This window comes from Cryptomeria japonica, chromosome 4, assembly GCF_030272615.1.
Source record: "Cryptomeria japonica chromosome 4, Sugi_1.0, whole genome shotgun sequence".
Classification (NCBI taxonomy): domain Eukaryota; kingdom Viridiplantae; phylum Streptophyta; class Pinopsida; order Cupressales; family Cupressaceae; genus Cryptomeria; species Cryptomeria japonica.
Window position 1 is genome coordinate 680,512,296 of NC_081408.1, and position 72,089 is coordinate 680,584,384.

At 35.8% G+C, this 72,089-nt stretch overlaps 1 protein-coding gene across 2 annotated transcripts; it reads left to right on the forward strand.

Moving 5' to 3' along the window:
* The first annotated feature begins 3,841 nt into the window (after positions 1–3,841).
* On the forward strand, positions 3,842–51,904 carry LOC131028647 (uncharacterized). 2 transcript variants are annotated; one of them, XM_057958981.2, is made up of 10 exons: positions 3,842–4,022; positions 4,189–4,271; positions 9,734–9,895; positions 20,107–20,168; positions 33,422–33,534; positions 47,613–47,715; positions 48,071–48,298; positions 48,434–48,652; positions 48,801–49,061; positions 51,299–51,904. In XM_057958981.2, exons 3-10 carry the CDS (start codon positions 9,790–9,792, stop codon positions 51,599–51,601), a joined length of 1,395 nt encoding a protein of 464 aa, XP_057814964.1. In that variant the 5' UTR covers positions 3,842–4,022; positions 4,189–4,271; positions 9,734–9,789; the 3' UTR covers positions 51,602–51,904. The 2 variants fall into 2 exon arrangements, with proteins under 2 accessions (XP_057814964.1, XP_059076041.1); XM_059220058.1 differs by lacking the exon at positions 20,107–20,168 and having other exon boundaries at positions 3,844–4,022.
* The last annotated feature ends 20,185 nt before the right edge of the window (positions 51,905–72,089 follow it).

Consider the following 72,089-nt stretch of genomic DNA (forward strand, 5'->3'; position numbering starts at 1 on the left):
AAATCTTACATGGACATTGATTGGGTCGAAGTGATGATAACAAGAAAATTACTAATGGTGGTGCATTTTTTTTGGGAGACAAGGTGGTTTCTTGGTTAAGTAAGAAGCAAGACTGATATCTTTATCTACTGCATAAGCAAAATACATTGCAACAACATTTAACTATACTCGGGTTATGTGGATGAAATAGATTCTTAAGGATATCAGAGTGGTATATGACGAAGCTATTCCTATCATGTGTGATAATACCAGTGCTATAAACATCTCAAAGAATCTGGTAATGTATTCAAGGACAAAATATATCTCAATCCATTATCATTTCTTAAGGGAGAAGGTTACAAAAAAGGAAGTCAAATTGGAGTATATTTCTACTAAATAATAGGTTGCTAATATATTCACTAAGGTGTTGGTGAAGGATACCTTTGAGTATATCAAGGATTCCTTTTTCAAACTAGATGCATTGTAGTGGTGCATCTTTCTAAAGGAAGATCTAGAGTTTAACCTTTACCTCCTAGATTGATGTTGTTGTTGCTCTTAGGAAGAGTAGTGGAGCATGTGTTGGATGATTAATATATTCTGTTTTTCTCTTTGTCTTTGATGTCAGAGGGGGAAAGAACTCGTTGATAGAGAGAGAGATAATTTGATGTGCTCAAGTGTTGTCATCAATGACAAAGGGGGAGATTGTTGGAAATACGAGTTTGTATGGTTGTCATTGATGTCAAACTTGATTGTCCAGATGGATTATAGTTTGAATATGCTCTTAATTGTTGTAGTTACATATTGAGTTTGATATTTTGGTGTTGGTTGTGGCATTTTGATTCTGGTTTACAAAAGTTGATTGGTTTTGTTTTTTGGCAATAAGAGTGTTTGTCATATTGGTCTAAAAAGTATTCCTTTGAATATGCTGCAATTTGTGTTGTGGTTGAGTGGATGTGTTTTTAATTTTCTCTTATAGTATTCTCAATGTGCTTGTCTAGTGCATTCTCTACTCCACAATAAATCTATGTTGATTTGTGTTTGGGATATTTAGCTGTGTTTTGGTTCAGTGTGTCCAACTAAGCTATCTTGATTGGATCATGTTCTTTTGGTCCAATTGTGTATTGGAGAATGAGTTAGAGTATTTTTATGGGTCTCACCATTGAGTGTGGAGATCTGTGTAGCATTAATTGCATTGCAAGATGTCTTTTGGCTGACTGTTTGATGAGTTCTATTGCCTATCTATACATTACATTTGATGGTGACTTTGGAGGATGAGTTATCATGTGCATATTGTTGAATTTATCTTGGAAGGATGTGTTACGATGTATTTGGGTCCCCTCTTTCTCCTGGAGTGGACCACTTTGAGTATTTTTGGTCCGGGTAGCTTATTTTGTGCAATATTTTTTATTTCAACTATGGTAGATCCTCAATTAAAGTTTTTGATGATTTATCTTATATTTGAGGAATGCAGTTGTATGACTTGTGTATGGAATGTGTGTGAATTGATGAGAAGTGTATGCGAATGATATGCAAAAATAGAAGAGTTTGTGGATGTGCAAAAGTCACTTTGTAAAGAGCTTTTAAGGTGATATATTTAGGAAGACAGTGTGCAAAGGCAATGGCATTCATAAATGTTTGCCATGATATTGGTTGCTTGATCCTGATATCCAAGGACATTTTCATGTTTAGGAGGTCCTTCTCAGATTTGTTTTGCTATTTCTTCTATTGTTGAATGACAATGGGTCCTTTAGCAACATTTTTGTATCTTGTCCTGAAGTAGTGTGGCTCGGTTGTGCAAGTCCATGTATCTTGCCCTAAGATAGTGTGTTTTAGCTTGCAATTCTTTTAGGTGTTGTTGCTCCTTGGCAGTGAGCCTAAAATACTGTAATCATTCATATTTATATTATGAGTTAAATTCTCACCATGGTTTTTCCCTATTTGGGTTTTCCACATAAATCTGGCGTTCTTGTGTTGGTGGTTGATGTGCTTCCAATATTTTTGTTCAATGGTTGAATGTTGTTTATAATTTATCTTTTTTGAAGTTTCAGAATGATTCACCCTCCCTCTCAGTCCTATTATGGGTTCAATAGGAAAACTTAGGCATAATTGTTGGCATTGGGGGGGAGTAGGTCACCTCGGTCCTCTAAATATCAAGGGTAGACAAATTTGATGTTTTTTGGAGATCAACATGATGCACAAAATCTACTGTCTAAAGATTATCAGAAATTCTCAGAACTAAGGGGAGCCGATCATCCCGATCCTCCACTTTTTGTACCTTCAAAAGTTGAGTTTGATTATCATCGTCCACTCTATTGAATTCTTCTCTCACAACTCCTAAAACAATTCACTACACACAGAAAGAGAGAGATAGGTTGTGTTGATGGGAGTTTGCCTTAGGTCAAATCCCAGTTTAAGAATTAACCTTGAAATTGAAATGATAATTGGAATGGAATTGAATTGAAGTATAATTAAAGTGGAATGCTTTCCTTTTGAGGGAAATGCTAGATTTGATCGAAAAAATGCTTGACCTTGATACCTCAATGAAGCTTGCTTGGATCCTCATGCAAGGGTTTGGAATGCAATGTAGAATGTCTTCATAGAAGGTTCATCATGAATGCTTGAACTTGAATTGACCTTCTCCTTTAATGCTTGATGAATACTTGACTGCTTGCTCGCTTAGGCTTAAATTCGCTAGAGTGCAATTGAGCTCTTGATTAAACTCTAGTTCTCATTTCTAGTTACCAAATGAGGGGGGTAGGATTCCTTTTAGAGCTAATTATGCATTGAATATTTGAATTTTCAAAGCAAGTAGACACAAAGCCAAATTTCCCACTCACGTGAAGTGACCATTGTGAGGTCCTATTTTCGGTCTTCATTGGAAGGAGCAGGGCATCCTAGTCTTGTAAATGAAGACTCAAAATGGGATAGAGGCTGGATAACGAGTTGAAAATGCAGATTTCAAGAGGGTATGAGCAACATCAAAGCAAACATTGAGCACTGAAGGCCGAAATGCCAAGGTGAAAGGTTAGTGAGGATGAAATTGTATAAAAATACAATTTATGATGTTACACATTGTAAATGGATGCATAGTTGATTTTAAGCTATCACTTCTCCACCGAGACCTTTGTTGCACAGACAACATCATGGCCTACCAATTGAACTCATGTACTACACAAATTTATGCAAAAAATAGACCAAAATTTTCCCTAATTTACTTTCCACACCTCTTCGACATATTCATTGCACACTAATATGCAATTGCTAGTTATTATTTGTAATTTCATAAAATGACATAAATAATTAAAATAAATTTAAAATTTAATGAAAAATTAATCCTCAAAAGAAGAAGAATAAAACCTCCCTTTTTAATATTTTATTTTTCATTTTTAAAACTTAAAAAAAATGGAATATCTTAATAAAAGAAATAATATTAAAAGATATTTTTATGAAATAAGATAATAATAAAAAATGATTTCTTTTTATGAACATTATTTTTCTAATTAATAATATTAAAATATATTTTATTTTCTTTATCATATTTTAAAAAATTAATATAACTATAAAGTTAAGATTAATTCTATTGTCTCCATCCTTCTCTCAATTCTCAATCATTGATTTCAAAACTTACATTGGCAATTTTTTTTTTTCATATGGCAAATACCTTAGACATAATTATTATCACATAAATAGAATTTTTATATAATTTTTCGTAATTTTCCCAAATGTTTTGGAAAGGCAAGAAAAAATACCCCATACATAAAAACATTTTTATTTTTCGTATTAATTCTGGCTAGTTCACAAATAATTGTATTTTAATTATGATTGAAAATAAAAATTCATTCCAACAGTTGCGGAACATGAGAAGGCTTTACTTTCTAGTAGTGCATTTTTGTTTAAAACCCCAAAGCTTGGCAAGCTCTAATCCTCTGATTTTTCGGACTAGTTTCTCTTAAGCCATTGAACGCACAGGTACGGAGAGAATCGAAGCACGGGAAAATATCAGTACCAGAAGAAACTAGTCTCGAGTCTCAGCACATAACTGCGTAAGTATCAAAACCCTAACACGTTATGTCAAAAACCCTAGTATATTTCTTTGCTCTGCCCTATCAAGGTATTGTAAATGAATCTTATGTTTCATCTATTCTTTTTTTTTTTTTTCAAGGAATCGGATTTTGTTCTGAAAAGTTTTAGTTACGCCGGTTTGTGCAGGGATTAGGGTTTCGTTGCTGGAAAGGAAGGGAAAGGGAAGAAATTTAGCTTTTTATCACTGTTATTGCCCTCATATCTATAAGGTATTTAATCATGTCACACCTTTAAGCTTTTCTTCTCAGCTCTCATTACATATAAGTAGATAGTTTACTGTTTTTTGTTTTTAGCTTTAAAATGTGAGAGTTTATGATATCTTTATTTAAATAATTTATTTTCATTGGTTTGGATCTTTGCCTATTTTAGTGATAAATGATTGTTCCAAAATTACAGGACACAATGCATTATTTCATCGTTTCGTTTTTCTTTCATTTATATTTCACGTCATTAAGCTACGATTTCTTGTACGCATTTGTTGTGTTTTCCGCTGAGCAGACCTGCCTAGTTAAATTTCCCAGACTCTTCCGGCTTTAGATCCATTGTCTGAAATTTTCCCTCGTAAATAATAAATAGTTTATTTGTGTTTAGCGAGAAAGAGGATGATAGGACTGATATATTTTTATTCTATGTCACCTGGTGTCCTCGAAGATCCCTGAATTTTTCTAGAAGTTTCAAGAAAACATACTTTTGGCACCCTTGTTCTTGGAACATCATGTGACATTGTATCTACAGTGGTAGGCCACTTATTCCTGTCATTTTGTGCATGGACAGGACATGCTAATCTCTTTCTCCTAGCAATCCATTTAAATAAAACTTTTATAGTTTATTCCAGCATTTGACCTGCTAATAAATATTGAAGAATGGAATTCGAAAATAAATACTTTTTGTTCAATTTGGTACTTATTTCCCGAGTTTTAATGGAATGACACCCATAACAAGTTCTCCTCTTATTTTGGCGCTTTAGATGGAGTAAAACAATGATGCTTTTGCTTTTACTTTTATTAGCATATATTCACAATCCTATCAGTCAAAACCAACAGTAGGAAGAGGAAGAGAGAGAAGGCATTTCATGTTTACAGATAGACTTATGATTTATAAGGCGGTTGGGTTTAATTTGGTACTCACTTCCTGATTTATTTATTTATTTTTGATCGGTGAAAGTTGTCGCTTTTGACTGGAGCTTTGAACCAGTGGGGTCACAATGGGGGACCCCATCCCTGTATACATCTGATTTTTTGAGGCATTAACACCTCTTTCTACTTCGTTCCTTTTCCACTCCTTTATTTCTCCGTGCTTGAGTGTCACCTTATCTCTACCCTTGAACATCACCGTATCTCTCTGTCCTCGAGCATCACCTTATCTCTCCGTCCTCCTTATATCTCCGTGCTTGAGCTTTCACCTTATATCTCCGTGCTCAAGTGTCATCTTCCTTATATCTCCATGTTCAAGTGCATACGCTGCTGACCTTCTCCACCATTTTGGCCACATCTACAATGTGAGGGGTATTAACACCCCCTTTGTGTGCCATAGAGTCTATCTGTCTGCTTGCAGGCAGTGTGAAGCCTCCAGTCAACGCCCTTACAGCTAATGTTCCTTCTTACACGTGCGGGCCTGCAGAAGCCTGAGTTTTTTTTTTGGCAGATTAACCTACCTACCATTGTTCCATCCAGGGCTGGGGAGACTCGAACAGTGAACCACCGTATCAACATGGTGTCGCAACCACCGTTGCGCTGTGGGGTGAACCCCTCACTTCCTGATTTTTAATGGAACGATGATACCCATAATGATTTCTCATCTAGCCCTTGTTTTTTAATTGAAGTTTTGCTTTTATGTTATTTTGGCACTTTGAATACAGTAAAACAATGATGCTTTTGCCTTTTTTTATCATAGAACCAGATACATGTTAGTCAAAACCAATGATGGGAAGAGGAATACAGTGATGATATTCATGTTTGCATGTAGGCCCATGATCCGTAAGGCTGTTGGAAAGAACAGAAGGGTTACAGAGCCATAGAAATTGATAAATGACCAAGAAATTTGAACAGGGTTGATGATCCTCTACTTAAGTTAGTCTTGGAACTACTTGTAGTCTTTTACATAATATTGCTGCCTCACTTGTTGAGGTTAGTCTTTCACTTGTTGCTGCCTCCTAGATTCTTGCGGTAGCTTCCCCTTCTTCAAAATAGGCTTAAATAAAGCTATTTAATGATACCCATACGTATGTTTAACATTAGTTTAACCTGAAAAGATCTAACTTTTTAATTCAATTTTTAAAATTATTTATTGAGTTCACTTGAGGTGCCACCTTTCTCTCTTTGCCTCTGCATTCTATCCTTAAGCATTGTATTTGGTCCTTTCACTGATTGTGAGTGTAGCAGCATGGCCTGAAATGTTGGAATCAAATATTACCACACAATTTATGCCAGAAGAACATTGTCGTTTGGTTCATTGTGAATAAAACACCTTTGTATAATAAGAGAGACTTTTGTGTCATTATGTCTTAGGTAAATGTTTTTCTTTTTGACATTTTCCATTTTTCGAATTATATTTTGGGATATTACTTGGATTTTGTAATGATCGCATCTAATCTGTCACTCAATTGTGTGCTTCAGAAATGTCATACTAATATTTATTTGGTGTCTATCTGATTTGTATTCAAACTAGTATTGGAGAAATGTTTATCTCACATGGTATAACTTTAGGCAGAAGGCATATCCAGTTACATTGGTCCAACTGTACCGAGGTGGATTTTCTTACAACTTTGTTGGATGTGGCCTGAAGCCTTATTTACACAACTGCAATGCATCGTTCAATCATTTTTATGTTTATTAAATTATTATTCCACAAGATATTGTAGGTGCTTGGTACAAATGGATGCGGTAATATTTTGTTGTTTTGTTCATTAGTGGACATACTGTTGATATTTGAGGAACTGAAGCAGATGCAAACTTTTCTGATTTCTCTTAGCATATCTAAAGGAGTCAAATCTCATACAATTACGTATTCTTATTGAAACATGAATTGATAGCATATTTGACCGAGGCTTACAGTTGGAGTCGACAATATATTTCTTTACCACTGAAAGCTTAGAGTCAAATCATGTTTTTGAGTCCTAAATAAGTTTCTGAAATTGCATGTTACAAGAATCTCCTGGATACTTCCAAATTGGGCTTTATGCCTCACATACCAGAGGAAAAAAAGAAGTAAAACTCCAATTACATTACAAAAGAATTAAAGATCCATTCAAATTGTCTATACAGCCAAGGGTCAATCAATACTGAACTGTGAAACCCAGATCAAAACTAAAGAGCATTTGCTTGTCAAATTCATAACTCTGAAAGAATTAAATATAAGGAAGAAACAATGCCAAATCAGCTTTGTGCAGAACTAATTCTAAAAGATGAAGTGCATGTGAGAGATCTATCGGGTTGTTATAATGGCAAGTCATGAAAATTGGTTTTCTAGGATATGGTAATTAAGTGCACTGTTTGGTGTTTTGGACAATTCAACATTGCATGCATTGAGTGGAATCATATTTGATATTTCAGTGCTACTTCTAATGGTCCATTGTTTGGTTATGTTGGATTTTTTTTTAATTTTTAGTAGGAGCCTCAATTCCTGCTTAATATTTAATAGTCTTCAAGGAACACTGGATTTGGTTTGACAGATTATATTTTCTTATTGGTGAAAAGTTGAAAACATATTATACATATGTTAAATTCTATTCTGTTATCAGCACCCTCGCTGAACTTGGACTTGTCTGGACTGGGGTCCCAACCCGAGCCTCTGGATTTGGCTTGGTTATGTGGGGCAGTTCTGTAGAGTTGGGCCAGGTAAGTCCAAATCCATTGGTCTGCCCTACATACTGGGGTTTAACCGAGGCTTGAACTGGACTGCGATTGGTTCCCAGTCTGGGTCTGGCCAGGATTTGTAGTTTAGACATTGCATTGAGTTTAGATTTTGCCTAAATCAGTTATAATTTTTTATATATTTCTGTAGTATTTAACTTAATCTTCTCAACTATCTTCAGCTCTATTCAAAGGTTATTATTTTCTATGCATTTAGTGATAACAGGACTACAAATCATAACAATTTTTTAGCCAAATGAACTAGAGATTCCTTTTTTCCCTCGTATCTTATCAGTGTGGCATTTGGAAGAATTAGGTTGAGCTATTATAGCTCCATTATAGGATCCAAGCTGAAGCAGATTACCATAAATCCCAGCCTCAAGAAACTTAACTTGCATCCCTCCTAAGAACATAAAAGTCAGTAGTCCTTTGGCCTTTCTTGGAGTAGCTTCAAATCATATCTGTCCTCTGGCCTCATAAAATTGGCCTGTACATTACCAACACTTGCTATGGATAAGCTTAAATCAGTGTAAGAAATACAAATAAAGGAGTGAATTAAACAGTAATAAGGGCAGCAAAAACAGATAGCTCTTATGGGATGAGGGGCAAAAAGAAGGAAATTCATGAAGTTATTCATCTGTACCAAAACTCAAGATCCTTTTAAGGCTTGTGACTACTGATTGTCTTTGAACTCTTAAACCTCACAAACAGAAGGAACAAAATAACAGAGGATTTAGCAAGAACAGGAAAGTTACAATCATATCTGAGCAACCCATCTTATAACCAAGAAAAATCTGAACTGATATGATGAGGCTATCACATATTCATTTGTAATTTTGCACGAAAAGATGCGTGAGCGGGGGTTTAATTTATTAGATCAATAAAGTTGTTTGAGTTCCCAAATTTATGTTACTTCATTAATGGTAGAGAAGGTCAGTTGTTGTAAGTGACTTTGGATGTTTGAAAATCTTCAGGGACCTTTCTTTCTTTCTTTACATGATTTTTGGCTCCTAAGTGCATGCACACCATATCAATTTTTTTTATCAGAGATTCATATGAGTAATTTTTGACAGGCAATGTCTTTAAAACAATGTGTTTAGGTCTTAAAACATGTCCTGTGTATGAAATCATATTATTTTTATATTGAGATAGATGTTATTTGTAAATGAATATATCTTACAGAGAACATTAGGGATTGTTACTGGTCCTTTTGTCTGGAAAATTCAATTCTTCCCTGGGACTGGATTTAGCAAATGTAAGCTTTTCTTCTTGTATTGTGGTTTATCAACAGGCTTAGAATTTAACGATGATATGTTTTCTGAAAAAGAAGCGTCTCATAGTGGTTCAGCACGTTAGAGCAATTTAATTCGTTTATATGGAATATTTACATCAGAATTCTGATACAATGGTTCCTTTGTCTCTCCTTTGTTTTATTAATTCATGCATGTTAGTTGGGATTTCTAAATAAACTGTTCTTAACCTTAACAAGTGAAGAAGTCAATAGAAATAGGCAAACTAAAGGAAAAGTTGAGTTCCATTTTAAGCTACAATAAAATCAAATTACACATGGATGCATGATATCAAATTCTTCTAATAATGATCTAGTTTTGTTCCTCATTTCTGAGGAGGCTTTCATAGAGCATATGCAACTTTTGTATTTTTCCCTTTACAAATATTTAGGCAATCACAAACAAGTTACTTTCTCCTTTGGTGAATTAGAATCATGCATGGCTATTAGTTACATTCTGTTCTTTTGAAGGTTGTGGAAAAAGTTGTCATGCCACAGAAAAGGCTAATGCATTCTTCCTTTGTGTTTTCAGCAATTTTTTTTGTTCTTTCACTACAATACTTTGTGGGTCCTGATCAAGCAGTGAAAATGTCGAGAAGAGGGTTAATGGAACAGGACCTGGCAAAGTTGGATGTTGCCAAGCTGCATCCACTTTCCCCAGAAGTCATTTCTCGCCAGGCTACTATAAACATTGGTATTCTACCTTATGACCTAATTACAATGGGATTTTTTTTAATGTGTTGATTAGTTCTAAATATCAATAATTTGCCAGAGGAATCGGCTTTCATGATAAAAGAGATGGTTTTCAAACATATTTCAGTTCACTTTTTTTTTCCAGGTTTGAAAGGGATAAAAACTATTAAAATACTTTCCCAACACAGGGTCTAAGAGTGCTACGAAACTTTGTTGGATAAATGTTACTCCCTTGTCATAAAGTTACAGCTGTAAAATTTAAGCTAGCTGTGAGTTTACGGTGGCTATTAGTAGTATTTAATGGGTTACTGAATTCTCTCTTGGAGGAGTTGCCATTTGCTGTTATATTTTTGGTGGAAGGAAGGAGTATCATAGGTTTTTTATATTGTAGTTGATTCAATCTCTCTAATGAGTAGAGATTGTCACATTTGATCTATATGTGTGGCATTTGTTGTAAGGACTAGCATTTCCATTTAACTCCATAGCTGGTTGGGTTGTAGAAGAAAAATGCTTCTTAATATTTATTTCAGTAACAATTAATACTTGTGGGTGTCACCATGAATTCAGAGGTTTACCACTCTCAAGTCCATGTGGTTTTTAGTGGCCTTCACTTTAGTTGGCAGAAGATTGTGATGACAACGTGATGATAGTGAATCCATGTATTCAAATTTAGATTATTGTCAGTCTGTGAGTATCTATAGCTATATGATTTATATCAACCTCTCTCAGGTGGTGTATTTACCATAGTTTTGTAATTTGGACATGGCAGTCCAAAATTTTGAGTTTGACTCAGGACCCAGCAAATTAAAAATACATATGAATTCATAAAATAAACTTAAATAACATGCAAATTAATTTTACAAAACATAAGAACCAATTTTAGAGAATGTGCATGTTGGAACTTGTTATTTACTAAACAAAACATGGCAAATATTTGCCAGATTTTAGAAGCTTGGGCATTTTCCATGCAACAAAGCTGGTGCAAGTAGAATGTAAGCTGGAAGACAATAAAAGAGGGCGTAGTGTAAGAAGCAACTTTGACTTGAAGAACAAACTAGGGATTGCTTTTCTACATTTAATGATCCATCAAAATTTATTTATGTAACCTAAGACCAACATCTAAGAATTTACAACTAGCAATCGCACCTTGGTGTGCAATGGGTACACCGAAGAGGTTTGGAAGGTCAATTAGGGAAAATTTTGGTCCATTTGTTTGCATACAAGTGTTGTACATGAGTTCAATTGGTAGGGAGAGATGTAGGGGTAAAAAGAGATGGATAAACAATTATCTAGAGGTAGAGGGAGAGATGGACAATCAAATATGGAGAGATAGAGATATAGAGGCAAATAGATAGATATAGATTTGTAGGAAGAGGGAGAGGGAGAAAGATGGATGGCTAGAGAGAGGGAGACATGTCTAAAGATAGAGGGGGAGAGAGAGACTGAGGAAGATAGTAGAGATGAATATAAAGTGAGGGGAAGAGGAGACAAATATATAAAGAGATAGAGAGACATAGGGGGAGAGATAAATATAGAGAGGGATAGGAAGGTTGAGAGAGAGACATAGGGGGAGAGATAAATATAGAGAGGGATAGGAAGGTTGAGAGAGAGACAAATAGAGATATAGAGGAATAGGGGGAGGGAGATAGATGGATACGTAGAGGGTCAAATAGAGAATAGACAGAGAGATGTGAATGCACCGATAGAGAGAGAGAGAGAACAAGATACATGGAAAGAGAGAGGGAGATATTGGTAGAGATAGAGAGATAAGGGGAAAAGAGGGATTGAGGGAGGGATAAATAGAGACATCTAGAAAGAGAGGAATGGGGAGAAAGATAGAGAGCCAGGTAGAAAGGGAGAGAGAGAGACAGGGGGTGTGAGAGTAATGCGAGAGAGAGATGGGGCAGATACATAAAGAGAGATAGATATGGAGATATAGGTAGAGAAAGATATGGATAGAAAGAGATAGAGGAGTGGGATGGAGGTAGAGAGAAATAGAATAGAGATATGAAGTAGGAGAGATGGAGGGAGAGGGGGAATGATATATATAGAGATAGAGAGGGGTAGAGAGAGATATATAGAGCGATCTAGAGAGATGGAGGTAGAGATATGGATAGAAAGGGTTAGAGAGGGGAGTGAGATGAGATAGAGAGGTAAATAGAGAGATAGATAAGGATAGTTGGGTGAAAAAGAGAGAGATATGTAAATATAATGATATATATATATATATAGAGAGAGAGAGAGAGAGAGAGAGAGAGAGAGAGAGAGAGAGAGAGAGAGAGAATTACATAACTTGGGAAAGATAAAGAGAGAGAGATGGAGATGGAAGGAGAGATGAAGGGGAGAGGAAGAAATTTTGATAGAAAGAGGCAAACAATGAGAGAGGGTGAGATGGCAAGATAGAAAGATAAAAATATTGTAATTAATAAATAGAGAGGTAGAGAGAAGGGAGAGATGGAGTGAATAAGAGTAAGAGGGGGGTTAGAGTGAGAGATAAAGAAGGTGATAAAGACAAGTAATGTAAAGAGAGAGATAGAGGGATAAAGAGAGGTATAGAGAGATAGATGTAGAGACAGGGAGGAAGAAACATGGATTGTGTGTGTGAATTAGAGAAATATACAAATATAGAGATAGGGAGTGAGTGGGTGAGTGTGAGTGAGTGAGTGATAGAGAGAGAGATCTAGAGATAGAGATAGAAAATGAAAGATATATAAATAGAGAGAGAGAGAGAGGAAGAGGGAGAGATAGAAATAGAGAGGATAGATGACACATAAAGATATATAGAAAGAGGGAGAGAGAGACATAATGGAAAAGATAGAGGGGGAAGAGGGGGAATGTAGGGAGAGGTAAGGAGAGAGATAGAGAGAAAGAGAGAGCATTAAGTCTAATATTCATAAAAATGATAATTATTATCTTGTTTTCTTTAAATAGTTATAAAATTAGTAATTTTCAATTATTATTAAGTAGTCCCCCCTCTCCATCTCACATATCTCTCTTATCTCATTTTTTAATGGTTTACTAGTTGACGTCATGTAATTTGGGTTCATTTTTCTTTCGCTCTAGTTTTGTTTGGTCAATGAGAATATAGAGATTACATTAGTGTGGTAAGCTCCAATTGTAAATCATTTGGATTCTAATTGGATTTGTGCTAAGAGTTTGGAAGTTTGAAATTTGTGCCATGATTTGTCGATGGTTTCTGAAGTTTTCCTCTTTTAATTCATTGGAGAAAGAAGGCCATTCACTTTCCATTCATTATCTTTTTGGTGCCAAAGTCTTTGAAGTAACTGTGTGTCATGATTGGTGCTGACTGAAGAACAGATAATTTTGAAGGTTTCAATTTGCATATTTTCAGCTAACCAATTTTTTCTATTAAATTATGGGCATTTTGTTTATTTTCTTTGTCTTCATCACATGTTTGCGTGAGGGACTAAGTTGGAGGGATTTTAAGCTGCGTGAGAGCACGATGGCCATTGGATGTGCAAAGTAGAGAAGTTTGCATATGGGCCCTTATTCCACGTGGATGAACTGTGTAGCACCAGGGGGAGAAGAAGGTTAGAGTTTGTAGATGTAGCATCTCAAAAGAACGTGGTCTGATGGTGTTGCCATTATTCCACAACTTTTGCCATAATACTCCCTGTCTGTACCATAATGGGAGCTTGGAAACAGGGTATGGACATCCACCAAAGCATAATGGAAGGAGAACTTGTGTCAGATGATATAGTTATAAATGCTACGGTAGACGTATGGAAACTATGGAAGCATCGACAAGGCATGCGAGCTGTTTAACAAAATGCCTAAAAGAAATATGGTCTCGTGGAATGCCTTGATTGCACAATATGCACATAATGGATTCATTGAAAGAGCGATTGCAGCTGAGATGTTTGAGGAAATGCTTCAAAGAAAGATAGTCTCATACTCTGTCATGGCATTTGTAGAATGCACAAAATGGATTTATCAAAAAGGGTTTTAGAAACTCTCAAGTAAATGCAAATAGCAACTTGCATAAGAAGCACACATGAACTGTTAACATAATATCTCAAATGTCATTCCATCGAACATGCAATGATTGTTAGTTCAAAGAAAATGGATTTGTTAAATGTGGTATGTGCATGAAACAGAAAAGAAGTTAGGTAGAGGCTGTTGTAGTACAAATATCACGAGTGTGCAAAATATGGAAGCACAGACAATGCAACTGATCTGTTTTACAAGGTTTTTCTGTGCAACGCAAAATCAATCCGGGAAAAATTGCGGTGTCCAACTTATAATTGCTTCATCTCCATCATCTTTTTTCTAAAATCGAACAAAGACAAATCCCTTTTTGCTCCTACTATTTCCTGTTGAGATTTTACCGGCGAGCATTGAAAATATTTGCTTGCGAATCTTCCAAAAATAAACATTAAGTTCAATGCCCTGGTGTCACAAGTTTGACCGATGAAAACCCACTGGACACGACATCGGCTTAAAATCGTGGTGTGAGACATCAGACCGTCTTACAGTGGTGGCGGAGCATTTTACCGAACATTTCCTAAAATGCCAAAATTAATGAACGACCAGGATATTTCCAATCATCTTGCATTCACATGGATGTATTAATAACCATAGATTTTATGAGTTTGTTGAATAAGTTCATATAGGGCACACCTTTGGTGTAAAAATTCTCAGGCTGTCTCATTAGCTTCTATTTGTGATGAATATATTCTAGGGTGGTTTATTACTCTTTCAGATCTCTGGGTTATTGTTAGTGTTACCCTACTACATTTCTTGGTTCCTATTGTAACTGGATGTACTTACTAGTTACTTTGACATTTTATGCCTTGTCAGTATCCTTATGCTTAATGGGATAAACATTGGGACACCAAATGATAACTTCATCTGTATTTTGTATGCCTAGTGGTGTAGATTGTAATTGTTTGTAGTTGGAAAAAAGAGTATAGGCATGTTTATGTGCACAAATTTTGTTGTTTTTGAATGTGGGCTATAGTTTCTTGAAATAAAGTTGTGATATTGTATTAGTGACCTATTCTTAAGGTTTTAAGAATTCCCATGATGCATGTTACAGCTCAAAGGATAATCAATGCTTTTCAAATTCATTTCTTCAGTTTGCAAATTCTTTTGCTTGGCTATACTAAACTCAGAAATTTCTGCAATTGATCTTATACGGGTTTCAGTAATTTCCTTTCCAGTACTTGTGATATTAGAGGGACAACCTTAGTGTTCTGATTACAAGGCATAGATTCTTAAGAGGTCTTATTCTAGCACTCAAACTTTATCTACTTGTTGCAAGTATCTTGCAACAAGTGCAAATAAAGTGTTGATGTGTTTTTAAATATTTTATTGCACAGAGTCCATATTACAGGTTGAAAGTTCATTTTATTTATCTGCCAAGTAGTACCATTGGGAGATCGGGAGAACATGTCAGTTTTGTCAAAATAATTATGTGTCCCTAGGATTTTTAACCTTGTAGGACGTTCCAGGGATACCTGGGTAACATGACCCCACTGTCCCCAATCAATTTTTTTTTCCCCTAGCTATCCCAGAAAGATTATGAAAACATGGGAACTTCGCAAAGATGGCTGGGCATACCCAAGCCTAGCATAAAAACATTCAATTTAAAAAAAAACTCAAAATTCATTAAAAAATATATTATTCTTTTTGTCACTGTTTGAGCAGATTTTGAGTTATTCTAAGGCAAGATATCAGCTGTTATAACAGCAGTCATATTGGTGAATTTGATGAGGTATTTTTCTGCTTTGTTACTGGAATAAACATTGGACAGCAGCATTCCTCAGATCAGTTTTCTGACTGTCATAGAAGGGTTTGCTCAACAATAACATTGGACAGCAGCATTCCTCAGATCAGTTTTCTGACTGTCATAGAAGGGTTTGCTCAACAATTTAATCACTTCATATATAAAACAGCATTTCTTCATATATCCTAGGCTTTTGAGCATGCAATTTTATTTTCAAACCGTGGATACTCCAACAGTTTTAGTGATAGAATAATCAAAAACCAAAGACTGGTCTGGGACATGTAAAAGTGCAAGAATTGGAATTGGAGGAGAAGATAAAAAATCATGAGTAAAATAACAAAAAGCTTATTGAAAGCAGCCTTTTTTTCCATCTCCATTTAAAGTCAAGTTTCTGTTTTTGCATGCATCAAGGACTGACCTTAGAAAACAGAAGATATCAGTGAGTGATCAAGCACTTTGCAAATTTGATTTGAATTGAATAGAAAGTGCCTTCACTTTGCCATTTTATGAAGAGACTCAGTGGATTGATCTAGGAAAATGTGAGAAGGTTTAGGAGCAGATCCTTCTTGGATGTCAAAAGCTTATTGGCAAGTTTTGGTTGAATGTGTTATCAATGTTATCATATGAATGTTTGAAATTTCCTTTTGTTTTAAATTTTCTCCCTATTTTTCTAATGTGTTATCAATGTTATCATATGAATGTTTGAAATTTCCTTTTGTTTTAAATTTTTTCCCTATTTTCCTATGTTAACACAAGTTTTTGGGATGGGGGGATGGGGAGACAAGTATTCGGGATGATTTTTTTTTTTTGCCATTTTTGGGGATGAAGTGGGACAATAGAGGGGACGACTATATAAAAAATAGGGAAAATTTAAAATTTAAAATATATTCATATGATAACATTGATAAATCTAAAATCATTCATCATACACAGTATACATAAAAATTGAGTTGAAATGGGACTTCAAATGAGAGTTGAAATTCATAAATTCATATACATGATGTAACTTAATACTATGGTTAATTCAAATTGCTTTCATATATTCATAAATATAATTCATTGAATCACTGTCAATATGCATGTAAAATGAATATCAAAATGCCCAAGGCTGCAAGTTTCAACAAAAATATCATATATTTAAAAAGTCTCAAACGAGTCAACTCAAAAGTAAAACAAAGAAAGTATGCTGCTGCCTCTCACTTTCATCAAAATCAACGTCATTGCCACTGTTGCATCCTTGTGTTTCCCAGAACAATCATGGCTCTTAAGAAAATAAGAGCCAATTGTGCATGTTACCATGATGCTGATGAGAGGCCGATTTCTAATATTGGTACATCCATCCATCACAATAGAACAACCTGTCCTCATCCAAGTTTGCCTCATGTCCTCCATCATCCAAGTTTGCCTCATGTCCTCATGTCAAGGTGTGTAATGCATAGTTTATGATCTCCAGGGTGTACAAAAGAGATACCAATAGTAAGTAAGAAAAATGGGCCACATGAAATGGAATGTCATGGGCATAAAAAGTAGCAATGGAAGACTTTGTCATTTCTTGTGCGTGCACATTGAACATATTTGAAATTGACCCTGGCTGCTTGCTATCACTAGCCTTCCTCTTTCCTTTTTTGGCATCCACACTATGAATACCACTACCACTACCAACACTAGATGACAAGGGTTGGGGCATAGATGGCTGTGAAGGAAATTGCATTGGCATGGGCACACCTTTTGACTTTTAATCTATAACACTTTATCTTGTTATTCTCCTTTGTTTTTTCGCATATGTGACATAACCACACCCTACTCCCTCTAGAATTTTTCTTTCTGACATCTATGGCATGAACAAGGCAAAAAAGAGGTTTTTTGGGGTTAAAAAAGGCCTTGTGCATAGGGTTTTAAGTTATGGGAAGGGCACTCAAATCAGTTTTGTGGATGTTGTGCTTCACTCCCAACACCCTCACTCCCACCCCCAGTTATATTTATTTCGTTTCCAACTTCTTCCCCTTCTAGGTCATTACTATCATTGCCACTGCTGCTCATGTTTTACGGGTATAATGCAAGTTTAAAGTACTGAAGTATGAGGGAAAAAAATCATAAATTTGATGGTCATTTCTTATTCAATCTTTGAAAAAAAAAAGAAAAAAAAAAAGAAACAAATGACAAGAAACAAATGACTCACCTGGAGTGGTCACAATGCTCCAAATGCTCCTTCAAACCTTGCTGTTTACTCTTTTTTTTTTCTCTCCTCCAAACCCTGCAGCTTGCTGTTGCTGTTGCTACTTGTTCTAGGAAATGTCAAAATGAGATAGAAATTAGCTCTTTTAACCCGTTTAGGGTGAGCTGGGCTGTGGGGGCCACAAAAACAATAAAATAAGACTTATTTTTTTTAATTTCGGTGAGTTTTTTTTAATGGTGCAAAATGCAGGGTACTGGCCGTCCCCTTTCTCTTTCCTCTGTGTCCTTGTGTTTCTGCTCTTGTTTCCAAAAAATGCAAGGGGTTGCAGATGGTAAGGGGATGTCTTCTACCTGCCCCCCCTGTCCCCTCAGCATTTATGTTTCTGGGATGCCTGGCTTTGCCTAGGAAACACGTCCCTGGTTAAGCTTGCTATTTTTTAATAGCCATCCCTTGCTGTCTCTTAAAATGGATTCAAAAAGGTCCATTCTGAAAATGCATCTCCCCATCCCCACAACCCTGTCCCAGAAACCTGGTGGAACATAGCAAAATAATACTTTTCTGAAGGGTAGAATGTTAACTGATGCTGTTTTTTTGGAGCTAAGCTAATATCTCCACATGAAATTCACAATTCTTCCAGATAATTCTACTCAATTACCAACATCTAATGTCCTTCAATACAGATTTTATTCATTCCAGAAGAGGATGCTTAGAACATGTTTACAAAATGAAAAACGGCACTATCTTTCTTCAAGAGTTTTTATTGCTGTCAGTGATAAATGTAACTTGACATGCACTCAGGTTATTTACTGTCTAACTAATTCCCCAATTCTTTATTGTGGGTTAAAATTACAATGTTTATAACATATTTGGAAGATACATCCGTGGTGTTAAAAGCTGCAGAGAGCTCCCCAGACTCATGAGTCAAGCTGGGTTGGCCAGTATCAGAAACTTGGCAGGCAAGTTCCTGGCTGGCACTTGTAGATCCTTGCACAGAAAGCCTCATGAGGCTATACCAAAATCTACCAGCCAGCAGATTTTTTTCCAAATTTTTTGTTACATGTTCTTTGAACTTATTTCGTATTCTTTTTAACAGTATCTGACATGTTATTTAAATTTATTTAATGAATTCACAAATATTTTTTTAATTTTCCTAGTTCTTGCCTAGTCCCTTGTTTGTGTCAAAATTTTGATGCTGACAAGGTCTTTATTGAACCAATTTATGACAATGGATCAATAAAGTACCCGACCTTTCAATTTGGAAAAGACAGTTATGGTGTTCAATTATAGGATTGGCTTTTTTGAAAAATCTCTAAGTATGGTGAGCCTTGGTGCTGTTGTCATTGCTCAATATATTTTTTGCAACTTGAATTATGATTTTTTATTTCAATTTCCTTACCTTTTGCTTAGCTTTTTGTCAGGTTTTGTGTCAGTCAAAATTATAGGCTGCTGCCAAGATTTTGCTGGGTCTTGAGTTCAATACTTGATCTTTTAAATTTTTAATTCAGAAATGACAGTTATCTTGAAGAGTCTACCATGGGGTCATCTGGGGTGTTCTTGTATAGCTCAATATTTTATTTTTATCATTATGTGATATTCAGCATCATCCATAGTGCTAACTGGTCTTTTGGTGCCAATTCGTTGTCTATTTTGATGCATCAACCTTTTTTTCTATAATGTCAACTTACGCATTTTGACATTGAAATAGGTCTTGTTTAGCTTCAAATTTTTTGGTGTTGACTTGAGCATTTTTTTGTGCTGAAATTTAATATTTTTGGCACTGAACTTTCCTTCACACTGACGCTTGGAATAATTTCAAAGCTGTCACTTCAAATTTTTTAAGTTGATCCTGTAGGGGTTAAAGTCATTATATGTTACCTGTTTTTTGTGTGATTTGACCAAGTCAGTGTCCTTTTAGCACATTTCCCTTTTTAGACCAAGAAGAATGATGATAACAAGATTTTTCTTTGGAAATTTATTGGCTGGAGGGCAGAAAATTGGACTACTCCTTCTCCGTGAACAGTAATAACCTGAAGGTCTTTACACCTTTTGCTTCAAGATAATTATATTTTTCTTTTATCTACAAAAATGTTCAGACTTGAAATGCCATGCAAGGTTTTCCTAGAAACAGACTTCTAAGATCAGCATATTTTTGTTTTTTTATTGTTTCAAATTCTCCTTTTGTGGCCTTTTATGGTCCTAATTTTTTTTTCTAGGTCCTAGTGTTTGTAATGAGATATAATATCTTAGAACTAGGATCTCACTGAATTGTTTCATATTATCTGTTTAGGCACAATTGGGCATGTGGCACATGGAAAATCAACCGTGGTTAGAGCCATATCTGGTGTCCAGGTAGCTTTCTCTTTCTGCTTTTCAATCTAACAGTTGTTTTCTTTGAAGGTTTGTATAGGATATGCTGCAAGGTATATTTTGAAAACATAGTATATGGTTAAATGCATTTATCTTGATTTTTTCTTCCAGTTAAGTTTGATTTTAATTTAATCTTTTTTCTTAATTTTAATTTTTGCTAATTTGGTGATTGGTGAATTTCAGTTAAACTGTAAGAGCTCATTCCTTTTTTCCTATTCTTGCAATCGAGTTCGAGTAAGGAATGCATATATTTTATGTTACAGTTTGTTTTTGTGTTGGCTTTCAAAACTGCAACTCCATGTGCCTAGATTGGAATTTGTCATCAAGATGAAAGTGTAGAGATTCATCAACAAAACTTGGACAGCTGGATGCCAATGCTTAAGAGTGGGCAGTTTGTCATTTACTTTGGGCATATCTAAATCAAGGAGGGTGTTCCTAGATGTATGAGAGATCCTAAAATATGTTGCTAAGCCCATGATATACTAGCTAGCCAGTTGCAAACTTCTCATTATGCTGATAGCAGACCGTGCATAAGACAAATGATATACCTAATGATGTTTTCAATTTACAGATTACGCTTCAATGCATGGCTGCAAGACAAAACCACAATGCATACCCCTCAAGGATGATAGTTGAATGGCTCACTAATGATATATATTGTTAAAGCAATGAGATATGCATTGTAGATAAGACTCATGCGAGCTAGAGCTATATAATTGGATGATATCCATGTTGGCAATGTTGTCATTGATGTCAAAGTGTGTTTTGTTCAAGAAGGGAGATTTTTGGAAATTTGGTCATTGATGTGAGAGTGAGATTGTTGGAAATATTGCCATTGATGACAAAGGTTGTCGATGTTAAAGTTTGGGAGATTGTTATATTGGCTTCAGTTGTTTGGCCGACTTGTGTAATTTTATTATTTTGGAAGAAGTGTAATTGGAGTCTGGCTCATGGAATTTTATTATTTTGAAAGAGGTGTAATTGGAGGAGGACCCATGGAATTTTATTACTTTGAAAGAAGTGTAATTGGAGGTCGATTCATGGAATTTTATTATTATGATAATGTTATAGGGCCGACTTATGTGTCTTATGTAATTAATTAAAGGTGAATTGTGTTTGTAAGTATGGTGTGTGAGGAAATGTTTTATCATTTGAATATACAAAGTAGATTTTGTGTAGTGTGAAAGTGCAGAAAAATATGCTAATCATCTGTTGAAGAAGCAACATCCAAAACTAATTTTTGCAGAAGAGGTTGGTGCTTGCAAATTCTGTAAGTGGGGATTGGTGTCTCTAGTAGGTTGGTGCCTACAAATTAAGTGAGGATTGGTGTCTCTAGTAGGTTGGTGCGTGCAAATTCTTAAGTGGGGATTGGTGTCTCCAGTATGTTGGTGCCTACAAATTAAGTGGGGACTGGTGTCTCCAATGGTTTGGTGCCTGCAAATATTGTAAGATCATTCTATTATTGTTGTGGTTGGATCTGGACAATTAATCCAAGCAGTTCTTCTTCATGGTTTTTTCTTGAAAGGGTTTCCATGTAAATCTTGTGTTCTTAATTGTATGGATCTTGTGTGTTTGCTATTATTATGGTTGTTAATTTCAAAATGAGTTAAAGTTTGTCTTATATTGATTCACGCCCTGCCCCCTTCCCTCTCCCTTCCTGCCCCCCTCTCCCTCTCAGTATAAGTGTGTGTTAATCAATCCACAAGTAAGGGTGGGACTAACACTAGACAGAAGGTGGCACCAAATATCAAATCTCACTATAAAAATTGATCTCTTAGCTAACCAGTCCATTGTCTACTTTATTAGGTAATAGAGTCACAACTTATAAGAAAATGAGAATATACATGCAGCTTGGCAATGGGGACCGTTACAAAGCTTCTGCAATGTGCTATGATGTTGTCAATCATCACTCTACCTCCTATTACATCATGCGAGCAAGTGTGGCAAGATGGAGTTGGCAACTGGTCTCAAAGACTCCTCTAAAATTTTATTACCTTCCATGGAGACATTCATCTGTAGACAAAAGCCTTACCTGAATCACTTTTCCTTTGATTTTCAACACACGCTAAAGTTTGACATTCATTGTTTGTTATCTTAGAACAATGTGACACACAGTAGATTAGGAATTAGGTTCAAAGACCAACCATTAGAACAAATTACAGTCAGATATATTTTATTATATAGCATATCAATTGCAATCATTCTCATGGGGGTGTAGGAGATTTGTCCTACCTCCTATCACATCATGTCAGCAAGTGTGGCAAGATGGAGTTGGTAACTGGGCTCAAAGACTTCTCTGAAATTTAATTACCTGCCATGGAGACATTCATCCGTAGACACAAGGCTTACCTGAATCACCATTACTTTGATTTTCAACACATGCTATCAGCTTTTGCTAAGTTTTTCATTTACTGTTTGATATCTTAGAACAATGTGATACACAGTAGATTAAGAAGTTGGTTCAAAGACTGACCATTAGAACAAATTACAGTCAGATATATTTTATTATATAGCATATCAATTGCAATCATCCTCATGGGGTTGTTGGAGATTAGTCATGTCATCCTCATGAGTCACTCTATGCAGTCATATATCTTGACTGACACACAATGGCATGGAAGATTGCACTTTCTTGGAATTGCATGTGTGTAAGTCAGGGAAGAAGATTTTCAACAGCTGCATATGTCAATGCAATCAGAATTTAGGCTTGCAGGGGTATAAGTTGATGTGATTGTGCATTAAGTTCTATCCATTTAGTCATTTGTAGGCATTGTTGAAAGACTCTGACGCAACAATAACTCAGCAGGCCCAAAATTTCTAAAAAACTTGGGACTCTGCAAAAACTTTGGGATAAACTTGGCAACAACTTGACAAATTTATTGAATATTTGAAAATATATAAATTTTTTAAGTATTCTTTAAAAGCACACATATGTACTGAATTTTTTTAACATATTACTGATTTCCATCATATAGAAATTAAAATTTGAGTTTAATACTTATCATAGACAAACTAACTCAACCTTTGAATAGCGAATACATATGAACTTCAAGTTTTAGTATCAATGAAAATTATAAATCATAAATTTCATCTACAACTAAAGCTCAAAATAGTTTGTTGCTGCTGTGTGGGTCTTGCTGAAGTATATGTTATAGCTGCAATATGCCCATTAGGACCCTTGATAGGTGCCTCATCCATATTGATATGATCAAGTTGTGTATGTGGGGAACTTGCTCCTTATGGTCGACCAACTTTACCTTCTATCTCCTCATATGCTGCCACCTTTGTCTCTTATTCAGCTGACTCCGTCTCCAAATCGGGTAACTTATCATTAGTTTCACATTTTTTCAATGATATGGCATTCGTCATGAAAAACTCGTATCCAAATTTCAGAATTTTTAATCAAATGTGAGGAGTCTCTGCTTTCATCCTCGACCCCTAGTAAATGTCACATGAGAAAAATCTGTTCATCCTTCCAAGTTTCCAACAAGTATCAACCATCAAATGCAGATTATCATAATAAATGCCACATGACAAATATTGTTGGTCATCCTTCCAATGATTATCAACCATCAAATGTAGAGTATCAGAATAAATGTCATATGAGAAATATTGTTGTTCATCCGTCTAAGCTAAGTCACAAGGTTTGAGTTCGAATTGGAATTCGGCAACAATAAAATTTGAATGAAATTTGACGAGGAAAAAAAATCGATATAAATTCGTATTAAATTTGTCTTATATAAATTTAATTTTTTAAATATAAATAATAATATTTAAAATTATAAATTAAAAAATAAAATAATATTAAATTAAATTTGAATATATTATATTAAATTATAAAATGTTATAATATAAATAAGTTCAAAAATTTTAATTTAAATATTATTACTATATAAATCATAAATATATCAAATATACAAATTTTAAATGTATATTTGAATAACTATATTAGATATGTGTACTAGGAAGACATATCTTAACATACGTAAATATATATTAATCTACATACGACTTTCTTAACATAGGAAAACATTAATACGATTTTAATTAACATCAGACATTTAAGATATATTAAAAATGCTGAATGGCTTTGACGCACAAAAATTTCATTCGCTTATGTAATATGTTCCGTGGCTCCACCTATGCGCAGACCTTGGCCTTGCCTGAGTATGACAGCCGGCAATAATTTGTTAATCTTGACCCCCCCAATCCCTGCCAGAGGGATTTCTATGCCCGTGCCTGGAACTGCCCAAACAGGGAAAACACTGGATAGAAGTGGTAAAAAAATGTTTTTTTTGAATACATCTTATTTGAAAAAAAATATGCCCTCTACCTGTTCCAATATGAGACAAATTAACGAATTTTAAGTCATGTTTTGAAGTTTGCCGAATTTCGAACTTCATGGTTGAAATTTGGCGAACCTCGTGACTTAGCTTCCAACAAATATCTACCACAAGCAAAGTATAGCCATGAATCTAGTAACAAGAATAATAACGATTACTCTTCATTAAAATATAATGGCAAGCTGATCTTCAAACACTTCTTGAAAATGCTTGAAATTACATTAACTTCTTAAAGTTTGGTAGAAAAAAATTTTAGTATTGATTTTGGCAAGTTTGGATAGGTTTACATGCAAAATTTGTTATGAGTATTTAAAAACCTGATGACAAGTTTTTCAACAAGTTACTTGCTATCATATGTGGCTCATGAGTGCTTGCAAAGTTTTCCAACTTTGATTTGCAGCATTGTAGTGGGTAGTCCTTAAGTCATGTCACTGCAACCATCTGCAATAGACAGAGACACCTTCACAAATGAGCACTAGCTTGACCTCAATAAGCTAGAGCAATCAATGAAAACCAACTACCCTTTGTCACATAGCTATGAGGCTTGAAATTGGGTAGGAAAGGCAAGTAGAGCATACAGTAGAGAAGAAACCATCTGCATATCCAGGTATAGCATATTAAATTCACCTAAGTGTTGAAAGAGGTACACATTCTTGTGTAGAAGTGCAAGGTGTTCTTGTGAAGAAATAGGGTCTCCTTTAGCAAAGCATATGACCATTGAATTTGTAACACTTTTGGAAGTACATACACACCTTTCCTCAAGGAAAATATTCTGCAAAATGATTTGATTTGCATCTGTAGTAGATTACCTTGTCGAAAGTTCATGGCTATGGCCGTGCTATTGTTCCATCAATTACAAGAGAGATGAATAACCCCACCAAATCACATGGCATATAGGCTGTAAAATATTCCTTAGGTGCAGATCACAATTTAAACAATTTGAGTTGCCATGGAGATCAATGACCTCAGAGGTGCTAGAGCATTGCAAAATAGACCAACGGCTTGCATAAAGCTACATGGGCAAGAGAAGCACATTGAGATATGCCTTGCAGGCACAAGCAAATAAGATTTGAACACTTGGAGTGGTTGGTGTCACCTTTGAAAAGACTTTGTGCTGGGAGCAAGCAAGGTGGGCCCAAGGAGCACAATGAAAGTGCATTAGAAAGTCAAATAAAATCACCTTAGCAATTTGACCCCACTAAAGAATATGTGGCACCAATAATAAGCTGCCACCCAGGAGTACAAGTCAACATGACAAGCACTTGGGCCTGGCATAGCAAGGGCGACATATGCAAGGAATTAAAAATGGTACCTTGTCCACCTCAGTTGCCATGGGCAGCAATATACCTATGGCCAAACCATAATGAGCCCCAGTGTAGACTAGATATGTGAGCATGACAGCACAATTGCAATTTTTTCAAACACAAGATTGGGTGTCAGCAAATTATCTTTTAGTTTCCTTTATTTAGCTTATTTTAGATTTTTATGGGCATTGCCATTTTTTGTATGGTTTTTGGAGTTGCAGGCTATATGTGAAGAACATGCCTTGTTTTCCAAGATCGTTAACTGTTTTAACATCTTAATTTGAACGAGATTGCCTCTGAAATGGATTTGACAATAATGGCACTCACTTTTTCTTTTTCAGTTAAAGCTTTTACAATGCAGCAGTATTGTATATTTAATATCTGTTGTCCTTCTAAATGTTTGCGATATGTTTCAGTGATTTTAAATTTTGGGACATTATTCTAAGACAATTGAAAATACTTTTGTTCTCATTCAGTAGAATATTGTAAATGGCACCAATGAATTGCCGCTTCAGTTTGTTTATTAAACCTTGCACATTCTTTTGTTTAAAATAATTTTTGCTAAAACCAACCTCATTCATTGGCTGCTGACCAGTTACTGTCCGAAATTGGAGATGTAAAAAGATGACTAGCATCAACTGAGATTCTGTTTAACCTATTGTGAGAATGGATATCATTTCTTCTTTTGCTTCATGGGCATGGATGAAATTGTAATCACTTTATTGGGACTATGAATTCCTTGGCATGCTGTTTCTTCATACATTGTTTTACATCTCCAACAGGCAGCTCCCACATTGCCTGCTGCTTATCTTCATTCTCCTTGAGCCCTAATATCAATTCACCTGTCGCTGTTTTTTTAAATCTTCTTCTCAAGCTTGGGTAAATGAATGGTCCATTTTCTGTCATTTGAATGGTGCCTGGATACTGATATTTATTACTAAATTTTGGCTTCTTTACAGGCCTTAAATGGTTGATCAATTTTAGGATTTATCTCTTTCTCTTGTAACTTATGTATACTTTATGCATCTCCGATACTCTTGGAAAGCGTCCTTGGATGCCTAGGGTTAAGTTGAAAAATAATTTTGTAATTAACATTTTTTTCTGGATGATAGCATTAGTTGTTATATGCATTCATGAAGGAGGTTGAGTTATTAGCAACAGTTACAAAATTATTTTTAGCAAATTTCTCATTTTGGATGCTTACCTTGGGATATGGGCGATTGTGGAAGTATTGCAAGTCAAAGTTGTTTATTAATATGGAGATTGTTTTTTCTATTCATGGTTCATTTACTAATCTCAGAAGACCCTCCTCATTTTGGATGTGAGAGTTTTTACATTTTATCATGGTTTGATGGTATATTGTTTTGGGAAACCATTTGTGTTATTCTTCTCCCATTTCTCTATAAATTGAATGCAAGAGAAAGTAGTTTCATAAGTTTATTTTATAGGTACACATGTATCAGCAGAATGTTGCTAGAGTGAAGAGAGTGTAATTGTGTTGGATGTATCTTTTTGTCAAAGATTAATACATACTTATCCTTTTTCTCGTGTGGAGTGTTTTCCTGAAAGGGTTTCTTCACGTAAATCTTGTGTTGATATATTTTGGTGATTTTGTTCTTATTGTTGATTTTATGTAATCACATAATCATCATATGGTAGTCCTTGGATAAACCTTTATGTTTCAGATTTGCATACACTAATAAGATATTTATTTGCAATGTTTTACCCAAAGAAGCATTAATCGTTTGAGGAATTACCTTTTTTTTAATATTTAAGGGCATTTCCATAGCATAGAGATATTGTAGGCAAACAAAATAGACACTTAAACACATGAATTGTAGAAAATAGATTTTTCGTTGTTTATATTCATATCGCTGATTACAATGCACAAAGCATACCACGACATAAATAATATCTAGATGGTGATAGATGTCAACATGTCTATTACAATATAGTTTGTGACTTTGTACAAAGTCAAACTGTAAACTAAGTATGGAGTTCCAAAAAATCAATAGTAGGCAATGACATGCTACAGGGCAGGAGGCCTTGATGATGAAAGCTCCCGGGGTAAGAGCCTGTCCTAGCTCGTTCAACCCTATCACAATCCAAGTTGGCTTCCGTCATGAGATCAAAATCTTCAAGTCCAAGTGAAGTATCATTATAATCAGCAACTATCAACTCAGATTCTGGATTTATCTTATCGAGGTCAATTGGGCTCATCTTCCTTAATAGTTCCTGATTTTGCCCATGTAGAAATTAGTCTTTGCCTTACAAGTGAGAAACACAATGAATAGTGAATACAATTTGAAATTACTGCAACTATATATTAATATTCTTACCTTGAGCTTTCTTTATCTTCAAGCTGAGGTTGTGGTGAACAAATACCAAGTCATTCATCTGTTTTTGTGTTAGGCGGTTGCGTTTCTTGGAATGTACGTGTTCAAAAACACTCCAATTATGCTTACAAGCTGATGAGCTGCATGGTTGGCTCAAAATGCGCATTGCCATCCACCTTAAATTTGGTACTTTGTCTCCAAAAGAAGCCCACCATTAAGCAGAAAAACACATCATATGAAGATGATATTGTAAGACTAAGAGTATCTTAAAATCTTAAGAAACTTAATGAGCATGTTGGCAAAATAAAGAGATTGTCAAAAGTTTATAGAGTCTACTTGGTTGGATGGTCTTTATGCCTTGTATGGTAGCCCTATAAGAGAGGAAACCCTTAGCTTGCTTGTAGACTTCCAATTCTGAGGTAGTTGCATTAAATTTTTCCATGTCTGGAAACGTTTTGTCCATGCATTGATAGAAGCCTTGTTTGATTTCACCATCAATACCCGTGTATGAAGTCTTGTAGAATAACAAAGGATTGAGCAAGTATCTTGCAACATGGAGAGGAGTGTGCATCTGTCCATCCCATCTCCTATTATTATGTCCCACAACAGTATGTACCTCTCCCTGTTATTTCCTAGCTTACTCCTTATCATCTCCTTGGCCCTATCCATGGCCTCAGACACATATCCCATGGGGGGTTTTTCCCCATCCACTAGTATCAAGACTTTTACTAGAGGCTCTAAAAATTCTACACTTTGTTCAATAGATTCCCAAAAGCTGGTAGAATACATGTACTCTGCCACTGCTATGTCATTTGCTTGATTTGTGAAGCTAGACTCCCTCCACTCAGTTGAAACAAACATTTGCCTCAAATCACTTTTTTGCTCACATAGTTTCTGCAATGCAAGGAAGTGTGTTGCAAATATTGTCACCCCTAGTCGAACTAACTCATTGCCTCTTGTGAAAGAGCGCATTATAGCCAAAATCCTCATGTGATTTTTAATAAATTTGGTAACCTTCTGCAATGCCTCTTTAACCCATTCAATTTTTCCAATGTCCCTTAGAGTTAGATCAAGGCAATGTGCTGCACATGGTGTGAAAAACATAGAGGGGTATTTATTTCTCAGAAGTCTCTCAACAGCAACACAAACAACAATGTTGTCTATGATAAATTGAACCACATTTTGTGGCCTTACTTCACAACTACCATGTCATACATCTAAAACAATGCAGTTGTGGATTTCATTATATTAGGTGCATCCACAGATTCCAAAAAATAGTGCCAATCTCACAAGAGACAAGGAAGTAAATGAGAGTTCGGTTCCTTCTATCTGTCCAACCATCAGACATAATGCTGCAACTAGTTTTAGCCCATTGTAACTGATGCTCTTTTACAACATTTTCAACATCATGTATTGCATCTTTAAGCATACCAACCCTCAATGACTCATAAGATGGGGCTTGAAACCCAGGACCTACAGCTGCAATGGCATCTACCATAGGTTGCCAATATGGATTTCTAGAAGTATGGAATGCCAAGCTAGAGGAGTACCGAAAATTATCAGTTGCCTTCTTGGCTTGTTCAGTGACGGTTTTCCTCCATCATGTACTCTCCAAAGTGGTTTGTGACCCTAGTGTAGTACGAGGTTGGAAGAAAGTATTAATGTTTCCTCCACCTGTATTTGGTCCACATGTTGTAGAAGTAGGTGCTGACACAGATTCCCTGAAATCCCCATCTTCACCACCCTCCTCACCCAAACGATTCCTCTTGACATTTGCAGAACTAGGACCTAGTTCAACCCTAATTCTTGCTTTTTTGATCTTACTCTTAACAATCCCTTCAAGAAATTGTTTTGCTTGATACGAGACATCTGCAGGGCATACTTTGCATATCTCGGTGTTATTTCCTCGTTTTTTTGACAAATGCCATTTAAAACGATAAATTCCACCACTGATCTCTTCTAGACACCAATTGCACTTGACCTTTGTGCTACTTGGAACTACTATGCAATGTTTCCACGCAAAGTCTTTTTGATGTGGCATTGTGATCAAGAATCAGTTCTACAAAAACATTACACAAAGTCTTTAACTTTTGAGGGATCTATGGTTGGGTTTGTGTACAATAATTGCACTTGAAATTCATTGACATGGGAAATTGGAAGTGTTAATGTAATTGGTTATCAAGTTTACAACGGCGAAAGATATGGTAGAAAGTAGAAACACAAATCAGAAATTTCAACAATGGAGGGTAATCAAATCCCAAACCGAATTCAAAGAGATATACCCATATGAAGGCAGAAAATGTTAACAATATAGGAGTAACACTTTTCTAACTTGCTGACCTATAAGCATCCATATAAAGTGACAAAACTATCCCAGCCAACAATTCATAATCCAAGACCTCCAAAAATCCCTAACTAGCTTCAGGAAACAATACAATTAGATGTCCAATACAAAGCTAATCCAGTCTCCTATGATGGTTATTCTGCTAGTCCCTTATGATAGAATTCAGTCTCCAAGGCCTGCATTTACCTTGTTTGATTGCATGGATGATGGTAGAAGAATATCTTTATATTCATAACTTATTCTATCCTACTTTGTTGACTACAGAGAGCTTTAAAGGGTTTACTGCTCAACCCATCACTAGGTTGTTTGGTGACAGCTTAAAATGAAGGGCAGGCAATGACTTTTAGCTGAAAGGGAAGATGAGATATAATAGATTCTCTCATTATCTTGCAATGCAATATAGAAGGTGGATGTAGTAGGTATTAAAAACATTGATCTAGATTCTAGATAATAGAAAACTTATGATACTCTAGAAATTATTCTTTCATTTCAAAGTGAAGCAAAGAAGAGATGTATTTTTATAAACTACGAACTTATGGTTCTAAAATTTCAAAGTTTTTATACACTTCTTATAATCAAATTTGACAACACTTCTTATACACTTCTGTGTCAAACATTTACTAACCAATTTTTAGAACAATTTGATTATAAGAAGTGTATAGTATACATCAGTTAAAACTTAAGATATCTAAGATTATATACAGTATATCATATATTACTGTATTTTATTTACGGCATAATACAGAAGTTTGATACTGTAATATATCATATTACTGTATTCTCTATCTATATTACTGTATTTTATTTCCTGCCATCTATTAATAGATGGTTATCTAAATAAAATAAGAGATCTATCTATTACAGTCATGTTACTGTATTACTGTAATAGATGACTATCTAAATAAAATACAGTAATATATGACTGTAATATATGAGGTAATGTAGTCTATCTAAATTATGACAGTAATATATGACTGTATTGTCTATTACAGTAATTTAGACCGACAATGCAGTCATAATTATTCTTACAGTAAGATAATACAGTCTATCTATTACAGTAAATTATAGACTAATACAGTCTATCTATTACTGTCATAATACAGTAAGTTAATACAGGTAATATAGGGTAACCCGGCAAATACCTGGCTTGGCTCCAAGAAAATGCGGCTCTGCTTGGGGAATTCGTGAATCACAGCGTCTGCCCTCGATTTGCACTGAGAAATTTCCGTCTACCCTTGACTCTGTTAATCGAAAAACAAGTGCTGCCTTTAAAGAAAATGCGGCCGGTAATTTCCGTGTTTTTTAATGCTGTTTAGATTATGTGTTTTTTTCTGCATTTAAATCCTGTTTTTGTTTTGTGTTTTTTGACGACGATTTTTTTGGAAAAATCATTGATCAAGGTTGACAGATTAATTCTGATTTTTTTGGGGGGAAAAATCGGCAAAATCCCCAACTCCTGATTAATCGGGTATAATCTTGATTTTTTCCAGATGTTTGCTTCTATGGTTTCACCTTCTTTCTCAACAATCAACAAGCCCTTTCATCTGCCCATTTGAAAAATACATAAGGTGTGTTAATTCATGAATTGTAGAAATTGATCTAGTGGACTAAAATATACAATCCACCTAAGACACTGATAAAATTATATGCCAATATTATGATGATTGCAAGAATAGGAAAGACCTCAAAAGGAAATAGAGGCAATGAAAGGCTGTGATAATTTTGTTGCTATCAGTTGGGAAATTTTAGCTATTGAATCACACTGAGGACATTTACCCAGAGGATAGTTTGGCCGGTAGAAATTTGCAGAGCTACTTGGTAATAGGAAGTATTTTGTGTTCCTGGCTGGAAATGTGGGAACATTTTTTAATATCCATTTAAGTCAAAGGAACCATTGAGATAAATTGTACCTTGAGTTGAGAATTAAATTTGTGAAGTGGCAGATAACCTCTGCTACATTCAAAAGTTACAACAGGTCTAGCAGGTGCTGTGTCAGTGGGCTATTGCCATATTAACCACTATTAATTGTAAAACAAATTGCAGAATTGAAATAGAAAATTACGAAGTTAAAAATGGGGAATGGAATAGCCTCTGCTTGAGTGATGACCCATCTGCCTGACAACCATATATGGACATATCAGTGGATAGATACCAACTTGGAATGAGCTGAATAGATATTTGCGTTCCACTCTTCTCTCTTTTACTTCAAAAGATCCATTACTGGATTGAGTTCCACATGAAAAGTCGAAGGGAGAGGAATTGCTGAGCATCTATTGCAGGTTCACAGCCGTTAAACAGGAGCATATTTTTTAATTCTGCATTTTATTTTTATCACTTCTCGAGCAGTTGAAGTATCAAAATTAGGTGCGAGGATATTATGAATGTTTAGATTTGTCTAAAATTTTGGTGCTGCTGATATGTTGAGTTTCCTTTTCTCCCCCAATTAACTGTGAGTATAGCCTTTTGAAATTCAATTTATCTGGATATCAATGTTCACTATTGATTCTTCCAGGCCCAACTCTTCCTGGATTAGTAATGGAGACACATAAAATTTTACTTTGATTCAATCCTTGTATTGGGGATTTGACTGAATATCTATATTATTAATTTTGTTGGTGCCCACCCTATTACCAGGGGTGATTGCTGTAGTAGTTGCTAGTTTTTCTGTTGGTGAAAATAAAAAATTGTTATTATTCTTTTTGAAAGCACACTGAATTGTATCATATTTTTAATTGTTAGATTAGATCAGAGCCTATTGTCTCTGGATTACTTTAATGAAAATTTGAAATAGTTTCTAAGGGTTATGAAACACCATTCATGATTTTTTCTTAGATTTTTAATTAGTTTTTGGGAGTAATATACTCATTTAAAGGGGCTTAGATAAATTAGTATGATTTTGTGGCTACAGACAGTCCGTTTCAAAAATGAATTGGAAAGGAACATCACTATTAAGCTGGGATATGCAAATGCAAAAATATACAAATGTGAAGATGATCGCTGCCCACGACCAATGTGCTACAAGTATGACCTTTTTCTTGTGTTTATTCAGGATATTTGATATATAGAGCTATTCATCTGCTACTTTTTTTTTGCATTTGTTATTTATTTTTAACTTTAGGTTACTTTGTTTAATCACATGGGGGTGCATTGGAATATTACTATTTTCATTTGAATGAGAGGTCATATTGTTTACAGCTTTTTGGATGGTATCGTTTTGTATAACTTCCTTGTTCTTTCTTTTCAAATAATACCTGGATCAACTTGTTATAATCTGTTTGTTTACTATGAGTCTTTTTGTTAGTATTCATTGAATATAGTTGTCTGTTTTTCAATATGATGCATAATTGAATCATAGATTTTTCTTCTTTAATATTACTTTTTAAAATCACTAATGTGGAATACTTACATATGTAGTTTATTTCTCTATTCTGGGCTTCCATATTTTTGGGATATAGGAGAGTGAAATTCTGAGATGTTGAATAGCATTCCAGTCTTCCAAGTTTCTAAATGAATATGGACACAGTCATTCAACTTCACCGAAGTTTCAGGAGTGTCAAAGGCATCACAGTATACTTTAATGTTGCTTCATTTCTTCCACTCTTGATTTCCCAGCTTATTTAGATAAAGGCATTTAAAAAATTTGATGATTAGTCACTATTCTTTATAGTTGGACCTTTAAGGTTCTTGTTGACGTTACAACAAAGATGCACAGAGGGCTGTCTCATCAATTCTCAGAATCATTACAATATGTATGAAGTTCTAGTGAATTTCCAATTTATAGTTCGCTATGTAAAATTGTTTCCCATGGGTTTTTAATATTTAGGATGTTTAGGAGACTATTTGATGGTAGGAATATTCATTACACCTTTGTCTAGTGATGTGGTAAATAAATATTATTTAAATATATATTAGTTTGTTTGTTAGGCAGTTTGTTGTAACATTCTTGTATTTGGCTGAGGAATAAGTGGGATTGTATAGGATCACTAACAACTATGTACTTCTATGTAATTTCTCTTCATATTCAAAATAAATAGGTATAATGATAATGCAAATCCGTTATGGATGAAATGAAGGATTTATTCGTCCCAACCATTTATTTGTTAGGTGCCTTCTATCTTTTATTTGAAAATTAGCATTGTAACTTTATTTTACTCATTTTTCCTACACTTATTTGCTGTTGGTCTCTTTTGTTTTTGCATCTTTGTGCTGTTAAAACCTTTCACAATTTGATGTCTTTTGGAGTCTCAACCTCATTTATTGATTTATTTATTCCTTTTCCTTGGTTTCCTCTCCTCTTCTCATTTCTTCTTTATAAGGATATTGGTTTTCAACCTGTATCATATTTTTCCTATACTCTATCTTGATGATGCATCATGGAGTGTGATCTGTACTGTTGATGCAAAAAACCTCAGAGTTTTATCTGGAAGCTCCCTTACTGATTACAATGGACCATGGAAAGATGATGTGTATTGCTCTAATATGGTATTGGATCAGGTGAGAAAGTCTGTCAGGACCAGCAAATAAATGGTTGTGTTGTTTGGAATTGTGCAAGAGCAAGTGTGGCATACATAAAAGGATATAGGAGTGTAAAACTCTTTATCCCCATGTGTACACTGTATCTGCAAGGGGTGATTCCTCAGGTGCTTGAGAGTGTTCAGCTCTGTAGTTTGTAGGAACATCAACATGAAAGATGTGTGATGTGAATTGGTAGTGCAGTGAGAAACAAAATAAGAATTCACTTATCTGTAGGCTTCTGAGGGAAGAATCAATGTTACCATTTTTGAATATTTTCATTATGATCTAAGAGTCCAAGTTATATGGTTTATGTTTTTCAAACTATAATACAAAGGAGGCGTTGCAGGCAAGAGGAGCTGCTCTTGAAAGTGGTGGCCAGGAGCTCATAGGTGCAGGGCTGCATAGCATTAAAGAGCATGTTTGGCTTGTACAAAAGGATGCCTGGATTAATGAGGCTGCAGGGATGCCCAATGTGTTAAAAAATTTATTTGTTGTTTATTGAAATTATACTGTGAATATGACTACTACCTAGCGAGTGACTTTTGTTTGTGCCTTGAAAGGCGAGTAATTAACAAGGTCATTTGCTGATAATTGCTTGTTGGGCTTTAAACATCAGAAGAACAAGAAGAATAAGAATTGAGAGACACCTAGATTTGTAAAAGAATGATGCCATCTTCTGAAAAATACTATAAAGTGCCATTTTGCAAACTCCATACAAGAACAAGCACAGCATAATTAGAAAGATATCGCCCTCTCTGGTGTGTGCACCTAGTTTGGCTAGTTATTATTCTGTTATGAAACTGGTTTCAAGCATAGACAATTTAATTGAATGCAAGGAGGCCACAACGCTGAGGAGTATTTCAATAGACCTGCATGAGAAGATTCACTTGCAGTGCAATGACACAACAAGAAATGACGTTTAAGTTTTTATTACATATTTTTTACATTATATAAATTGAGGGTTAATTTGTTCTTTTTCTTAACTTTATTCAACTTAAAAAAAAAAAAAGAAAAACTGTAAAGTTTACCTGAAAATTTTGGTTTAGGGAGTGAAATCATTTTAATTGCGCATTTTTTAATTTGGTTTGATGGATTTTGCTGAAAGTTGGCCAGTAGGTTTAGAATATTATTGTCAAACATTCCTTCAAAGGATTTTGTTCCAGCTCCTAAATGTTTTTAGATTTAATTTCTTAATCTTCTCTAGGTCAAATATGGTGGAGGAGCATCCGGGCTCACAAATGATCCTCCTTACCCAAAAACATGATCATACCAATTTGGGTTTTGTTTTGTTTTACTGTAAGTTTCATGAATTTTTTTTCTTTTTGGTGGGTTAATCTTTTTGTGGCTGAACCTGGGGTCCACAGGAGTAGTGTTAGACATAAATCTCAAAGGTTTATGCTGAATTCAAATTGTTGTCTCTGCTGGGATCTGCCGAATATCCCTTTGGATGTGGGGTGAAATAAACTAAATTTTCATTGTGCATTGCATTCTCATCTACTGGGGCCCAACACCCCATTGTCTCTTGTGTGCTAAATATGAATCCTTTCTGAGCTTTCGACCCATGTATCCTCCAGTTCCTGAGTCTCGTGCAAATAAACATTATTTGTGGGTGTTCATCTCTGACTTTTTTCTCTGTTGGTGGCTCTTGGGTGTTACTACTTGCTGGGCAGTTGCAAATTTTAATTGCGGACAGGTATTTCATGCCCCTGTTTGGTGCAGACACAGCACAATGACTCACTTATTCTCCATTTCTGATCATTATTGTGCTGTTTCAAGCTGGCAACCACCTGCCTTGGTTGAACACTCTTTTTAAGAGTAGGTTCGTGGGTTATTCTTTGGTCGGACAGCCTTTATGATGGCGTTTCAGTGCCCTGCAATCTTGATGGCATTTCTATAACTGGCAATTTTAAGAAGTTTCAGTCTTTAAAAACGACCAGTATCTTTGACTGGCAGCTGTCTCCTATTCTGGGCAGCTGTGATCGTATTTAAATGCAAGCAAAATATCTATGAGGAGATAATAGATACAAAAATGAAGGCAGGCTGGGTAACTTTGACCTGCTATAACCCGCCTCAATACTTGATGTTACGAACTAACTGAATTTAGATGAACAGATGAGAGATAGGTAAGCAGGTAACAGTAGTCCTTGAAGGCAGGGATTATTTCGTCGTGCTGACCTGCAATTCCAGTCAGTGAGAGGTAAAGAAATTCAGAATTAAATTGGGAAGTTGCTATTGTTGGACTGTGTGCCTATGAGGCAAGTAGGTAATCTGATTTTGATAACAGTGTGTTAATTGCCATTGCTTCCATAATGCATATATGAAATGGCTGTAAGATCTTGTCTGATTTTTAGTGGCTGTAAGTAATCATGTGGGTGTGGCTGCTAGGATTAGCTGCCCTTCACTGGGCTCCTAATCGTAGACTGCATCAAAATATTTCCACGAATATTTTCAGTTTACGTTAAATCATATTCGTAAACATCTTGAGCTGTTATAGTCTGTTAAAATCAATTCCTTTCATAATGCATTATTGGTAGTATTAGACATCCATGTAAGTGTCTAAGCATCAGATTATAATTTGTCATTACTATGGGGAAAATGGGTAACATCAAGGGGCTGCCAAATCTGTGACATTGTGTGGTCTGTAGGGCCATTTAGAAGGACATTGTTGAGTGAAGCAAAAAACTATAGGAGGTTGGAGGACAACTTTTATCTTGAGTTTGCTACTAGCTCAGAGATTAGAGTAATGAATTAGCACATTTGCTTTCAAACAAAGCTGTTTAGTAAGGTTTTAATTGATTGAAAACTGGTTTTGTTGCCACCTAGGTACTGTCTCTCATGAAGTAGCAAGACTGAGTCTAGCTATGTTTTGCAAATAATTTTGTGTCCTTGTTTGTGTGAATTCTTAGGTAATACTTACAAATCTGCTGAAGTAGAGGTTTTTTGTCCCTAACTCAACATTGACAATACCAAGGGTTTTTGTCATTGTCGACCAAGATTTGGGTTTTCGTCCAAACTTGATAAGAGCATGAAAGGGTTTAAGTCCTTAAAATTCTTGTAATTTGGAAGGGATTTTGTCTGTCCCATTTGCAAGACACTTCCTCAAACTCAAAATTGATGGGCCTTTGCTGAACAATATTTCTTGATGGATTGACAAGTCAATATTTGGATAATGCTTGAATGGGTCAATAAATGATTAATGTTTGAATGATTTGATGCTTGAGTGGTTGATGCTTGAATAGTTGATGTTTGAATGGTTGGTGCTTGAATAGTCGATGCTTGAATGGTTGATGCTTGAATAGTTGATGTTTGAATGATTGACTGATTTGTTTGATGGCTTAATTGTTTGTTTTCTTGATCCCAAGATGAATTGATGATTGATGCAGATTTGATGATTGTTTGCTTGATCTTTACTGATTGATTGTTTTCTTGAGTTCTTGAGGGATCGATGGTTGCTTGAATGATGCTTCTTTGATTGATCTCCCCTTTATAGTTCACTGGTGAAAGAGTCATCACCTTTCACAAGAATTGAGTTACCACCCTTCACAAGAATTGAGTTACCACCTTTCACATGAATTGAGTTACCACCCTTCATAAGAATTGAGTCACCACCCTCTATTGCTGCCTTTGAGACCAATAATTTATTTGCAAATTGATTCCTTCATTCCCAATTTATGATTTATTTATTCCTTGCTTGATGATCTCCTCTCAAGGAAATGATCTCCCTTTTATATCTTATTCCTGAGGGAGTCACAACCTTTCATGATTTCTGCCCTTTGAAAGAGTAACAATTATTCATCCTTAATTGCCCTCTTGAACCTTACTTTAATTTTAATTAAATATCTTTTATTTTAGGAAATTGCCCCCTTTGATAAATTCGTTGATTTAATTTTAAACAATTTTCTCTATGGATCGCAATCATCATTTTTTCTGCCATCTTTATTTAGATTGTCTAAGTTTTTTTAAGGGGCTATGACCATGGTTCAATATAAGCTGTGATCTGATTTTTGGCGGGGCATGACAGCCTTTGAATGCATCTCTGGTTAAAATTATCAGATATTGTGGCATTCTCTAAACATCCTGATGATGGATCACAGTGTGATCCAAAATATTGAAGCAGAAAAAGTCGCACAATCAAATCCAGAAGCAGCTATAGATATGCATCTCTGGTGTCGTCATGCTGGAAAAAGTGATCTCCAAAATTGGATCTGAATGCTCAATTAGAGAAGTAGAACTAAGAGAGGGAAGAACCTGAATTTCTTTTGGAAACATTGAATATGTGATAACATCATTGTTATCAAAGAGGTAATGCAAATCCTCTAATGTGTCCTCAAGATCTGCAATGTGAGACTCCAAAAATATAGATGATATGTTTGATGGATAGGAATCCCAATGAGTTGTATATAGAAGATGATGGATGTCTTTTTGCACTAAATCAATAGGAGCCATGGATATAGCAACACTAATCTCATCAAGAACAATAAGAGATGGAGATGTGATCTCGATAGGAGTAGCAAGAGGAGAATCCTTTGTGCCATAGAAACATGCAAGGCTTGCAATATATTCAAGCAGCTCTACAATATCATCATCAAAGGGTATGTTATTGGCATCATCAAGTGGAATGAAACAATCTATAGCGGGATCGTTTGAGAATGGAAAGATATGTGGGTGTAGGTGGCATAAAAGGTCTATTGTTATGTTTGTTAATATTGGTTATCCGACAATGTATTAATTGTTTGTATTAAGTGGGTTGTCACTTTCGAGTAGTTAATGTGTTGGCTGGTTGGTGGTTATGTTAATCTTGGCAAGCGTCAGGTCCTTTAAATATGTTGTGTATCGTCAAGGAAGGTAGTAGGATAGAGTCTGATCAGTTGTAATCCTTGATGGACCATCTCTAGTCTTCTTCTTTGTAATAATTTCATGTGTGAATAAAGATATATTTTACTTGCGTATCTAATATGCATTGTTATTTGTATTATTATTACTTGTACTAATTTATCAGATATAGTGGTAAACATTTAGCACTGTTTCCTTGAAAGAAATTTGGTCAGCCTTGAGTGATTCATGCCCTTAAACCTCAATAAAGGTTCTACAATCTTTAAGGATTGTAGAATAGAGAGAACAAAGAAGAAGATTACGAGAAACATTTGAGGAAAATCCAGTTGAACAATTAGACCATCTGTCTGTATAGTAACGTCAGATGAGGAGTACGAAGAGGGAAATCCTAAACTCAGACATATTTTGCCGTCTATCCATCTTAGGAGAACCAAGATTTGGAGGATCCAAACTGCCAACCCTCGGCCAGAGGGAGCACAAGGACGAGTTAGAGCTTGGAAGTACCTAGAGTGTTGGGTATATTGGAGGTGGATGTGTAGAGGGCGCGTGTGTGGCCGAGAGTGGAAGTAAAGTGGCAGAATGTAGCAATTGGAATAGTCCATCGAGGATTGGCACACAGAGGATTAAGTAGGCAAGAAAGATGGTGACTCCTACAAGCCCAAACGTGGATTGACAAAAGCTACTAAAGTTCACTGGGAATGGGTCAGAGGATTCTACGCAGCATTGCAAGACGTGAAATCGTTTGGTTGGCAAGCGGTCAGTTAGATAAAGGCTAATGGTTGAGGGCATTTCTTGCAACATTATGGGGAATAGCCATCAATTGGTTCTCAGAACCAAAAGAGAAACACACAGAATTGTGGGATAGCTTGAAGAATGCATTCCAAGAGGTATTTGAACTCCTGAGGAATGATAATGAAATTGTTGCTGAAATTTACAATACCAAACAAGGGAAGCATGAGAGTGTATGGGCATACAATTGTAGACTCAAGGAGTTGCTGAGTAAGATGGAGAACTAGCTAGCCCACGAGTTGAAAAGGTGGTTCATCAAGGGATTGATCCCCTCTTTTGTGCAAGATGAAAGTAGTGCTTCTGTCCTCGTACACTGATGCTTACAATGGAGTGATGGACATTGAGATTGAAAACAAAATATCCTCTCGAGAGAAGAGGAAGACTGATGATGATGAGAGCATTGGAGGTAGCAGTGATGAAGAATCCAAAACGTTTCAGGCCCTTCGACGGGGTATGTTGAGAATGATGAAGGAATTAAAGGCCAAGAAAGGAACCAATAAAGACAGTAATGAACTATGGTGTACTGAGTGCAAAATTGAGGGGCACACAAAAGGTAATTGTCCTAAAAATATGTTTTGTGAGATTTGCTAGGTGATGGGTCATTTAATAAAGGAGTGTCCATATAATTTGAAGACTAGAAGAATGCAAGTACTCTTCACACAGGGAGTGTCTAGTCCTTTAAACAACATAATGTATCGCCATGTAGTTATGGAAATCAGCAAGGGCAAAATTAAATACAATACAATTCCAGAGGACTTCCTATAATATAGTGTCGACGATGTAGTGAATGGGGACACTTTGCGAGAGACTGCCAGAAGAAGAAGACATCATACAATTATTGTGCAAATGGTGTGGACTGGGAATCATGAAGACATTGACTGCTCGACTCATAGACGAAAAAGTGGTGTACTTGGTGATCTCCCAAATTTTGACCTAAAGTTTGTGTGGGCAAACAAGATCTAATATACCATAGAGTGTTATGATCAAAACTAGCACAAATAAATCCTACAACATGATCAATATGATTACGTCATGCTGATTTTTCCCCAAGTGTAGCTAGTTCAGGTACGAGGCCATAAAAATAAGACAAAAGATTAAGTCACTTGAGATGTGTTGGGATGTTACTTTCCACCACGTAATTATCCTTATCTAGGATTACTACATAATGAAGAATATAAAAACCCATGGCACTTTCCTCAAATAATAAAATTATAGACCAATAATCTCCACACATATCGATCAAGCTAAAATGATGTCATCTCATGAAAACATTAACCTTTTTAGATGTCAAAATGTTCAAGTAATCAACCATAATGCAAATATGCAACAATTTGAATAAAAATATTACTTGGGGCAGAGTGCAGGGATTGTTGTGAAGAACTTGTCAATTGCTTTCCAACACCACAAGAATTATGATTATGAGAGAAATATGCAAAAATTTACTACCTTGGAAGCCAAAAAAGATGCTTGGACTTCAACTAGCAATAAAATTCATTAGCTACAAAATTTGGAAAAACCACCAACAAAATTGGAAAGTGCTTGGAACCAGTGTTTAGATGAGTGTTTGTTTGCAAAACTTTGAGTACATATGCCTACAATAAATCTAATTCTGTAAAATAGGTCTTTAGGTTTCAAATCACAAATCCAAGCCAACAACGACAACAAGTGAGGTTGCCAATGTGATTTTGGGCTTGGGTTGAGGGGCTTTGTGGACTTTGGCAACAACGACAACAATTGAGAAAAAAGGATGAGGTGTTGTGAGTTGTTTTGGTGGGCTGCTTGGGCATGGCCCGTTGGAGGTTTTGAATCTGCACCATTGGTTTTTGGCAATCAATTTTTTAAGGCTGTTGGAAATCCTTAAAACATTGGTGAATCGAGTTTGAATTGACCATTGTTGTGCAACTAAGAAGTCTACAAAATAAATATGAAATTGTGGACAAATCAAATCATTGTTTGTTTAATGACAAGATCTTGAGAATGAAGCTTTCCCTGCCACCATCTAATCTTCAACCTATAGAGAGCCACCTAGTTTTGGCCACACTATGATCAAAAGGATTGTTAGAAATGACATTTTACAACAAGTTTCAAGTGATATCCAATTGACACATAACAATATGTTTGTATGCAAATGGATTGGCTTTTGATATTGTTTGCTCACTATATCGGCAACAAATGGTGAAAGCAATTAATGAGGCTCTAAAAGGGTACAATGACTGGGGTTCTGAGAAAGAGCGTAACACCTTTTTGAAAAAGAGTTGGAAGTTCGTAGATGAGTCGTTGAAGCCCATAAGAGAGTTATGGGTTGAGACAAGGGCATCCATTGTTTTTGATGGATGGAAGGATGCAAGAAATTGACTATTGATCAATATTCTATGTTTCCCTAAGTTTTTGGGACAAGGATGAGGGGATGAGTTTTGTGGATGATTTTTTTCTAGGTCATTTTTGGGGACAATTTTTTCTAAGCCATTTTTGGGGACAACTATATAAAAATAGGGAAAATTTAAAATATATAAGGAAATTTCAAATATTCATATTATAACATTGATAAGCATTCATCATATGCATTATAAATCCTTAATACATAACATTTGTGTTGAATTGAGAGTTCAGACAAGAGTTGAAGAAATTAGCAAACATCAAAACTTGATTGCTTTATTAATTTATTGTCAATTTGCATGTGATTTTAAAAAATAGCATACAAGGTACAACAAAATGCTCAAAGAAGTTTCATTTTGAAGTACAATACAAAAATAAAGAAAGTTCTGTTTTATTTCCTCTTCATTTAGGGTGAGTTGGGGTGTGGGGGTTGTTGGCATGTGAAGTTGATTTTATTTATCCAACATTGATTAAGTAATCAACTAAAAGGTACTATTTTTTAAAAAATATTACTTTTAATTATAAGGACGATTAGCCATCTCCCTTTTGTTTTTCGAGACGTCTCCAAGTTTTCAAGACATCTCTTGTGTTTTTTCAAACTTTGGGGACGACTTGGGAATCCTTTAGGTATCTCCCTGTCTCCAAAATGATTCGAAAACAAGGACACCCCAAAAAACTCTAGGGATGCATCTTTGGGTTTCCTTGATGTTATTGGAACATCCTCTAAAGGGGCAATGTTTTTAAAAGTAGTGGATAGTGAGGAGGAGGTGAAGGATGATGCATTTCCTACTAATATTTTCATGACAACATTTGAGGAAGTGGGGCCTCAAAACATTGTTCAAGTTATAAAAAATGATGCCAAATTTTTTATAGTAGTTGGTTTATTGGTTGAGGAGTGTTATTCAAACATCTTTTGGACACTTTGTGCTGTCCACTCCTTGAACCTCATGTTACAAAAAAATTGGCACCGTAATTATTTGGAACAATCAAGTGTATGTTGTGGTTGAAAAGATCCAAATGTTCATTACCAACCACTGTATGTCACAAGGAATATTTCGAACATCCTGGAAATTGGAGCTATTAAAAGTAACTGAAGCAATAAAATTTATAATAAAATGTTTCTTTAGTAAATTTTTTAATTTAAAATTTGCTTTTAGTAAATTTTAATTTTCAATAGGTTGTTGAGAATTGTTTTGCCTCAAACACAATTGTTTTGAGATGACTTGAGGAGGTTTAGGAGGCACTTTCTAACATGGTCATCAGCCACAATTGGTCCATATGAAGGCAATCTATCACTTCAAGGGCAACAAATATTAAGTGGATGATCTTAGATGACATTTGGTGGGATCATATTGAATATCTCCTTTGTTTCATGGAATCCATATTGAGTATAGTTTGTTATACCGACATGGATAGGCCTTGTTTCAGAGTGATATAACGACAATGAATCAATGGCTGAGAAGGTGAAGGTCATCATAAATGAGAAAGAACAAGATTTTGAAGAAATTGTGTAAAAGAGTTACACAAAATTATTGGAGAGAGAACAAAATGACGACATCACAACATCTTTTTGCCTTTGCATGGTGTCCCAAATGTTAAAGTGTTGAGATCCTTTTTGTGTTGAGATGTCCTCCCCATATATTGATGTTGAAGTCAACCAAAGTGTACAAGGTAACGCTTTGTACACTATTCATTGAACTTGACAATCTAGGATGTGGTTAGGATTGAGTTCACGGATTTTGTATATGGCATTGACTTTAGTATCGATGTTCTTTGTGACAATGGTTAGGTTTGAGTTATGGATTTTGTATGTGCCACTGACTTCAATACTCACAGTAGGCGCTACTTTAGTGTTCAATCATTCACACACATCAACAACCTCTTGCAATCAAAATTTTGTTACAACTTTTATAAATTTCTATTTATTTTTTTATTTTTTAAGTTTCGTTTATAATTTAATTTTTTTAATTATATAACTCTTTAACTGCAAGTTTTTCTTTATAGTTTGCTTGTTCATTTGTATCTGAGAGGAATTAGAGCACATTTTCCTTCTACCCAGTAAAGTACAATTGACTGCACTAAAAAAAGGTAGAGGATTTAGTGTATGTGCATCCCAACTTGCATCTCTGAAGTGGGATATCAAGTGAGAGCATACTGATATGGATGCTTCCACTTCCCACCTTTTTGTACTTAATGTTGTATACAAGCCAACTAGTGAGCATGAAGTGCCAATGCTAGTGCCAGAGCCAGTGGCACTGTTTGTGGTTGTAATATAGTGGTACCTACATCATCTGATATGGATGTTGATGGTGATATTTTTGAAGACCAATGTGATGTTGATGCTTGATCAGTGATGGCTGATTGTTGACACTTGATTATTATTTTTTAATTTTAATATAATATCATGACATCTAAGTAAGACTAATTGACATTGTAATATTTTTTATTTTTATGGTGGTTTTGTTTGTTATATGATGTTGTGTGTTATTCTGAACTTTAAGTACCGCTGCAAATATGTATATATTTTTTGTTTTTTTTGTTTTTTTAATGGATGAACCCAAAACAAACCCAATCCACAATTGTTTTTGAGCGAACCTGCAAACCTGAACCGGAATCAGTCCCAGCACTAGTAACTTAGAGCCTGTCTATTAGAAAACAAGCAAATACCATATGAAAATGATGTTGAATGCTTCATTAATCTACTCAATATCTTCTGCAGTGGGCTCATTCTTTAGCCGATGGGTAGTAAGTTCTTTTAGATGCTTGTTATGAAGAAAATAGTGGAAAAGCTTGGAATAGTTATCTCCTGCTTCCGTCTATTTCTCTTTGTCTCTAATTTTCAAACCTTTGATTTTGTCCTCTCTATTCTGTTCAAGGCGTGTGTTCTAACCAGAGTACTGCAGTTAACTTCAAATATGAAATGTGTTGTCCGACAAGTATGATGGTGCAATAATAACATTGTTGTAATTTAAAAACCTATATGGTCTGTGACTCTGTTGTTTGTCAATGCAACTTTAATCATCTTTATGGAAGGTAAAAGCTATGAATCAGGCAGTGCGTTAGAAAGTAATAGAAACAAAAACCATGCAGTTCTGTGCAGGTAATATATTTGCTCAAATTTGATTAGAATAGTAGAGGCCTTTTTGATTTTTTACCTTCTCTGCCACTTGTTTCTGTGCTTTTTGTAAATGGAATGATGGAATTTTTACTATCTTCTGGTTGCTTCTGGTCTGTTTGGTACTGGTTAAATATGTAATGTGAAGGAAGTTTTCTATTTGCAGTTGACTATTCCCTATCCTAGAGCAGTGTTTATGGCTTTGGATTCTAGTTATAATTCAATTTCATTATTGATGTGGAAGTCCAGTACTGATGGATAACATATCCACTATGATTTCTTTAGAGTTCAATTATAAAAACTGTCTATCTGAGAATTATAATTCATATAGGTTTTTCTAATCTGCACTAGTATTAAGTTCAGATTTATTTGATTTAGTTCATTAATAGGAAATATTGTTCTTGCTGTTAATTTCAGTGATCAGAATGAACAAATCTCAGAATGAAACCAAAATGCACACACATAACACACAGATACCCTGGAAAACCTCCCTCTTGGAGGAAAAACCCAGCAACAAAGTTCAGATCTTATTCATTAATTTTAGCAGATGATCAATTACAATTTTGCCCACCCAGGGCAAGAGCAAACATACTTATCTGATTCTGTTCTGAACTTGAATTGATCTTCAATCACCAGTAGGGCAGGTTAGATGATGTAGCTAACTTTGCTCAGTAGATATGAGGTTCGCTGTGCCTTATATCAAGTTCGCTGCCCTCAGATGATGATCGCTGGTCACCAAATGCTGATCGCTGATCTTCTAGGAGTGTTCGCTGATGATCAAGACCAGTTCACTGATGTCTGAGACTAATTTGCTGACCTCGATAACAAATTTGCTGATCTTCTAGATGATATTCGCTTGAGAGAATGAATTGCTTACTTGATATAACAAGGCATCACAATGCCTTGTATTTATTCATGATTACATTCCCTCATAGACTAGGTCGGCTAAACACACTTTGCTGCCAAAAATACAAATAATGATTTATTTATTACACGTTACATAATTGTTTGCTCAATTGCCCAATTTGGGCTCTGCCCTATATCACATTAATTGATCGCCAAAGGCCACACATTAAAATTTGTTTAAGCTAGGGATTCGACTTAGCTACTTTTTCAACACTTGCACTATATTTCATCATGAGACCTTGAAATTGATTGATAATATTTTAGAAACTTCTGCAAATGAATTTTGTTCATGACATCATTTGTTCTGATTGGTATGCAATTTGGAACTTGACACATCATTTTATTCCAATAAGTTATTGTTTCCTATTTGTATTCTATCTGAAATTTAATAAATCTTTAGGCTTTCATGCATATGTATGGAGGAAACTGCGAACAAGGATGGTTTGGATATGTTGTTATTTCTTATTTATATTGGACATTTAAAAGGTTTATGAAAGTGGAAATGTACTTTTCTCTTTAGTTCTGAGCCTGGTAAATAACTAACAGCATTTAATGGACCTTGCAGGGCATATGGTAGTGGAAAGGAAGACAGTCCTTTGTGTGATGTCCCTGGATTTGAAAATGCACGCATGAAGCTTTTAAGACATGTTTCATTTGTTGATTGCCCGGTGTGTATAATTATGATGATTTTAGTTATTTGTTATTTGTTTATTGCAAATCTGGACTCTGTTGACCTTATAGAGCTCTTGGGGAAAAAAATTAAAATACAAAAGTCTTAGAAGAAATAGATTAATACTTAATTAGTGAAGATGTGTAGATCAAATCTTGATTTTGAAGGCATATGTGGGCATAATGTTTTATGGTTCACCTTTCACTTGTAAATGGCTGCAGTTATATTGTTCTACATGCATTTAATTCTTATCGTCATTATTTTTTGGTTGTTCGTACTTTTTTAATTTAAGATAATAAATGATGCTTTTTAATGATGGATTGATTTACATATTTTAAATAACTTTATTGTAGGGTCATGATATTCTCATGGCTACTATGCTAAATGGTGCTGCTATTATGGACGGTGCATTGCTTTTGATTGCAAGTAATGAGAGCTGTCCTCAGCCTCAAACTTCAGAGCACCTTGCGGCTGTAGAGATAATGCGCCTTCAGCATATTATTATTCTACAGAACAAAATTGACCTGATCCAGGAGAGTGTAGCTAACAACCAGCATGAGGCGATTCAGAAATTTATTCAGGTAAGGTGAAATTCATTCTGTGCATCATAAATATATTTAAATGCTAAATGCATTGATGGTTGTTATCAATTTTTTATATCAGCATTTGTTTTTCCTTATGACCCCAAGGCATTGTAAATGTTTTGCTTCTATTAGGGTACCATTGCTGATGGAGCTCCGGTTGTACCAATATCTGCACAACTGAAGTACAACATTGATGTCGTATGTGAATACATAACAAACAAGATTCCTATTCCTGAGCGTAATTTTGTTGCCCCACCTAACATGATTGTAATCAGATCATTTGATGTGAATAAGCCTGGTGCTGAAGTTGATGAAATAAAAGGTGGTGTTGCTGGCGGAAGTATACTGAGGGTAGAATTTCTCTCAGATTACTTAATACATTTTTTACATGTGTATTTTCCATTTGTCTAATATACCATATCTGAGCATATTTCTGCTGAATGTCTTGACAGAGTCCTCTACTCTTTAGTCAATTGATTCCTGTGGTATTATTTTGCAGGGTGTTTTGAAGGTGAATCAAAAAATTGAAGTCCGTCCTGGCATTGTTGTTAAAGATGAGAGTGGCAATATTAAGTGTACACCTATCTTTTCAAGAATAATTTCACTTTATGCGGAACAAAATGAGTTGCAGTTTGCTGTTCCAGGAGGCCTTATTGGTGTGGGGACGACAATAGATCCCACACTCACACGTGCTGACAGGCTTGTTGGGCAAGTTCTTGGAGAAGTTGGAGAACTACCTGATGTGTTTGTTGAGCTTGAGGTATATTCTGAACAATTTATAGACACATGCATTCTTTCATATCTTGCTTATCACCTAGTTATTCGACCTTTCCAATAGGCAAAATTAGAAATATCATAGGTACAAGTTTTGTTTGTCTCTGAACTGGTAAGGTTAACTAAACAGGTTTCTATATAACTTGTTGAAACCTTTGTTAACTCTGGTAGGTGGTTCTTTTAAAGTTTCTCATCCCTGTGTGATTCAGCATATCGATATCAAGAGTAAGAACGATATCACTTTAATTGTTTTGGGCTTTGTGGAGGTACATGCCTGAAGTAATTGATGGGAGAGAGACTTAGTTTTGCCTCTTTGACAGTTTGTATTGTATATACTATGTATGTTTGTATGTATGTATGGATGTATATTTGCATGGATGTATGTACGTATGTAGGTATATATCTATGTATGTATGTATGTACGTATGTATGTATGTATGTCTTATTTGCTTGGTTTAGATTTTGAAGTCAAATATATAAAAATGTAGGCCATTGCCACAACATTTGTTGGACCAAAAACGGTTGTAAATCAGCGTTTCTCTGAGTTTTTGGGTCAGGGGAAATGTGGTTTCAGGGATGTGGCATTGTGTGTGCATGCATGGATGTATGTGCGTAAGTAGGTATGTATGTATGTTTGTATATATGTATGTATGTCTTATTTGCTTGGTTCAGATTTTGAAGTCAAATATATAAAAATGTAGGCCATTGCCACAATATATGTTGGACCAAAATCAGTTGTAAATCAGTGTTTCTCTGAGTTTTTGGGGGGTCAGGGGAAACATGGTTTCAGGGATGGCATTGTGTGTGTGTGTGTTCGTGTGTGTGCGTGCGGTTGTACATCAGTATTTCTGAGTTTCTCGGTCAGGGGGAATGTGGTGTCAGGGTTGGAATTTTTTTTCCCCATGATTTACTTCAACTAAAAGCAACTGAAATTTTACAAAATTACTATGCTCCTTTTTAGGGGTTTTTTGCAGAGGAGGCTGTCCAGTCCTGTAAAGGGCAACGTTCCCTCGAAGTTACTAAGTTCTGGGATGTCACCTGATTCCCTGGGGATGTAACTTGATTGTTGCAATGCTTGACCAAATATTAATAATACAATTATTTCTTTCTAATGCATGGCTTACTACCTAAATTACTTCTATATTAACTTACAAACTATTTTATCTTCAGAAGATCATAAAACTCTAAAAGTTGACATGATATTTATAGAAAATGCCCTCGTTCTTGTAGTAGTATTATGATGTTTCAACAAACTATAGCATCATTTTATATTATAGTTCTTTTTTAAATTTCAAACTATGTAACACTTAAGCAAATACTATGAATTTGATCTGATATGCTATATGACTATTCAGAAACTCTAATAATTGTTGAAAATTAAGGGGAAAAACATTTTTTTGCTTTTTTTGTGGTTAGGACGTGCTCTTGCATGAAATATCCTGTACTTTTCCTATTATTTAATTTTTTTTGAGTCACGAGTTCAAACTTTAACTGGACACTCCTGAACTTTGTCGAAATTTCAAGCTTTTATCAACCTCTCATCATCTTGAATTTATTGGAAGAATATCAGGACAATGCATAATTTTTGTTTTCTCAGATAATTGTAAGACTATGCATTGCTGTATTGATCTTCCCATACACTGTTTCATGATGGCGTTTTTCTTGTCTTTTGATTCAACTTTAAAAATGTGTACAAAATATGGTTCTTGCCTTAATGGTTTCAAATGCCCATTTCATCTATAACCTTGGCCACAGGCGATGAAAAATATTTTCTTCTTTAACTGGAAGATGTATTACTAATTATTTTCTTTTGTTATAGTATAACTGTATAACATTGTTTCAAATTTTAATAGATTACCGTGTCCCATTGTGGTGTCATCTGAGCTGAATGTATTAGATGCTTCCATGTGGTTTATGTTTCCAAGTGAGCCAGTCCCTGATTCAATGCTTTATTTGGGGTCTTGTGGAGGGGTTCTGACTCTTTAGATAATCTGATGCTCCATCCTGGTATAAATGTTGTTTCTGTTGTACTTGAATACACAAATCGGACAGATAAAGCTGAAAACAGATCTCTACTTGTGCTTTTGTACCTTCTTACCTGGAATTCTGTGGCATAAAATCAGCTTCTCAGGAATTTTCCAATTTTAAGTTACCGTTCATAAACTGCCTAAGTAGAGTGATTACCAGCTCTAAATAATTTTCTGGAATTCTTTTGTTGTTCAGGTGAACTTTTTCCTCCTTCGTCGCCTATTGGGAGTGAGGACAAAAGGTACGGAGAAACAAGGGAAGGTATCAAAATTGGCCAAGGGAGAAGTTTTGATGCTTAACATAGGCTCAATGTCAACTGGAGCTCGAGTGCTTGCTGTGAAAAATGATCTTGCAAAGCTCCAACTTACTTCTCCGGTCTGCACAAGTAAAGGAGAAAAAATGGCACTTAGCAGACGAGTAGAAAAGCATTGGCGATTGATAGGATGGGGTCAAATTCAAGCTGGAGTGATGCTGGAAATTCCCCAAGTGGCCATATAGAACAGCAAATAAGCAAATCACTTCTGAAAAAAAGACGGGGGCATCAATCAAGGAAAAATGTGGATAGGAAGAGAATTATTAGGGACAATTTTTGTCAGATGGAGAAGAAAACCTATTGGTTATTTATAAGTTTTTAAGGTTTTATTTTTGATAGCTGCAATACCATCTTTACAAAAAGTAACCAAATAGCTTGCAGTTTTTTTTTTCTTTATAATTATTTGTTTATGGTTCTTGATGATTGTTTCCAGAACTAGCTTATATGCAGAATTCATTTAATTGTGATCGCATTGTGTATTTTACTGAGTATTGCTTATGTTGTTACTGGAAAAGAGTTCATGTTTAAGTAGTCTATTTTTTAATTTCTATTTTTTAATTTCTATTTTAGTTAGTCGATAATTTTAAGTCAATAAATTTACTGAGCGTGCATCAAACATCATTTGTTTTAATCTTCTTGGACTATCAGCCAATATCTGTCTTCTTTTTTGTACAAATGGAACCAAATTTAAATTGTACTTATCCATTCTAATGCCAGGTGAATTTCATATTTTGATGTCCCAATTTGATATTTTTAGTTTTTGTAATTCTAGTTTAAACTATTTACAGTGTTTTGTCCTAAATATGAGCACAGCCACGAGGAAAGAATTCTGTCTTGTTATTTACATCGCATATATTTTGGCCCATGAATATATCTGTTATGTTTTCTTCATCTTCCAGGCATACAGATTATTGAAATGTAACTGCTTGCAGCCCGTTGCTGCTTTTCTTCTTCCCCGTTGATTGTTTCTTTTCTTTGGAAAAAATGAATTTGAAAAGTGCATTTTGGCAAAAAGATGAGATCCAACGTGCAAGTACCTAGTTTGTCACCGCTAGTGCCCAGTTGAATCAAGGTCAACCACTTAACTCCCATATACTTGGGATGCTTGATAAAAAGAGTAATCAGATCTGATGCTACCTTATAAGATAATGAAATAATTGAAGTGCCAACTAACACACCTTGTAATGTCCATCGGTCTGCAGTAGCCACACACCAAGGAAATACTCAATATGTAGACTTTGTAAGAAACATCTTTTTGTTTAGTCAATAGATAAAGGCGAAATATATTGCAGTCTCTCCGTCAGAGCACCATTTTTAAGGACACGAGGTTCATATTCTGGAGGTTACCAAGGAAAAAAGGCAAACTACATGTAAGATGTCAATGAATTATAGAGCAATTATGCCCGTCGGGCTCTATAATTCTCAGTATTTTCTTTTAAGTACAAAAGAGATTTTTTTAATGGAGGGATGCTTGTTTAATATGCCCTTTATAGAAGCATAGTGTTTTTTGGTATTGTAATAGGTAGCGTTTAGGTTACTACCAAATGAGAGAACATTTTGGTGGTCGATGCCCTATTGTTTAATGAGGTATACGAAGGAATTGGATTTTATTTACCTTACGTATTGCTCAATGTACTCTACCAGGTTGGAACCTGTACCTCTAATATATATTGAACACCATACCAACAATGATAAACGGCAAATACACCAGTTGTGTTACTGTTTTATGTAGTTAGCTTACCCATAGAAGTGATTTGACCTTTTCAAATATAGATGCTTTTGCCTTATTTTTATAACGAGTTTTTAGACAACTTCTATGCAGCTGTAACATATACCTTGTAAATAATTATAAATTTGGAAGGAATCTGCATCAATGCAAGTGTAACATTAAGCAAAAACCTAGAGAAGAGAACAATGGGATATTAGTATGCCAGCTTAAGTAAAGGGTATAATTAGATTAGGCCCTGCAGCTGAAAATGAGATACTTTTAGGGCATAATACTGAGAATTATGCCCGTCGGGCTCTATAATTCTCAGTATTTTCTTTAAAGTACAAAAGAGATTTTTTTAATGGAGGGATGCTTGTTTGATATGCCCTGTATAAAAGCATAGTTTTTTTTTGGTATTGTAATAGGTAGTGTTTAGGTTACTACCAAATTGGAGAACATTCTGGTGGTCGATGCCCTATTGTTTAATGAGGTATACGAAGGAATTGGATTTTATTTACCTTATGTATTGCTCAATGTACTCTACCAGGGTAGAACCTGTACCTCTAATATATATTGAACACCATACCAACAATGATAAACGGCAAATACACCAGTTGTGTTACCGTTTTATGTAGTTAGCTTACCCATAGAAGTGATTCGACCTTTTCAAATATAGATGCTTTTGCCTTATTTTTATAACGAGTTTTTAGACAACTTTTATGCAGCTGTAACATATGCCTTGTAAATAATTATAAATTTGGAAGGAATCTGCATCAATGCAAGTGTAACATTAAGCAAAAACCTAGAGAAGAGAACAATGGGATATTAGTATGCCAGCTTAAGTAAAGGGTAATAATTAGATTAGGCCTGCAGCTGAAAATGAGATACTTTTAGGACAGCTGAACAAGTTGATTCAAGGGAAATTTCTAGGTGGGCACATAATCTACTCATACTAAACGATGAGAAAATTATTATTGACAAAAATATAGTTCTAGAAGCATTGCAACTCAAGCCCATGTACTCGAGAAACATGATGTCTTCAATCAAATGCTTTGCATGAGGGAAAATTGTTTTGAAGTAAATCTTTTCAAGAAGTCGTGTCAAGATTTGAAAGAAGATTGCTGGATGAATAAACAGGTTTTTCCTAGAGTATTGCAACTTATATTTATGGATTATCATGTCTTTAAGTGATACCCTTCACGAGAGATTGTTTTTCAAAAAAGCATTTGAAAGCCCAGGATTAAGATCTGAAAAAGGTTATTGTAAAAATAGTTACTTATAGAGAAGCATTACACTCACAATCATGGACTTGGCAAATTTTGCCCTGATCGATATCTTTCCTGCGAGTGAAATATGTTCTAAATCTTTACTCTTCTTGAAGTCGAGGAACAAAATTTTAAAGAAAATTGTTGAAAAAAATTTAGTACGTTTTTCCTTTGAAGGCATTACAATTCACATCGCTGGACTGTAGGAATATCATGACTTGAAGTGAACCTTTTGTTGGAGGGAGTTGAAGCAACTCGTTAAGATGTGGAGAATTAAGATCTGGAAGAAGCATTTTTTACTAAAAGCATTACAATTTATACTCATGGATTGTGTGAATATCACGTCTTTAATTAATATTTTTTATGGGAGATACATATTTTAACTATAATTAGTATCTTTAATGGGAGATACATATTTTAACTATAATTAATATCTTTAATGGGAGATACATCTTTATTACAATTTATCTTAATAGATTTTTAAAATATAATTTATTTAGTGGATACCTTTCATAAGACAAAATGTATTATAAATAAGTCATATAAATATTGAGCATCAATCTCAAATAAAACTCTTGCAAAAAATTCTTTAACATAATATTTCTTCAAAACAGTTATAATACAATATCTGTGTTTCTAACAACATTCTGTTTTGGAACAAGATAATGAAATATATTATTTATTTAGTGGATACATTTCATAAGAGAAATGTATTATAAGTAAGTCATGTAAATATTGAGCATCAATCTCAAATAAAACTGTTGCAAAAAATTCTTTAACATAATACTTCTTCAAAACAGTTATAATACGATATCTGTATTTCTAACAACATTCTGTTTTGGAACAAGATAATGAAATATATTATTTATTTAGTGGATACCTTTCATAAGAGAAATGTATTATAAGTAAGAGTCATGTAAATATTGAGCATCAATCTCAAATAAAACTGTTGCAAAAAAATTCTTAAACATAATATTTCTTCAAAACAGTTATAATACAATATCTGTATTTCTAACAACATTCTGTTTTGGAACAAGATAATGAAATATGATAATGATGATTCAATTATGGCCATTTTCAATGATGCATAAAAACATACCATTAAAAATAATGACTATATTATTAATAATAGGTGTCGTGTAGTGGCGAGTGCTTGTTTTTATTGTATTGTAATAGAAATATTTGATATAATTTTTAATTATTGTTATTATAAATTATATTATTTTAATTATATTTTTGTAATATTAATTATAACTCACTTCAATTAAAAGAATATTAATAATTATAATGTCATACAAATATTAAAGTGAAAATATATATTTAAAAAAAAATATAATCTTAATTTAATTATTATATATATATATATGAAAATTATTTAAAAAAATATTAATAAAAGAGATTGATTTCAAAAAAAACATTATACAAATTATTTAATTATTTATTTTAATTTCTATTTTACTCATTTTGAAAATAAAAATAATAAATTTTTTATTGGTGCAATTTTTTTTTTTTTTGAAAAAGGGGTAAAATGTTTATTAAAATTGAGAAAAGATCAGTAGAATCAAAACCAATGGACCAAGCCCCAAAAACCAAAAGAAGAAACACAACAAGCCCAACAACCCAATCAACTATCTTCCAAAATCCTTCTATCCTCCTAAAGGAACCAATCCAAATCCTGATGTGACTCAAGGGAAACTTGGATCCAATCCTCGATCTTCCAATCATCATCATGCTCAGAAGCCCATCCTAGAACTAACTTGAAGAACCCGCTAAACCACCAAAGCTAATTGCTAGTTAATATCAATCAAGATCTGTGAATCAACTTCACAAATAACCCTTTGCCATCTCAAAGCACAAGCCCTCTCTATAGCATAAAGAATCGCCAAACCCTCCATGAGGTTAAAATCTTCACCCCCTCATGAACAAAGAAAATAAATATCACCGAACCTCCTGAGTCCCTGGCAACACCAATCCCGACAAGCCTAGAATTATCTCTAGAGGATCCATCGGTATTGATCTTAAAAACACCAGTTGGAGGAGGAAGCCACCTACCCATCTGCTGCACTCTCTTGTTCCCCTATCTGCCTCTTTTGAAGCCACCAGAAGAAGAAAATATCCCTTGAAGTCCAAGTCTATCAACCAACTCAACATCACCTTTGCCTTAAGGGAAAAACACTTCACTCTTAGCTGCAATCGCCTCCTATATCATTCCTAACATACACAACCACACTTGTTGACCCACCAATTTCACACCATGAAATATCCCGTGATTCCGCTCCAGCCAAATCTGCCATAAACAAAAGTAGGTCCAACATACCATACATCCTGCAAAAAAGAAGTCCCCGAGGGTGGTCTTCCCATACTATCCCAGAACTCCACCAAAGAAGAAGCATGGACACAAGGTTGCCTCCAAACCTCCCACCACCAATGCCAAAGCTGCACAACAAAGGGGCATTTGAAAAACAGGTGCGGATAATCCTCCTCCTCTTTCGCACAAAGGACACAAACAGAAGGCCCCTGGAAACCGTGCTTACGAATGTTATCCCAGGTCAAGCATCTATTCCATGCGAAAGTCCAAACAAAGCAATTACATTTTGGCCATGATAACTTATTCCACACTCTCATCCACTAATGAACCTCCACCCTATCCAGCTTTTGAGCCACTAGCACTTGATAACCACAAGCCACATAGTATATCCCCTTAGGATTATGGGCCCAAGCAAGAATATCCTCTTCTAGAAGAGAACTACATCGCCTACCGCAAAGAATCGAATGGAGCTCAACACTTTCTTCCTCCATTCCCATAGCCGGCCACTCTATGGGGTCCTTCCAACAAGCCCTCTCCAGCTGACCATAAGAAGTGAAGGACTTAAAGTCACTCACCCTAACCCAACCAGCCGCAAGGAATCCCTGGCACAAAGGAATCAAGTGAGGAAACTGAGAGGAAAGGAGAAGGAAACCATCCCAAGAGTCCGATCAAAAAAGAGCCTTTGAGCCCTGTCTCCAAATCCAAAATAAACCATCCTTGATGAGCTTCACACCCTTCTGAAGAGTATTCCAAATCATCGAACCTCTCCCCTCAAGAGGGAACCTACAGAGATCAAACCGATGGAACTCTCAAAAAATACTTATGAGATAAGCTTAGCAACCACAACCACTCCAAACAAAGACGATTGTTTGAGACCTAGGCCTCCAAATTGTTTAGGACTGCAAACATCTTCCCACCAAACTAAGCTCCACTTGGAGGATGATTAGCACCCCACCCACAAAAACTACCTCAAGAGATTCCAACTCCTTGAGAAATCCCACCAGAGCCACCTGAAGCATATACCTGTAAGTAGGAAGAGCCTACACAACTGACTTAAGGAGCTGGATCCTTCTAGCAAAAGACAACCACCTATGAGTCCAATGATTGACTTTAGCCCAGAATTTATCAATAATATTTTGCTAGAGAGCCCTTAGGAAGGTAGCCAACATAAATCGGAATACCCAAATAAGTAAAAGGGAGAGCCCCAATCTGAAACCTCAAGATATTAGCAATTCTTCTATGAATGGAAGCATGAGTATTGAAGAAGAAGATGGAGGATTTATCCTCATTAATCAATTGCCCTGATGCCTCAAGGTAAATGTTCAACAACTTCCTAAAACAAGTAGCTTCCTTCACAGTAGCCATCCCCATCAGGGCAATATCATCAACAAATTGCAAATGAGACTGCGAAGGCAAATCTCCACCCCAACTCCAACACTGGATGATGCCCATCTCAACATTTCTTTTCAACAAACGACCAAGACCTTCATCAAGAAGCAAAAATAGGTATGGGGAAAGAGGATCCCCTTGGCGTAAACCCCTAGAAGCCCCAAAAAGCTCAGAATGATCTCCATTTATTAGCACCAAGAAGGACACATATGTAACACAACTCACAACCCATTGGATCCACTTCTCACAAAACCCAAAAGCAACAAGGATCTTCTACAAGAAGGACCACTCGACCTTGTCATAGGCCTTAGCCATATCCAACTTGATGAACATTGCCTTCTCGTAGGATCTAACCATGGAATGGATGGTCTCCGTAGCAATAACAACCACATCCTGAATCTGCCATCCTGCAACAAATCCACTTCGCTCCTCTGAAATCAGTACTGCAAGCCACTTCTTCAACCTCTCAGCCATTAACATCGAGATAATTTTATAAACCATATTACAAAGGGAGATAGGATGAAACTGGGTTAATCTCTTCGCTCCATCACACTTGGGAATGAGAGCAATGAAGGTGGAATTTCAAGCTCACAACCTCTGTTTGTTCCTCTGGGACTCTTGGACGACCGCCAAAAAATCTCTCTTAATCTGAAACAGAATCCCCTCCAACCCCTCTAGAGAAATCTCTCTTACCAAATAATCATTCGCCTCTCTCGAAACCAACTAAGGTACACAAGAAAGAACCTACGCTTCCTTAGCTGAACCCCCTTGCAAATACTCCTTAAATAGATCATCAAAATACTGTGATACCTTAACAACAATTTCCTGAAACGAGGTAAGACGATCTCCCCTGTCATTAACTAGAATTGAGATAGAGTTACCATGCCTCTCGACCTTCACATAATTAAAGAAAAAGGCAGTGTTTTTATCCCCTTGTAGCCAATCAAATCGAGCCTTTTGCTTCCAATATACCTCTTCTCGAAGTTCACATTCCTCCACCATCTTCAAGGTCCTAGCCTCCTCTCTCAAAAGATCCTTAGAAACCCAATTCTCCCAAATCACCTGCGTAATCTTATTCAACTCTTCTTGGGCAACAACCTTAGCATGAAAAATATTACTAAAACATCGCCGATTCCACCTTTTAAGTTGGTATTTAACAAACTGAAGAAGCTTGGCAAAAGTATACATAGCTGTACCACAGGCAAGCCTACCAGTCCTCCACCATACAACCATATGGTCATAAATAGTAGAATCCCGTAACCACATAAGCTGGAACTTGAAGGAAGGAAAACGAGGTGCTTGAGCAAAGATGATACTAAGCTTGATAGGTTAGTGATCCGAACCCGTCCAATCCAAAATTTCAGAGGAGGTAGACCACAATTCTCCCACCCAATAATTGGAAACCAAGAACCTGTGCAACCTCTCAACAACACAATGCTCTCTAATCTTCCTATTATTCCAAGTAAAACTACCATTACTGGGTTGAACATCAATAAGATTTAAATCTGAAATGCTATCCTTGAGAAGCCAGGAAGAAGGCTCCAACCTCGCAATTCAACCTCTTTTCTCAGACAAGTCCATGATTGCATTGAAATCCCCAGCTAGAATCCATGGATGGAAAAGGGGCTAGGCTACGAACAAATCGAAGATGGGACCATAAAAGCTGCTTACCTTGATATTCAACAGGAACATACACATTAGAGAAGAGAATACTCTCTCCTATCACAAAGCATGAGGCCACCAGGGAGATAGAAGATCTATAAACAATCCACCAGATAGGGCAAATCCTTCAAGGGTTCCATAAGCAAGCCACCCCTTTGGACACACCTTGAGCACCTATACTCTGACACTTGCCATACTTCCACAACTTAGGTACTATACTCAGCATATTCTCCACATATAATTTAGGCTCCTGAAGAAAAAGAACATCTGGAGATTGGTTCCTAACCAAATCACGAACAACTATTTGTCGAGGTCCACTGTTCAAACCCCTTACATTCCATGATAGAACAATCATTTATGGGGACAGGAGAAATGCGAATCCAAGGTCTTGACTACCCCTGACTCCACCAAAGTCTCCCTAGTTGATTTAATCTTATCTATATCCTTTTTCCTACTCGGCTTGGGGTTCTTCTCACCGACCCCTTTCTTTGGTTTCTTTTGCTGAATACCCATGCGAGCAGAGGACAAAGAAATCTTTCCAACATCCACACCATCCTTTTGGGGCATAGGAGAAGCACCTACCCCATTCTTCAAAACTCCATTAACAGGATTCGGTTCAACTTGGACCATCAGCTGTTGTTCTGTATCCATCTGTCCAACATTTGCATCTCGAACACCCTGCATAGCTTCCAAAAGAGGCCCATCCTTTCCTGCACCCAAAGTTCCCTGATCCAAATACATCAATCTTGGGTTCACTTCCTGTTGATTAAGATCATCCAACACCTCAAACCTATTAAAAGTGTCCTCATCCTATCTCTCCCTCAAGGTCCGCTTTTGCCCCCGATTCCTATTGAGAGCTTTGACAAGGACAAATCCATCCTCTTCAATACCATCACCCGAAATAGGTTCCTTCCACTTATCCGCCCTAGGCGGATTGCGAGAAGGTTGGGAAGGGCGGGGCTTCACATGCTTAGCCTTGGGGCACCGATGCTGCAAGTGTCCATATTCATGGCAAAGTCTGCAACAAAAGGGTAAAATTTCATAGTCTAACTGTTGCACCCATGTGGACAAACCCGCACTCCCATAGAATCTAGCAATGACTTGCTTAAATCAATTTCTACACAGATACGGGCAAAGGTCATGACCTTCTTAAACTGTGTCTGCTGTGAAGACCCAATAGGTTTACCAAGCATTGAAGCCACTAGATGCAAAACATCCTCTCGCCAACATTCTACCAGAAACCACAACAGCTGAACCCAAACAGGAACCCTATTCGGGAGCTCTTTCCGTCGGATTGAAACCCGCATGCCAAAACTTCATAAACAAACCCACTTGGTTATAGAAATAAGGACCACCCTCAAAAATCCTATTCCGATTAGCCATGCTATCAAAAGTAACCATAAAGTAATTATTTGCCAAGAGCCTAATCTCCATCTCTCCTTTCGACATCTAGGTCTTCCAAGCCTAGGATTCCAAGAATTGCAACGAGATTCTCAAACCTATAAACTTGCAGTAAAAGGAGTGCTTAGAATAATACTCAATATCGCCAGCTAGCATCTCCATGGGGATAATCAATTTCGACCTCTCTTTACATCTTTCTAGTCAACCATTGATCTTCAAAATCTTAGATCCTCCAGACAACCCATAACCATACATCTCTTGATCCGGCGCAAACAAATTATTATTAAAAACCTTCGCACCTTGTGTCTACGGCTTCAGTCCAAACACCGAGCGAAAATCCATCATTGGGCTAATCCCAGATGGTTCCCCTCGAAACATGAGCACAAACAGAGACCCTAAGCAAGCATGCAAACCCCTGGGTTGAAAGAAAATATGAGGACACCTAAGCAAGGGTTACAAAACCCCTCCAGATCGACCCCAACATACCAAGTACAAAAGCATCAAACATTGATTAGCGCCGCCCCACACCCAAACGAGGCCACACTCAGTCCAAGAAAGACAGCTGCGACACACCGCCAAAAACAATCCCCAGGATGACCTTGCGATCAAACAAAGCCTCACCAAGCTGCTACACACCACCACACCTGATCAACACCTTCCACTGGGCAAACACAGTCCAAAAACCTTACATGCAAAATCCAAATTCCACCACCACGCCACTGAAAACCCACACAATAGCGACAGAAAAATAGCAGCCACAATCGCCCCTTGAACGCAGAAAGAACCCCCCCGCTATTGGTGCAAAAAATGATTAAAATGAAAGATGGGATTATTTTTGTTAGACCTTTTGTTTTACAAAATATGAATAGATATATTATAAGATGAATAAGTTATTATAAATCTATTAAAAATTACTTTGAAAAAAATAATCAGTTTTCATAACCACACAATAACCTAACCTACTATGGCACTAGTTATGTGTGAGTCATAACAATTCCTAATAAAGTGGAAGTTAACATTTATATTAGAATTTATGGAACAATTCACTTAATGTTCAAATTTACTTTGCTAAATGGATGATTTTTTATACTATTATATTGGTGGTAAAAGTTACTAATGTAGGTAAAGCATTTTTCATATCTAGAAATTAAATGCTCAACCTCATAATGATCATTACTTTGGAATATATAAGGATTCCATTGATTTGGTGTACTTTGTTTTAAGTATAAAAATATAAAAGCCAAGTTAAATCATATTAATAATGTAATATCATATATAGTATAATAATATAATATTTTTATTACAATAATATAAAATATACATATAAATATAATAATGAGATTAATATGAGATCAATAAATTATTATAAATTAGTTTGAAAAAAATAATCAATCAAGATGAATTTCTCTTATATAATAATTGAATTTCCTTCGAAATCATAACAAGAAAATTAGTAAGAAAAAGATGGAAGCCTTCTCATTTCATAGAATGGGCATGTGAGATAGATTAGAAACAAATACAATTTCTTATGGCATATAGAAATGTACTTTAAAAAACTAAGACGTTTGGAAATTGTTTTTGAGGAAGGTCATTTACAAAATTATTAGTAAAATGTAAAAAACAATAAGAAATTTATTAAGAGCCAAAGATAGGTTTGAATTTTTTTTAGAAAGGTTATTTGTTTAAGAGAACAAGAAGACATGCGTGATAATTTAAACATTATTAAATTGTTTGTAAAAATAATTAATTATAAATGATTAGATGAGAAAGCTTTTCATAAAGTTATTTTTTTAATTTTATAAAAGATTTGATGAGATAAGATTATAACAATTTAAATAAGAATACAAGTGACTTTCTTGTGTAAATGAATATTTTTTCAGTTTATAAAATAAGAAAAATGATGATAAAGGATTGGATTGTAATTTCTTTTTATAGTGCTTTAAGGTAAATTTATCATTAGGCTATTTAGTTTGGTCGAGTGTTGATTCAATAGGCTTTATACAAAGATCATTTAGATTTTTTTTTTTGGATAGCTAAATAGTTGCTAAGGGACAACACCCACGAAAGCTGAGCTGAGAAACTAGCAGCTTTGATACCCCTTCAAATAAGATATGATAATATACTGTTACTAACTAGCTACAAAGCCCATAAGCTCTACAAAATTGGGCATATTACAGACTCTACAAACCCTACACTTCCATATAATTTATTAGAGTGCGCCGAAAGTAGAATAGCCCATAGAGCAAAAAATTGGGCATAGACATACATATGACATTTACTTCAAAAAGGATCGACAAACGCACGACAATCACTCATCCTCCGAGTGCTCCGCTTCCTTGTCCTCCAATTCTCACATCCTTTAAGCCAAAACCACCCTCGCCACCCCCAGACACTCCATGCCATAGATGAAGTGGGCTGGAGAAGCCACCACTTCTTCCACATCCTTGAAATCATTCGACATCAATTCTTCACCTTGGCCCAAACTTCACACATTGTCTGGTGACACATCCCCATTATCGTTCACAACATATCTCCTCAACCATCCATATTCGAATCTAGGCATAATACCACCAACGCGCAAAATAAATGCAATATTTCAGTCTTTCTCCCCCCAATTTGTAGAATTTTGAACCTGACCTATCCTCTCTGAACCAACTGATTAGCAAACAATAACAACAAAAAGAAGAAAACACCAATATCTTTATTGAAGCTTAATCAAAAAATTACATAGAGGCTGTATATATAAAGAATTTGCAGTCTAGAAGAATAAATAATAACTGCAGTTCTAAATATATTCCTCGCTTTGCATGGAAAGCTACTAAGGCTCTCAAACTAAAAAAAGCAAACTACTCCCTAAATTAAGAATACAATAAGTGCATGCACAACATGCTTTATTTACTAAAAACAAACTCATGCAAAAAGCAAAACTAAAAATAGTCCTAAGGATTCATGCATGCTGGAGTACATGCTTTATTTGCATGAATAAACAAAAAAAAACTATTAACTAAAAATAGCTTATGCATGGTGATGAATGGATAGCTTCATGTCCAAACTGGAGTTGCATGGAGCTGCATGCTAGAGCAGCATCACTTATCAACATACTTCCCCTTGATGCTGAGAGGGCTGACAATCTTATCTCGTAGTGCTATAAACTAAGCTTTCGCAACCGCTTTGGTGAATATATCTGCTAGCTGATCCTGGGTGTTGATGTGCTTCAATTCGACATCCTTCTTTTGCACCAAATCTCGTATGAAGTGATATTTCAAATCAAAATTCTTTGTTCTGCTGTGATGAACTAGATTCTTAGCTAACTTGATGGCACTCACATTGTCACAATAAATTACTGTAGGCTGAATTTGTTTTTCTCCAATTTCTTCCAAAACTTTTCTGAGCCAAAGGGCTTGTGTACCTATTGAGGTAATTGCAACATACTCTGCTTCTGTAGATGAGAGGGCAACAATACTTTGTTTTTTCGAGCTCCAGGTAATCAAACCAGAACCAAAAGAAAAACAATTTCCAGATGTAGATTTACAGTCATCCATACTACCTCCCCAATCTGAATCACTAAAGCCTACAAGATGGAACTTTTCAGAAGAGTAGTAATGAATACCAAAACTTGAATTCCCTTTCACATACCTCAAAATCCTCCTGGCTGCCTTCATATGTATTTCAGATGGATTTGTCATATACCTTGAAACAAGTGAAACTGAATAAGCAATATCTGGCCTCGTGTGGGTTAGAAACATCAAGCTCCCCACAATACTTCTGTAAGTTGTCTCATCAACTAAATCAGCACCATCATCTCTACATAATAAATCTCCATGAGCACTTGGAGTGGAGGCAGGGTTACAATCAGTCATATTAAATTTCTTCAGCATATCCTGTGCATACTTTGTTTGACAAATGAAAATCTCATCCTTACTTTGATAAACCTCCATTCCTAGAAAATATTTCATTAGACCAAGATCTTTCATCTCAAATTCTTTCATCATAGCAGCTTTGAATTCATCTTTCATCTTAGAACTACTACCCATATACAAAAGATCATCAACATACAAACTTATGATGAGAATATTAGTACCTTCTTGTTTGTAGTATAGGGTAGGATCGCTCTTACTTCTCTGGAAGCCATTCTCCTGAAAGTATCCATCAATCCTAGCATACCACGCTCTTGGTGCTTGCTTGAGGCCATACAAAGCCTTCTTCAACTTGTAGACATAATTATCTTTTCCTTCCACTTCAAAACCTTGTGGCTGCTCCACATATACTTCCTCTTCTAAGTACCCATTCAAGAAGGCACTTTTCACATCCATATGATGTATGCTCCACTTCTTCTGAGTTGCTAATGAAATCAACATTCGTATGGTCTCTTGTCTTGCTACTGGTGCAAATGTCTCTTCATAGTCAATTCTATATTTCTGTGTGAAGCCTTTAGCAACTAATCTCGCTTTGTGTCTTTCAACACTCCCATCACTGTTAAATTTGGTCTTGTAGACCCATTTGGTGCCAATCCTTTTTTTGTCATGTGGAAGTTCTGTTAACTCCCAAGTATCATTCTTGTGAATGGAATCCATCTCTTCTTCCATGGCTTTCACCCAAACCTCATTAGTACATGCATCTTCAAAACATGATGGTTCAAAATCAGCCTTGGCTAATAAAGCAAAATTCACTGTTTCACCTACTGGGTTTTCTTCATGTACTTGATTTCCACTCTTTTGGTAGATATCACTCAATCTCCTTACTTTCCTTGTAGAACTTGGAGAAGAAGTTGGACTTGAACTTGGTACTAAAGTACTTAATGAAGGATTGCTTGGTGGAGTTAAACCACTGGATATAGAAACATTAGATGGCTGCTCATGATCAATATCAGCAATTATATCATCATTCAAAATAGATTTTGGCTTCTCAACATGGCCTTTTTTATGACCATAAACTCCCCCTTCATCAAAAATCACATCTCTTGAGACAATAAGCTTGTTAGTGAGGGGATTATACAATCTATAAGCCTTGCTTTTCTCACTATACCCAATAAAAATACATGACTCACTCTTTGCATCTAACTTCTGTCTATTCTGATCCGGTACATGCACATAAGCCAAACAACCAAAAACTTTGAAATGATTAACATTAGGCCTTTTACCATACCAAGCTTCATAAGGAGTCATCTTTTCTAGTGTACTGGTGGGGCTACGGTTGAGGATGTACACCGCTGTAGCAACTCCATCTCCCCAATAAGAATTGCTCAATCCCTTGGTTTGTAACATGCACCTTGCCATTTCAACCATAGTACGATTCTTCCTTTCAGCTACTCCATTTTGTTGAGGTGTGTATGCAATAGTAAGTTGCCTCTTGATGCCATTAAAATCACAATAACTTTGGAAAGCCTTTGAGCAAAACTCTCCTCCACGATCAGTCCTTAAACATTTGATCTTACACCCTTTCTCATTTTCCACAAGGGCCTTAAACTTCTTGAATGTATCCAAGGCTTCATCTTTGGCCTTCAAAAAATATACCCAACAACTTCGTGAGTAATCATCAATAAAAGTGATGAAATATGATGACTTACCCAAACTCTTAGTCTGCATAGGACCACATATATCTGAATGAACAAGCTGAAGTGGGTGATGAGCCCTCCATGCATTTCCCTTTGGAAACTTTTCTCTTCCATGCTTTCCTTTAGCACAACCTTCACAAACCTCCTTGTGTTCCTCAACCTTGGGCAAACCAGAAACTAATGCATGTGAGGTTAGAAACTTCAAACTATGAAAATTTAAATGCCCATACCTGAGATGCCATAACCAACTTGAATCCTCATAAGCCATATTTGCCAAACTGTTGTTATGTTCACCAAACCTCAAGGGGAACATCCTATTTCTTGTCATAGGAACAACAGTGATCACCCTATTATCCTTATTCTTATCATAGATAGTACAAGTCTTATTCTCAAAGACTACTTTATAATTTTTCTCACATAGCTGCCCAACACTTAACAAATTGTGCTTCAATTGTGGAGTATAATAAATATCATGAATACTCTTTATACCTTCTTTTGTTTGGACCTCCATAGCTCCTTTGGCAGCAACCTCCAATGATTTATCATCACCAAGCTGGATCTTGGATTTGAGACTTCCATCCTTTGTTGAGAACAACTTCTCATTCCCTGTCATATGGTTAGAGCATCCAGAATCTAGGTACCAAACATCTTTACTAGTATTTTCACCCTTGGCATAAGATAAAAATAAGTGATCAGGAGGATTGTCACTACTTTCTTGAGCATAGTTAGCACTTTTACCTTCTTTCAATCTGCATTCTCTTTCAAAGTGGCCATACCTGTTACAATGGTAACATTGAACATTTCTCTTATCAAATTTGCCTCTACCTCTTCCTCTGAAACCACCACTTCCTCTTGAGCCACCTCTTCCTCTACCTCTTGAAGAATTTTGGCTTTGCCCTTTACCTTGGCCTTGATTGATTTTGGCACTACTGCTGCTTGTATCTACATCTTTTGTGATTAGCAATTTAGAGGAAAACGCTTTCTCTACACCTTCAAAAGAATCTTTCAATGTTTCTTCATGAGACATCAGGGATCCAACCAGTTGATCAAACTGTAGTTTTGTCAAATCCTTGCTTTCTTCTATGATTATTGCTACATGATTCCATCTGGGTGTCAAAGATCTCAACACCTTTTTAATCAAAACTTCATTGCTTACAATTTCTCCAAGTGTAGCCATTTTATTGACTACATCTTTGACTCTGACACAATAATCACTTATACTTTCAGCTTCTTGCATCTTCAAATTCTCAAACTCTCGCTTCAATGTCTGAAGCTTGACCACTTTAACTTGATCACTACCCTGGTAAGCTTCTTGTAGAGTCTTCCAGGCATCTTTGGCAGTTGTTGCTCCTGATATTCTTGGAAATAAGCTCTTATCAAGAGCTATCTGAATGTGAAACAAAGCTTGAGCATTCTTTTTCCTTGCTTCCTTTCTTGCTGTTCTTTCATTGGCTGTAAGGGCATTCCAATCAGTTGGCTCTTCATAACCTGATTCAATAATCTCCCACAAATCTTTTCCAATCAAAAAGGTCAGCATCTTAATGCACCAATAATCATAATCATTCCCATCAAATTCTGGAACGGGCATATGGTTAGAATTCGACATGATTAACTTTGGCGAAATTCCAACAATAAAACTTTAACCCAAAACAATTTTACCTGCTCTGATACCACTTGTAGAATTTTGAACCCGACCTATCCTCTCTGAACCAACTGATTAGCAAACAATAACAACAAAAAGAAGAAAACACCAATATCTTTATTGAAGCTTAATTAAAAAATTACATAGAGGCTATATATATAAAGAATTTGCAGTCTAGAAGAATAATTAATAACTGCAGTTCTAAATATATTCCTAGCTTTGCATGGAAAGCTACTAAGGCTCTCAAACTAAAAAAAGCAAACTACTCCCTAAATTAAGAATACAATAAGTGCATGCACAACATGCTTTATTTACTAAAAACAAACTCATGCAAAAAGCAAAACTAAAAATAGTCCTAAGGATTCATGCATGCTGGAGTACATGCTTTATTTGCATGAATAAACACAAAAAAAATATTAACTAAAAATAGCTTATGCATGGTGATGAATGGATAGCTTCATGTCCAAACTAGAGTTGCATGGAGCTGCATGCTAGAGCAGCATCACTTATCAACACAATTGGCCTCCAGTAACCGCGATCCAGGGTTTGAACTATCACATACTTCTTCACCTCCACACCCCTGCTGTGTGACATCTAGTAGTTTTGCGGCAATGGAATGCGGAGATTGCCATCCACATTGTCCAAGATTGCATCAATCTCCCCGAGAAAGGCATGCCAAAAAACTATTTGGCAAAATTTCTTAGCTCTGGCCTTGCTCACCCCCATATACACTAGCATTTCCAAAAACATTGCAGGGATATTTGAATTAACCCTATATTGGTGATAGGCCTGCAAAATATCCTCCCCAAGCACCTTTTTAGTGGCATGCAAAACCAAGGGATGCCTTATCACCATGACAGAAAGCATATGCTTGTCCGTCAGCTCTCTACAAAGGACATCTGACATTTTATTGCCTCCAAATGTATAGGCATATCCATGCTTCTTTGCCACTAATCTTCTCAAATAGTATGAAAATGGAGTAGGTTACAAAGCAAACTACATTGATGATCTACCAACTCATGCATTTATATAGCCGCCCGCCAATTGTAGTTATGATACCACCCAAAATGACAATGACGATAATATGTCACAATCGTCCTCTAGATCTTTAGTAATAAAATCACCTCTTAAGCCAACCAATTGCCTTTGTGCGGTTTACTTATATCAAAGTGTGATTTGACTGCCCACATTAAAACATCTGTCCTCCTCAAAGGTTGCCACACTTCTTCCATCAAAAAATATCTCCACTTGGCAATTGTGCATCATGTATAACAGGTCATCATTAATAGATTTGAAAGTCTATTCCCACAGAATCTTAATTTCCCATAATGGGGAATTGTCCTTCATAAGTTACGTTTCCATGCCTTCCGTCCTATTTTTGCCATGTCACTTCATCCTTTTGACCATATTTCACATCAGTCAAATCTACCCAACACATCCCCCTTATTGATTCTACCCACTCATCACTGCTTCCTTTGCCAATCTGTCTGCCAGATCATTCCCTTCATTATAAATGTGGCTTATTTTAAATTCCTCTAGACTATCCAACACTCTTTTAGTTGGTCGGAGCCATTGAATTAGCACCTAGTTTGGAGTATCATTATTTCGAATGGCATTGATAGTGATTAAATAGTCCCCTTTTAAATGGATTCACTTCGCTTTTGACTCAACTCTCAGTTGTAAGCCTCTCATGGCCACACGTAATTTTGCAATGTTATTCGACGTTTGACCTAAATAGCCCGATCTCTCTTTCAGGATTCACTCCTCATCTCTTGTCACACACCCAATTCCACTTGGACAATTCCAATTGGACTCAGATTGCCAATAGACGGACCATCAAAATTTATTTTTATCCAACCTAGCTCTGCTGCACACCATATTGTTTAAGTTCTATGTCTATCTTTCATATCCCTGCTACCAATCCCAAATATAGTTAGAATATTTAGGCCTACAGATGCCTTCTTCATCCAATCATCCTAATTCATGAGCATATTTTTCTTTAAGAGTCTTGGTCTTGACCGCTTCATTTACCAGTTTTGTGACTTGTCTCAATTTTTTGGCATAACCGCTGTGGGTCCATCTCCTTGTCCTGAAAAATCCTTCAATTGTGCTCTTTCCAAACTTCCCATATCACTGTTGATGGGAGGATTAACCATATGTCTCCAAACACCGACTTTCCACTCTTTTGGGGCCACATTTTTCATAATTCATCGATTCCCTGAGGAAGGGGACTTCATCAATTTAGTCTTCTCATGAAATACTACCAACATTTAGTTGTATATTGACATCCCAAGAGGATATGATCAACCGGTTTCGAATTTCTCTTGCATAACAAACATCTACCCAGGCCCTAAATTCCAATTTTCGTCAATTTGTCACCTGTGAGAATCTTTTTTTGAATTGCCAACCAAGAAAATACACCAGCTTTCGACAGACAATGTTTGTTCCAAATAAGTTTAGTACGTCAATCTATTTTAGCAATCACAACTTCCTTTACTCTATACCCAAATTTTACCTTATATGTTCTTGTTTTTTATCCACACCATCTTATGATGTCCTCCTAGTCAAAGGGGATGATCGTTCATTCCTTTAGATTAGCCATGAGATGATCCTTCTAATTTTGCTGGACATTGAGCTCTTGTAAAGGCTGCCACTCCCATGAAATCACACCATTCTACATCATCTTATTGCCATAATTGTAAACCTTTTATCCCCACAAGCATGTTGTTTCCTCCTTTATATCTCTAAGATTAGGGTTATGTCAAATAATCTCCCCACCCTCCCAAGAATCATTCTAGAAAGAAGCATTATGTCCACTTCTAATTTCCTAGGTGACATGCTTTGTGATGATATCTCTACATTCCATCACATAGATCCATATGGCCAAGCTCCTCGGGGGATCCAGAGTTGTAAGGATCTGATTAGGCTCATTTGAATCCAAGTAGTTGTTTATGAGAATTCTAACACATCTTTGCTCCCCTTCTGTGCAAAATTTTCAAACCAACTTAGCTCCCATGGCAAGATTCATGATGACCAATTGTCAGATACCCGTTCCACCCGCCTCCTTAGGGAGACAAATCTTATCCCAAGAAACCAAGGGGAATTTGTTCTGTTCACCCGAGTAACTCCAAAATAATTTCCTCATAATTTGAATAAGATTTTCTTCTAGAGATTTTAGAAATTTGAGACATGCCACTGAATAAACATGGATGACAGATAGGATAGCTTTTATCATGAGTAATCTTCCCGCAGAGGAAATCCATTTACCTTTCCAAGACTCCATTTTATTTTTGCAATTGCTGATCTAATTCTCCTAATAACTTATTTTATTCATTCCGGCAAAAAAAGGCATTCCCAATAACATATCTTTTTCATTCCTGCAAAAAGAGGCTTTCCCTGAAAGCGACCTAGAAAGTTAGCTACTCTCAAGTTTAAAATTCTTGACAAATCTTATTGCAATTTGGGTTGAGTAAATATTGAGGAAAAACACTTCCGATTTCCTCCAATTTATGCTTTGCCCTGTGGCCACATAATACTCATCCAAAATGTCTTGATTGATCTAGCTTCCCTCTGACTTGATTCTCCAAATAGAATCATGTCATTTGCAAACTGTTGATGAGTCATAAGCTCAATCTCATTGGCCACAGTCACCCCATGCCAACTACCATCTCTTTTGAGTTTTCCAATACATCTGCCAAGTGCCTCGACCATGATGATGAAAGGGAAAGGGGAAAGAGGGTCTCC

What these genes read in the sequence shown, in the direction of transcription:
- LOC131028647 (XM_057958981.2), top strand. Translation starts at nt 9,790, where the DNA reads ATGTCGAGAAGAGGGTTAATGGAACAGGACCTGGCAAAGTTGGATGTT. An exon ending in CCAGGCTACTATAAACATTG is followed by an intron (nt 9,896 to 20,106) that starts GTATTCTACCTT and finishes TTATCTGTTTAG; the next exon opens with GCACAATTGGGCATGTGGCA. An exon ending in GAGCCATATCTGGTGTCCAG is followed by an intron (nt 20,169 to 33,421) that starts GTAGCTTTCTCT and finishes TTGTGGCTACAG; the next exon opens with ACAGTCCGTTTCAAAAATGA.